This window comes from Rutidosis leptorrhynchoides, chromosome 6, assembly GCF_046630445.1.
Source record: "Rutidosis leptorrhynchoides isolate AG116_Rl617_1_P2 chromosome 6, CSIRO_AGI_Rlap_v1, whole genome shotgun sequence".
In the NCBI taxonomy this organism is placed as follows: Eukaryota; Viridiplantae; Streptophyta; class Magnoliopsida; order Asterales; family Asteraceae; genus Rutidosis; species Rutidosis leptorrhynchoides.
The window spans coordinates 26400477-26472565 of NC_092338.1; positions in this window are offsets into that span (position 1 = coordinate 26400477).

Sequence of the window (72089 nt, forward strand, 5' to 3'; positions counted from 1 at the left end):
TGATACGTGATGACGATGATGAAAGGATGATTGATTGTGATAGTAATAATAAATATTGATGATAATGATATAAAAGGTCGATGATTGATATACGATGGAATCCAGCTGTATATCTGATTGATTATTTTTTTTTTGTGTTTAACTGGGCTAGAATCGAATTCCACAAGTATTAAGTTGTTGGGCCGTAATTCAGTTGGGCCGTGTATGATTTTGTTGTAGGGCCGAAAAACAAAAATAAGGGATAAATAAATTCGGGTATATTAAATTTCGGAAATGGAGAAACAGATGGTTGGTTAAGAGGTGGTTCGGGTGTTTGAGTGGTCATGGGTTCGAGTCTCATAAGGCACAATTCTTTTTAGGATAACTTTTTAAAGGGTATACACTTCCATTTCTATTATTATCATTATTATTATTATTATTATTATTATTATTATTATTATTATTATTATTATTATTATTATTATTATTATTATTATTATTATTATCATTTCTATCAATATTATAACTATTATTATCATTAATATTATTTTTACTATTAACATTAATTATTATCAAGTGTTATTATTAAGCATTATTAATATTAAGAGTTATTATTAAAACTATAAGTTTTATTGTAAAAAAAAAAACAATACAACCTTTTATTTTAGTATCATTATTGTTAAAATTATCATTTTTACTAAAACTATATTTTTATTAAAAATAACATTATTAATAAAGCTATCATTTTTATTTATTATTTTGGAATTGACATTATTGATATCATTATTATTAACATTATAAAAGATTACAACTTGTTAATTACGAGTATTAATATTATTTTACCAACTAACAATTAATACATAACATTAAATATAACATATAAGTTATTAAAATAACAAGTATATCACTAATAATATAAATTCGTTCGATTACCATATTATGTGTTAATATATATATAAATGATATAGGTTCGTGAATCTGAGGTCAACCCTACACTTGATATATGACGTCATATGTATTTTTACTACAAAATACAGTATGGTGAGTTTCATTTGCTTCCTTTTTAATTGCTTTTGCAATATATATATTTTTGGGCTGAGAATACATGCGCTGCTTTTATAAATGTTTACAAAATAGACACAAGTACTTAAAAATATATTCTACGTTGAGTTGTACCACTGGCATACTTTCCTGTAGCTTGGTAACTACTATTTACATGGGTATTGTAAACGCGAATCCTGTTGATAGATCTATCGGGCCTGACAACCCCAACCGGACTGGACGACCAGCATTCAACGGTTGCACAGTACTTCATTTCGGTGACTACACTTGGTACGGTGTAGTGAGATTTCATAATAAAGGGAATATGCGACGTGATTAAATGTTAAGTATGGTTACCAGGTGCTCAACCACTTAGAATGCTTTACATACACTTGCAAGTGTATTATGTTTATGATTATGAAATCTTGTGGTCTATTAACATATTGAAATGATTATTATGATAAACCTATGAACTCACCAACCTTTTGGTTGACACTTTTAAGCATGTTTATTCTCAGGTACGAATTAAGTCTTCCGCTGTGCATTTGCTCAATTTAAGGACATTACTTCGAGTCGATCATCGCAATGGGACCAAATGTTGAAGACTTCGTCCAGGTGGATAAGGACGGGTCATCACACCAGATCTACTGGTTCTTCATATGCTGAGTCACTTGATATTCTTAATTAGCTGAGTACTCATCCTGTGCTGATTCGAAGAATACATTCTACCTTGTGCTGGTAGATCAGCCAGCATACTACACACTCGACACAGCTATATTAGCTGACTGTACATAAACAACATAAACAAACTTGTGCTGGCTGCACATAACATTTTAGTGTAAATAAATTACAGTTTTGTCATAATTAAATCCTTAATTATTTTGGGGACTCAACAAATAATAATAATAATAATAATAATAATAATAATAATAATAATAATAATAATAATAATAATAATAATAATAATAATAATAATAATAATAATAATAATAAAAATAAAAATAAACGATAATAAGGAAATAGGTATATATTTTTATACATCTCTTATTTTCCATTCTTCTCATTATCTCCCATACTAATATTTGCATTTATAGTATTATATTTTATCAACACTTAAGTTTATATCTATTTTCATATCATAATTAAATTTATTCGTACTCTTATCATATAATCATAACTTTATTAATTTTCTTATGCATATATGATTATATCCAACTTAGTATCTTATACTCATATCAACTTTATACTAATTGTTTTAATGATCAAGACCATAATCATATTCATCTTATTACTTTCATTATAACAGTATTTCTTAATTCATATTGTTATCCTTTTAGGCCATAAGCAATTTATCAATATTGTATTATACTTTTATCATAAATGTGTTAGTAACCATATTAACCAAAATTTTATCACTTTAACAATATTTAATCATAATAAATATAAAATGAATAATAATAATAATTTTATACCGTAATATTGTATGCATTTGTGTTGTCGAGCATGAGCCAGGAAAACAGAATGATGGGCTTGCAAGTCGTGGCCCATGTTTGTTAGCCCAAAAGAAACCCAAATCGGCAGTTCAAATTGTATATTCATTTAAAACATAAATGACCCAACACTAACCCGATCCATAATCATTTTAATTAACCCACTCGCATCAATTATAGATTGAAGGGTTCAGTTTATATATACTATATTAATCTCGTTGCGGCAACAATAGTCGAATAAAACAACAGCACCAGTGGACGTCTAACACGAATATCATCCTTCATCTTTTTCTTCCTTTTATAAAAAAAAATGTTTCCACATGCCCATATTACAAAAATGTCGGCCATTTGCTCCAATATGTATCATGTATGTCACGATTCCTTTTTGAAGTTTCATCTGTTTATTATTGTCGGCAGAAGAGTATATAATACATCCACGAATTTATTTGTTTTGGACGTCCACTTGCAAGATTTAATATAGCTCAAACATAGACTAGTGGTGGGGTTCGAATGAAAAAAAAATATAGAAGCCGTTCGATATTAAATCAAAGGTGTCCAATGGCTCAATTATTTTATCAAGTGGGTTCTTTTAGTTGATAAATAACAAAAATCATACAGCTGTAGTAACAGCTTTCGTTGCTACACAAGAGAAGAAAAAAGAAACATAAAGCATAAAAAAAAATGCCAAATCGATGCAGCAAAAAAAAATACGGCGAGCAGCAGTAAAAGGTTTTGTTGTAAATGAGTCATGAAGAAGAACATAAGAAAGAAGGAGGAGAGAGAGGAAGAGAGCAAGTGATGGTGGTGTAGTGTTGAATGATGGTGACGGTGGTGGTTCAATGGGTTGAAGGTGGTAACGGTTGTAATGCTTATGATGATGGTGTTCTTGGTTGCCAACGGTAGTGATGGAGTTCTTAACCGGGTCAGAAATAGAAGAAGAATACATTTGCAGCAACGTTTTATTCGATGGTTGTCTTCGGTGATGGTGATTCAAGGTGGTGTTATGATGATGATCAAAGTGATTCGTGGTGGTTGCTGGGAGTGGTGGTGGATCATAGTCGAACAGCAGTAGTAACAAACAACAAGTTTATCAGCAACATGGAGTTTGTTTTTCTCGGACATGGATATAAGAGAGAGATGAAGAGTGAGAGAAGGTGTAGGGTGTATGGTTGTTCCGATGGTTCGAATGGACAGAAAAACAGAAAATGTTGAAGATGGGTTTCTGAAATGTCCCGTTCTTATTGATTAAAAATGTTCCATATTAATTGATTTCGTTGCGAGGTTTTGACCTCTATATGAGACGTTTTTCAAAGACTGCATTCATTTTAAAACAAACCATAACCTTTATTTCATCAATAAAGGTTTAAAAAGCTTTACGTAGATTATCAAATAATGATAATCTATAATATCCTGTTTACACACGACCATTACATAATGGTTTACAATACAAATATGTTACAACGAAAAAAGTTTCTTGAATGCAGTTTTTACACAATATCATACAAGCATGGACTCCAAATCTCGTCCTTATTTAAGTATGCGACAGCGGAAGCTCTTAATAAACACCTGAGAATAAACATGCTTAAAATGTCAACAAAAATGTTGGTGAGTTATAGGTTTAACCTATATATTATCAAATCATAATAATAGACCACAAGATTTCATATTTCAATACACATCCCATACATAGAGATAAAAATCATTCATATGGTGAACACCTGGTAACCGACATTAACAAGATGCATATATATAAGAATATCCCCATCATTCCGGGACACCCTTCGGATATGATATAAATTTTGAAGTACTAAAGCATCCGGTACTTTGGATGGGGTTTGTTAGGCCCAATAGATCTATCTTTAGGATTCGCGTCAATTAGGGTGTCTATTCCCTAATTCTTAGATTACCAGACTTCATAAAAAGGGGCATATTCGATTTCGATAATTCAACCATAGAATGTAGTTTCACGTACTTGTGTCTATTTTGTAAATCATTTATAAAACCTGCATGTATTCTCATCCCAAAAATATTAGATTTTAAAAGTGGGACTATAACTCACTTTCACAGATTTTTACTTCGTCGGGAAGTAAGACTTGGCCACTGGTTGATTCACGAACCTATAACAATATATACATATATATCAAAGTATGTTCAAAATATATTTACAACACTTTTAATATATTTTGATGTTTTAAGTTTATTAAGTCAGCTGTCCTCGTTAGTAACCTACAACTAGTTGTCCACAGTTAGATGTACAGAAATAAATCGATAAATATTATCTTGAATCAATCTACGACCCAGTGTATACGTATCTCAGTATTGATCACAACTCAAACTATATATTTTTTGGAATCAACCTCAACCCTGTATAGCTAACTCCAACATTCACATATAGAGTGTCTATGGTTGTTCCGAAATATATATAGATGTGTCGACATGATAGGTCGAAACATTGTATACGTGTCTATGGTATCTCAAGATTACATAATATACAATACAAGTTGATTAAGTTATGGTTGGAATAGATTTGTTACCAATTTTCACGTAGCTAAAATGAGAAAAATTATCCAATCTTGTTTTACCCATAACTTCTTCATTTTAAATCCGTTTTGAGTGAATCAAATTGCTATGATTTCATATTGAACTCTAATTTATGAATCTAAATAGAAAAAGTATAGGTTTATAGTCGGAAAAATAAGTTACAAGTCGTTTTTGTAAAGGTAGTCATTTCAGTCGAAAGAACGACGTCTAGATGACCATTTTAGAAAACATACTTCCACTTTGAGTTTAACCATAATTTTTGGATATAGTTTCATGTTCATAATAAAAATCATTTTCTCAGAATAACAACTTTTAAATCAAAGTTTATCATAGTTTTTAATTAACTAACCCAAAACAGCCCGCGGTGTTACTACGACGGCGTAAATCCGGTTTTACGGTGTTTTTCGTGTTTCCAGGTTTTAAATCATTAAGTTAGCATATCATATAGATATAGAACATGTGTTTAGTTGATTTTAAAAGTCAAGTTAGAAGGATTAACTTTTGTTTGCGAACAAGTTTAGAATTAACTAAACTATGTTCTAGTGATTACAAGTTTAAACCTTCGAATAAGATAGCTTTATATGTATGAATCGAATGATGTTATGAACATCATTAATACCTTAAGTTCCTTGGATAAACCTACTGGAAAAGAGAAAAATGGATCTAGCTTCAACGGATCCTTGGATGGCTCGAAGTTCTTGAAGCAGAATCATGACACGAAAACAAGTTCAAGTAAGATCATCACTTGAAATAAGATTGTTATAGTTATAGAAATTGAACCAAAGTTTGAATATGATTATTACATTGTATTAGAATGATAACCTACTGTAAGAAACAAAGATTTCTTGAGGTTGGATGATCACCTTACAAGATTGGAAGTGAGCTAGCAAACTTGAAAGTATTCTTGATTTTATGTAACTAGAACTTGTAGAATATATGAAGAACACTTAGAACTTGAAGATAGAACTTGAGAGAAATAAATTAGATGAAGAAAATTGAAGAATGAAAGTGTTTGTAGGTGTTTTTGGTCGTTGGTGTATGGATTAGATATAAAGGATATGTAATTTTGTTTTCATGTAAATAAGTCATGAATGATTACTCATATTTTTGTAATTTTATGAGATATTTCATGCTAGTTGCCAAATGATGGTTCCCACATGTGTTAGGTGACTCACATGGGCTGCTAAGATCTGATCATTGGAGTGTATATACCAATAGTACATACATCTAAAAGCTGTGTATTGTACGAGTACGAATACGAGTGCATACGAGTAGAATTGTTGATGAAACTGAACGAGGATGTAATTGTAAGAATTTTTGTTAAGTAGAAGTATTTTGATAAGTGTATTGAAGTCTTTCAAAAGTGTATAAATACATATTAAAACACTACATGTATATACATTTTAACTGAGTCGTTAAGTCATCGTTAGTCGTTACATGTAAGTGTTGTTTTAAAACCTTTAGGTTAACGATCTTGTTAAATGTTATTAACCCAATGTTTATAATATCAAATGAGATTTTAAATTATTATATTATAATAATGATATTATCATGTATGAATATCTCTTAATATGATATATATACATTAAATGTCTTTACAACGATAATCGTTACATATATGTCTCGTTTAAAAATCATTAAGTTAGTAGTCTTGTTTTTATATATGTAGTTCATTGTTAATATACTTAATGATATGTTTACTTATCATAGTATCATGTTAACTATATATATATATCCATATATATGTCATCATATAGTTTTTACAAGTTTTAACGTTCGTAAATCACCGGTCAACTTGGGTGGTCAATTGTCTATATGAAACATATTTCAATTAATCAAGTCTTAACAAGTTTGATTGCTTAACATGTTGGAAACATTTAATCATGTAAATATCAATCTCAATTAATATATATAAACATGGAAAAGTTCGGGTCACTACAGTACCTACCCGTTAAATAAATTTCGTCCCGAAATTTTAAGCTGTTGAAGGTGTTGACGAATCTTCTTGAATAGATGCGGGTATTTCTTCTTCATCTGATCTTCACGCTCCCAGGTAAACTCGGGTCCTCTACGAGCATTCCATCGAACCTTAACAATTGGTATCTTGTTTTGCTTAAGTCTTTTAACCTCACGATCCATTATTTCGACGGGTTCTTCGATGAATTGAAGTTTTTCGTTGATTTGGATTTCATCTAACGGAATAGTGAGATCTTCTTTAGCAAAACATTTCTTCAAATTTGAGACGTGGAAAGTGTTATGTACAGCCGCGAGTTGTTGAGGTAACTCAAGTCGGTAAGCTACTGGTCCGACACGATCAATAATCTTGAATGGTCCAATATACCTTGGATTTAATTTCCCTCATTTACCAAATCGAACAACGCCTTTCCAAGGTGCAACTTTAAGCATGACCATCTCTCTAATTTCAAATTCTATATCTTTTCTTTTAATGTCAGCGTAGCTCTTTTGTCGACTTTGGGCGGTTTTCAACCGTTGTTGAATTTGGATGATCTTCTCGGTAGTTTCTTGTATTATCTCTGGACCCGTAATCTGTCTATCCCCCACTTCACTCCAACAAATCAGAGACCTGCACTTTCTACCATAAAGTGCTTCAAACGGTGCCATCTCAATGCTTGAATGGTAGCTGTTGTTGTAGGAAAATTCTGCTAACGGTAGATGTCGATCCCAACTGTTTCCGAAATCAATAACACATGCTCGTAGCATGTCTTCAAGCGTTTGTATCGTCCTTTCACTCTGCCCATCAGTTTCTGGATGATAGGCAGTACTCATGTCTAGACGAGTTCCTAATGCTCGTTGTAATGTCTGCCAGTGTAACGACCCGTCAAAATCGCTATTGACGCGGCACGTTAATCATTAATTCCACAGTGAGGTTTTGACCTCTATATGATACGTTTTGATAAAATATTGCATTCATTAAAATAAGTGACTTTCTAAACATAGAAAGTTATAAACATGTGGGCAAGTGCTTAGGTATAAGCAAAACCTCGAAATACATAAGTCTTTAATTTACAGGTTGACATCACAGTCCAATTATTTATTACACAACGCAGTTTTATTTTGAATGCAATAAACTTTGTACAAAGCATGAGAGACTCCATGCAGGCAACAATCACATCACAGCGGAAGCATTCTAAGGACCTGAGAATAAAACATGCTAAAAAGTCAACACGAATGTTGGTGAGTTATAGGTTTAATTGCTCGAGTCATAAACATATATAAAGATAGACCACAAAATTTCATCAAAAGTTTATCAATAGATTCTACGTAACAGAGCACCCTGGTAACTAAACTTAACGCTATAGTGATAATTACCCCATTCGTTTTAATACACGCAAACCAACGTGTCTTAAACTCAAATAACATACGTCCGTTAAAAGGCTAGCGCTCTAGCTCGGACGGGGATGTCAAGCCCTATGGATCCATATACAATTATTCGCGCCCACCAGTCCATATCCTATGTACTGGCAGCTACTAGTTACCAAAGCTAAGGGATTTTCGGTTTAACTCAGTGTAGAATTTAGTATGTACTTGTGTCTTATCGCGTTTAAAATAAATTGCATGTATTCTCAGCCCAAAAATATTTAAAGTATTTAAAAAGGGAGACTATAACTCACAGTTCAATATTGAGATTCAATATTGTAGGCAAATTGCGTAGACGTAAAGATAGTGGATGACTGTATGGTTAGCCTTGGATTCACGAACAATACTCTTGTTTTCTTAGTTTTAATTGGTTTGAAAATTTATTTTGAAAATTTCCCGAACATGACCCCGTCGTAATATATATGTAATTCGTTTATGTGTATTGGAATAAAAAAAATATGTGATCTTAATATGATATTACATATGTGTATATGTGTTATGCTTGTGTGGTTGTTACAAACAAGAAATGAGGCTAGATATATATAGATGCCCAATTAATTCAACGTGTAATTAAATAAATAAAAAAATAAATAAGCAAATGCATATAGCCGCTATCTTGTTTCTTTCCTACGTGAAATCATAAATGATATGTATCTATCTCTATAATACTCGGCTAAAAAAATATAAAATATATATAGTGTTTAGATGTGGGTCTATGTCAAGTAGAAAACAAATTAAGAAATATGTATATAGATAGAAACCTGTGTGTGTATAGTTCCAATAAAAAGTAAAAGTTGATGTGAAATTTAGATGCCTTCTTGTGTTCTATCCTCGTGAGCATACAGTAATTGATCCGTGACAGTTTCTTAAATTTATTTATGTGTGCTGATTTATGGCATATGGCTGGAATAAAAAGAGACATGGGACCCCTTGATTTTTTCTTTTTGGGTCGACGAACAGCAAGAACAATCAAGGAGTTATTGTTTGCAACTTGTGTGACCCACATCTTGGTGATTTTTGTGGTTAACATACATTAAGAGTATAGAACAAGTTGAAAAATGCGCCTCATTTTGTATGCACTTCATTAAAATTGTTATATATTAAAACATGTTATATGCATATCATAATTTAGACAGAATGTGCTTTATAATTTTTTTTTTAACATGCGCGACATTTAGTCTCATATATTTAAACCAAATTTAGTATTTCTACTCTAAACATAATTTAGTATGGTTTAAACTAATTTTTATAATATTAGTAACATAAAATGATTTTAAATGTTTAAGTGTCATGACCTATGAGAAACGAGTGGTAAAAGTGTACCCATGTCTAAAATACTTATACATTTGTTTAAAGAAAAACGTACCACTCAAAATGTTTATATATATATATATATAGTCTATTATAATTTTTACAAAAATTAAAGTTTTAAATTTTGTGACTAACCCCTGATTCAAATATATTTAAATATATTTAATTACAAGTTTATTCGTGAATCGTCGGATAGGTCAAATGGGTAAATTAATGTGTAAACTAGTTCAAAAAGTTTTAAGACTCAACAATATAGGTTTGCTTATCGTCTCGGAAACATTTTATCCTATAATTAATTTATTAATGCGAAATATTCTGGGTCATCACAGTACCCCACCGTTAAAGAAAATTTCGTCTCGAAATTTTGAGTAGTACCTGTTTTATGAGCGATATCAGTGAACAAATGTGGATACTTCTGCTTCATTTGATCTTCACATTCCCAAGTAAACTCGGGTCCTCGTCTAGCGTTCCAACGAACTCTAACTATTGGTATTTTGCTTTGTTTTAATTGTTTGATCTCACGGTCCATGATTTCAATAGGTTCTTCGATAAAATGGAGTTTATCGTTGATTCGTATTTCGTCAAGAGGAATTACGACATCCTCATCAGCTAAACATTTCTTCAAATTTGACACGTGAAATGTGTCGTGAACACTACTAAGTTCTTGCGGTAGCTTTAATCGATAAGCAACTGCTCCAATTCTTTCGGTGATTTCAAAGGGTCCTACGTACCTAGGACTTAACTTTCCTCGTTTACCGAATCGTACTACGCCTTTCCAGGGTGACACTTTCAACATGACTTTGTCGCCCACTTGAAATTCTAGCGGTTTTCTTCTTACATCAGCATAACTCTTTTGGCGACTCATGGCCGTTTTCAATCGCTGTTGTATTTGAATGATCTTTTCGGTGGTTTCGTGAATAATTTATGGTCCAGTAAGTTGTCTTTCTCCTACTTCACTCCAACAGATAGGAGATCTGCACTTTCTACCGTAAAGTGCTTCAAATGGTGCTGCGTTGATGCTCGTATGATAGCTGTTATTGTATGAAAATTCTGCCAACGGTAAGTGTCGATCCCAACTGGTTCCAAAGTCAATCACGCATGCCCGTAACATGTCTTCCAATGTTTGTATTGTTCTTTCACTTTGACCATCTGTCTGTGGGTGATAAGCGGTGCTCATATCTAATCGAGTTCCCAATGCTTTTTGTAATGATTGCCAAAAACGTGATGTGAATCGGGTGTCGCGATCAGATATGATGGAGATGGGTACACCATGCCTAGAAACTACTTCCTTCAAATATAGGCGTGCTAATTTCTCCATACTGTCTGTCTCCTTTATTGGTAGGAAGTGAGCTGATTTAGTTAGACGATCAACTATCACCCAAATAGTATCATGACTACTTGCAGTCCTTGGCAATTTCGTAATGAAATCCATGGTTATTCTTTCCCATTTCCACTGCGGAATTTCTGGTTGTTGCAGTAATCCTGACGGCTTTTGGTGCTCAGCTTTAACCTTTGCACACGTCAAACATTTGCTTACATAAGTAGCAATTTCTGTCTTCATATTAGGCCACCAATAGAACTTCTTGAGATCGTGGTACATTTTCCCATTTCCTGGGTGAATTGAGTACCTCGTTTTGTGTGCTTCATCTAGTACTAGTTGCCTTAGGTTACCATGTCTTGGTACCCATATCCTACCAGCAAAATACAGGGTTCCATCGGCTTTTACTTCAAGTTGTTTTTCTAACCCTTTGCTCATTTCACCTTTTTCGTTTTCTTCTTTTAAAGCTTCTAACTGTGCTGCTTGAATTTGCTTTGTGAGATCAGTACGAATTGTAATATTCAAAGCTCGGACCCTAAGAGGTTTTACTCTTTCTTTTCGACTTAGGGCATCAGCTACAACATTAGCTTTTCCGGGGTGGTAACGGATTTCACAATCGTAATCGTTTAACAACTCTACCCAGCGACGTTGCCTCATATTGAGTTGTTTTTGATCAAAAATATGCTGAAGACTCTTATGGTCAGTGTACACTGTACACTTGGTGCCATATAGATAGTGTCTCCATATTTTGAGTGCAAAAACTACTGCTCCAAGTTCCAAATCGTGCGTCGTATAGTTCTTTTCATGAATTTTTAGTTGTCGTGAGGCATATGCGATGACTTTTGTGCGTTGCATTAATACACATCCTAAACCTTGGCGTGAAGCATCACAATAGATCACGAAATCATCATTTCCTTCCGGTAATGACAAAATGGGTGCAGACGTTAACTTCTTCTTTAATAACTGGAATGAGGATTCCTGTTCCGTGGACCAATCATACTTCTTTCCCTTTTGAGTCAATGCAGTTAAGGGTTTGGCGATTCTAGAGAAATCTTGAATGAATCTTCGGTAGTAACCAGCAAGACCTAAGAATTGGCGGATTTGTGTTGGAGTCTTCGGTGTTTCCCATTTACTAATGGCTTCGATCTTGGCAGGGTCAACTTTAATTCCATGTTTACTGACAACATGTCCCAAAAATTGTACTTCTTGTAACCAGAAATCACACTTCGAAAATTTTGCGTACAATTCTTCTTTCTTGAGTATCTCTAGTACCAGTCTTAAGTGTTGCTCATGTTCTTCCTTGTTCTTCGAGTAAATCAATATGTCGTCGATAAAAACAATGACAAATTTGTCTAAATACGGTCTACAGATGCGATTCATTAGATCCATGAATACTGCTGGAGCATTAGTCAATCCAAAAGGCATGACTAGAAATTCATAGTGACCGTAACGGGTTCTGAACGCGGTTTTAGGAACATCTTCTTCCTTCACTCTCAGCTGATGATATCCAGAGCGTAGATCAATCTTGGAATATACACTTGATCCTTGTAATTGATCAAACAAATCATCAATCCTCGGTAATGGGTACCGATTCTTGATCGTTAATTTGTTTAATTCTCGGTAATCTATGCACATTCTCATAGATCCATCCTTCTTCTTGACGAACAGAATAGGAGCACCCCAAGGTGAAAAACTGGGACGAATAAATCCACGATCCGATAATTCTTGCAACTGGTCTTGTAATTCTTGCATTTCTGAAGGTGCAAGTCTATATGGGGATCGGGCTACAGGTGCGGCTCCTGGTATGAGATCAATCTGGAATTTTACACATCTGTGTGGAGGTAGCCCAGGTAATTCTTCTGGAAATACTCCAGGATATTCTCTTACAACCGACATGTCATCAATACTTCTTTCTTCAGTATCGATCTTCTTTACGTGTGCCAGAATAGCATAACAACCTTTTCTTATAAGTTTCTGGGCCTTCATACAGCTGATAAAGTTCAGCTTTGAGTTGCTCTTCTCCCCATAAATCATTAATGACGTTTCATCCTTACGAGGGATGCAGATTGCTTTCTCAGCGCAAACAACTTCCGCTCTTGTTTTGGAAATCCAGTCCATGCCAACGATTACGTCAAAACTTCCTAGTTCTACGGATATCAAATCAATTTTGAAGGTTTCACCAGCGAGATTCATTTCGCAACCATGGCAAATTTTATCGGCTTTTATCAGTTTACCATTAGCTAATTCAATAGTATATTTATCGTCTAGAGGTAATGATGCACATTTTAGTTTAAAACTAAAGTCTTTACACATATAACTTCTATCAGCACCCGTATCAAACATAATAGAAGCTAGTTGATTATTAACGGTAAACGTACCCGTGACAAGATTAGGATCCTCACGTGCTTTACTGGCACTAACATTAAATGCCCTCCCACGTGCGGGTTCTTTGTTCTTCTCCTTATCAGGGCATTGATTTATAAAGTGACCAGACTTCCCGCATCCAAAATATTTCTTGACATCGGTCAGTTTTGTCTTTACTTCAGAAACGGTGGCATAACAATCTTTCGCCACATGTCCTTTCTTGTTGCACTTATCACAGACCACTTGACAATAACCTGCATGATGTGTGTAACATCTTTTGCAGAACGGATGGGGTCCCTTATAGTTTGGACTTGCAGTTGCCCCATCTTGTTTACCTTTAAAAGTTTCTTGTTTCTTCAGGTGAGTACTTTTGCCCTTATAGTCTTCCCATTTCCTCTTTCCTTCAGTTGTCTTGACTTCGGTAATTGGTGCCTTAATCGAACTCTCTGTGATCTGGTCCATGAGTTGGTGTGCCATTGTCATGGCTTCCTGCATCGTATTCGGTTTGGACGATGTAACATTTCCTTTGATATTGATCGATAAACCGTCAATATACATTTCTATCTTTAGTTTCTCATTTGGCACCAATTCGGGACACAACAAGGCTAGTTCCATGAAACGCTTTTCATAGTTATTGAGATTCGCACCGATAACCTTCAGATTACGTAACTCAGATTCCATTTTTCTGATCTCGTTTCGAGGACAGTACTCCTCGATTAGCATCTTTTTCAGTTCTTCCCAAGAGATATCATATGCCGTATCTATTCCTTCTGCTTTAGCATAATTGTTCTACCAAGTAAGTGCACCATCTTGCAACGTGCACGAAGCATACTTTGACTTGTCTCCGTTCGCACAATTACTGATTTTGAAAACGGACTCCATCTTTTCAAACCATCGGGTTAGACCGACTGGTCCCTCAGTTCCACTAAACGTCTGTGGTTTGCATCCTTGAAAAGTTTTGTATGAGCATCCGTTTCGTGAATTTGTGTTTACGGCTGCTGCTTTGGCTGCTGCTTCAGCTGTTGCTTTTGCTGCTTCGGTTGCAGCAATTCTTTCATTCACACGTTTCTCGACTAGTTGCTCAAACTCAGCATCCGACATTTAAGACATGTTTCTTCAATAAACACAACATATATAATTTAATCATATAGAATATTATAGGTAAAATGAGTTGTCAATAGTTAATCGTAGCATATTAATAATATGAACCGATTATTATAAAAGCCTTTTCTTCTTATTAGCATTTTATAATTATTTCTAGGGTATTACCTACCCGTTAAGTTCATACATAATAGCTAGTACAAGGAATTAACTACTAAAATCCTAATAATATTCCACTATAAAAAATTATAGCGAGTTACTACATTATTATGTAATAATAATAATAATAATAATAAGTAGTAATAATACAAATAATCATTCCATGCATTTATTATTAATAAACCAAAATAATACAATACCATACAATACTGATATTTTACATATGCTTATTTTACATAACAAGATAGAGTAGCACACATAAGCAATAAAATAGCGCATGGAAGATTTATGGTTGCGAGGTCGTTTATTCAGAACTATCAGAAACTTCTTCCCATTTGGTTCTCTCTGCCAATTGTTTGTGTGCACATGGTCCGACAGACATTCTGGCAGTGTATTTTATTTTTGGTTGGGGTTTTGAGGTACCCGTTACCTCAGTGGGTTTAATACAATAAGGGTGGTTACGGATCGAATGGTCATGTTCCTTTTTAATAATTAAGGACTTTTTATTATTGTGGTTGTTTTTATTATCTATAGCAAGTTGGAATTTCTCCTTAGTGATCTCTTTTATTTCATTAGCGAAATCCTCCTCCTTACTGATCTCTTCTGATGACGAACTGTCTGAGTCATGTGTAGGAGAATATGATGACGAACTGCAAGAATATGTACCGGTGGTCATGAACCGAAATCTGCCAGGCGTAATCGGCACAACCCGCCCATCGGCGGTATATCTGGACCAATGTCCATATTTGTTTAGAAATGGACGATCCTCGTTTACTCCAGGGATCATGGGTCCATGCCAACGATACTGTGGCTCCGGAAAACTAAAGCTGGGTGGAGCTGGAACCTCCTCTGGGTTTACCGGGAGTTGAGATTCCCCGGCTAACACAATTTCTTCTTTAATAGGTATTGGAACGCCCTTTTCAGTTGTGGATATAATAGATTCAGTGTCCGATTCCGAGTCGTACAAAATGATAGGATTAGAGGAAGTCATCTATCACATAATTGAAACAACAATTACGTTAGCATATAAATATATCACATATAATGTTTTTGACCAAATAATAAGCAAAAATCAGTAAAAACAAATATGGTCATAGTCCAGACTCACTAATGCATCCTAACAATTACCAGTTAAACACACTAATGTAATTTCTGGTTCCCTATGACCTCAAGCTCGGATACCAACTGTAACGACCCGTCAAAATCGCTATTGACGCGGCACGTTAATCATTAATTCCACAGTGAGGTTTTGACCTCTATATGATACGTTTTGATAAAATATTGCATTCATTAAAATAAGTGACTTTCTAAACATAGAAAGTTATAAACATGTGGGCAAGTGCTTAGGTATAAGCGAAACCCCGAAATACATAAGTCTTTAATTTACAGGTTGACATCACAGTCCAATTATTTATTACACAACGCAGTTTTATTTTGAATGCAATAAACTTTGTACAAAGCATGAGAGACTCCATGCAGGCAACAAGCACATCACAGCGGAAGCATTCTAAGGACCTGAGAATAAAACATGCTAAAAAGTCAACACGAATGTTGGTGAGTTATAGGTTTAATTGCTCGAGTCATAAACATATATAAAGATAGACCACAAAATTTCATCAAAAGTTTATCAATAGATTCTACGTAACAGAGCACCCTGGTAACTAAACTTAACGCTATAGTGATAATTACCCCATTCGTTTTAATACACGCAAACCAACGTGTCTTAAACTCAAATAACATACGTCCGTTAAAAGGCTAGCGCTCTAGCTCGGACGGGGATGTCAAGCCCTATGGATCCATATACAATTATTCGCGCCCACCAGTCCATATCCTATGTACTGGCAGCTACTAGTTACCAAAGCTAAGGGATTTTCGGTTTAACTCAGTGTAGAATTTAGTATGTACTTGTGTCTTATCGCGTTTAAAATAAATTGCATGTATTCTCAGCCCAAAAATATTTAAAGTATTTAAAAAGGGAGACTATAACTCACAGTTCAATATTGAGATTCAATATTGTAGGCAAATTGCGTAGACGTAAAGATAGTGGATGACTGTATGGTTAGCCTTGGATTCACGAACAATACTCTTGTTTTCTTAGTCTTAATTGGTTTGAAAATTTATTTTGAAAATTTCCCGAACATGACCCCGTCGTAATATATATGTAATTCGTTTATGTGTATTGGAATAAAAAAAATATGTGATCTTAATATGATATTACATATGTGTATATGTGTTATGCTTGTGTGGTTGTTACAAACAAGAAATGAGGCTAGATATATATAGATGCCCAATTAATTCAACGTGTAATTAAATAAATAAAAAAATAAATAAGCAAATGCATATAGCCGCTATCTTGTTTCTTTCCTACGTGAAATCATAAATGATATGTATCTATCTCTATAATACTCGGCTAAAAAAATATAAAATATATATAGTGTTTAGATGTGGGTCTATGTCAAGTAGAAAACAAATTAAGAAATATGTATATAGATAGAAACCTGTGTGTGTATAGTTCCAATAAAAAGTAAAAGTTGATGTGAAATTTAGATGCCTTCTTGTGTTCTATCCTCGTGAGCATACAGTAATTGATCCGTGACAGTTTCTTAAATTTATTTATGTGTGCTGATTTATGGCATATGGCTGGAATAAAAAGAGACATGGGACCCCTTGATTTTTTCTTTTTGGGTCGACGAACAGCAAGAACAATCAAGGAGTTATTGTTTGCAACTTGTGTGACCCACATCTTGGTGATTTTTGTGGTTAACATACATTAAGAGTATAGAACAAGTTGAAAAATGCGCCTCATTTTGTTATGCACTTCATTAAAATTGTTATATATTAAAACATGTTATATGCATATCATAATTTAGACAGAATGTGCTTTATAATTTTTTTTTTAACATGCGCGACATTTAGTCTCATATATTTAAACCAAATTTAGTATTTCTACTCTAAACATAATTTAGTATGGTTTAAACTAATTTTTATAATATTAGTAACATAAAATGATTTTAAATGTTTAAGTGTCATGACCTATGAGAAACGAGTGGTAAAAGTGTACCCATGTCTAAAATACTTATACATTTGTTTAAAGAAAAACGTACCACTCAAAATGTTTATATATATATATATATAGTCTATTATAATTTTTACAAAAATTAAAGTTTTAAATTTTGTGACTAACCCCTAATTCAAATATATTTAAATATATTTAATTACAAGTTTATTCGTGAATCGTCGGATAGGTCAAATGGGTAAATTAATGTGTAAACTAGTTCAAAAAGTTTTAAGACTCAACAATATAGGTTTGCTTATCGTCTCGGAAACATTTTATCCTATAATTAATTTATTAATGCGAAATATTCTGGGTCATCACAGCCAGAATCTTGAAATAAATCTGCCATCCCTATCAGAGATAATAGAGATTGGTATTCCATATCCGGAGACGACTTCCTTCAAATACAGTCGTGCTAACTTCTCCATCTTGTCATCTTCTCTTATTGGCAGGAAGTGTGCTGATTTGGTGAGACGATCAACTATTACCCAAATAGTATCAAAATCACTTGCAGTCCTTGGCAATTTAGTGATGAAATCCATGGTAATGTTTTCTCATTTCCATTCCGGGATTTCGGGCTGTTGAAGTAGACCTGATGGTTTCTGATGCTCAGCTTTGACCTTAGAACACGTCAAACATTCTCCTACGTATTTAGCAACATCGGCTTTCATACCCGGCCACCAAAAATGTTTCTTGAGATCCTTGTACATCTTCCCCGTTCCAGGATGTATTGAGTATCTAGTTTTATGAGCTTCTCTAAGTACCATTTCTCTTATATCTCCAAATTTTGGTACCCAAATTCTTTCAGCCCTATACCGGGTTCTGTCTTCCCGAATATTAAGATGCTTCTCCAATCCTTTGGGTATTTCATCCTTTAAATTTCCCTCTTTTAAAACTCCTTGTTGCGCCTCCTTTATTTGAGTAGTAAGGTTAGTGTGAATCATTATATTCATAGATTTTACTCGAATGGGTTCTCTGTCCTTTCTGCTCAAGGCGTCGGCTACCACATTTGCCTTCCCAGGGTGGTAACGAATCTCAAAGTCGTAATCATTCAACAATTCAATCCACCTACGCTGCCTCATATTCAGTTGTTTCTGATTAAATATGTGTTGAAGACTTTTGTGGTCGGTATATATAATACTTTTGACCCCATATAAGTAGTGCCTCCAAGTCTTTAATGCAAAAACAACCGCGCCTAATTCCAAATCATGCGTCGTATAATTTTGCTCGTGAATCTTCAATTGTCTAGACGCATAAGCAATCACCTTCGTCCGTTGCATTAATACACAACCGAGACCTTGCTTTGAGGCGTCACAATATATCACAAAATCATCATTCCCTTCAGGTAATGACAATATAGGTGCCGTAGTTAACTTTTTCTTCAATAACTGAAACGCTTTCTCTTGTTCATCCTTCCATTCAAATTTCTTCCCTTTATGCGTTAATGCAGTCAAGGGTTTTGCTATTCTGGAAAAGTCTTGGATGAACCTTCTGTAGTAACCAGCTAGTCCTAAAAACTGGCGTATGTGTTTCGGAGTTTTCGGGGTTTCCCACTTTTCAACAGTTTCTATCTTTGCCGGATCCACCTTAATACCCTCTTTGTTCACTATGTGACCGAGGAATTGAACTTCTTCCAACCAAAATGCACACTTTGAAAACTTAGCATACAATTCTTCCTTTCTCGATACTTCTAACACCTTTCTCAAATGTTCACCGTGTTCTTGGTCATTCTTTGAGTAAATAAGTATGTCATCAATGAAAACAATGACAAACTTGTTAAGGTATGGTCCACACACTCGGTTCATAAGGTCCATGAACACAGCTGGTGCATTAGTTAAACCAAACGGCATGACCATAAACTCGTAATGACCATAACGTGTTCTGAAAGCAGTCTTTGGAATATCATCTTCTTTCACCTGCATTTGATGATACCCGGAAAGTAAGTCAATCTTTGAATAAACAGACGAGCCTTGTAGTTGATCAAATAAATCATCGATTCTCGGTAGTGGGTAGCGGTTCTTGATGGTAAGTTTGTTCAACTCTCGGTAGTCGATACACAACCTGAATGTACCATCTTTCTTCTTGACAAACAAAACAGGAGCTCCCCACGGTGATGTGCTTGGTCGAATGAAACCACGCTCTAAAAGTTCTTGTAATTGGCTTTGCAGTTCTTTCATCTCGCTGGGTGCGAGTCTGTAAGGAGCACGAGCTATTGGTGCAGCTCCTGGTACAAGATCTATTTGAAATTCAATGGATCGATGTGGGGGTAATCCCGGTAATTCTTTCAGAAAATTCTTTTGCAACGGGAACATCATTGATGCTCTTTTCTTCAGTTTGTACTTTCTCGACGTGTGCTAGAACAGCATAGCAACCTTTTCTTATTAGTTTTTGTGCCTTCAAATTACTAATAAGATGTAGCTTCGTGTTGCCCTTTTCTCCGTACACCATTAAGGGTTTTCCTTTTTCTCGTATAATGCGAATTGCATTTTTGTAACAAACGATCTCTGCTTTCACTTCTTTCAACCAGTCCATACCGATTATCACATCAAAACTCCCTAACTCTACTGGTATCAAGTCAATCTTAAATGTTTCGCTAACCAGTTTAATTTCTCGATTCCGACATATATTATCTGCTGAAATTAATTTACCATTTGCTAATTCGAGTAAAAATTTACTATCCAAAGGCGTCAATGGACAACTTAATTTAGCACAAAAATCTCTACTCATATAGCTTCTATCTGCACCCGAATCAAATAAAACGTAAGCAGATGTATTGTCAATAAGAAACGTACCCGTAACAAGCTCCGGGTCTTCCTGTGCCTCTACCGCATTAATATTGAAAACTCTTCCGCGGCCTTGTCCATTCGTGTTCTCCTGGTTCGGGCAATTTCTAATAATGTGGCCCGATTTTCCACATTTATAACAAACTACATTGGCATAACTTGCTCCGACACTACTTGCTCCGCCATTACTCGTTCCGACACCATTTGTTCCTTTCGTTCTGTTAACCCCTGGTCCGTAGACCTCACACTTCGCCGCGCTATGACCATTTTTTTTACACTTGTTGCAAAATTTGGTGCAGAACCCCGAGTGATACTTTTCACACCTTTGGCATAGCTGCTTCTGATTGTTGTTGTTGTTATTATTGTTAGGATGATTGTTGTAGTTGCTGCTGTTGTTGTTGTTGTTGTTGTTGTTGGGCCGTTTGTTGTAGTTGCGATTGATGTTGCGATTGTTGGGATAATTGTTGCGATTATTATTGCAATTGCTGTTGTTGTTGTATTGGTGATTCTTATCACCGTTTTCCTGCCACTTTCTTTTGACTTGCTTCACATTGGCCTCTTCAGCCGTCTGTTCTTTAATTCTTTCCTCAATCTGGTTCACTAGTTTGTGAGCCATTCTACATGCCTGTTGTATGGAGGTGGGCTCATGTGAACTTATATCTTCTTGGATTCTTTCCGGTTATCCTTTCACAAACGCGTCGATCTTCTCTTCGTCATCTTCAAACGCTCCCGGACACAATAGGCACAATTCTGTGAATCATCTTTCGTACGTGGTAATATCAAATCCTTGGGTTCGTAACCCTCTAAGTTCTGTCTTGAGCTTATTGACCTCGGTTCTGGGACGGTACTTCTCGTTCATCAAGTGCTTGAATGCTGACCACGGTAGTGCGTACGCATCATCTTGTCCCACTTGCTCTAGATAGGTATTCCACCATGTTAACGCAGAACCTGTGAAGGTATGCGTAGCGTACTTCACTTTGTCCTCTTCAGTACACTTACTTATGGCAAACACCGATTCGACCTTCTCGGTCCACCGTTTCAATCCGATCGGTCCTTCGGTTCCATCAAATTCCAAAGGTTTGCAGGCAGTGAATTCTTTGTAGGTGCATCCTACACGATTTCCTGTACTGCTAGATCCAAGGTTATTGTTGGTATGTAGCGCAGCCTATACTGCGGCTATGTTTGAAGCTAGAAAAGTACGGAATTCCTCTTCATTCATATTCACGGTGTGTCGAGTAGTCGGTGCCATTTCCTTCAAAATAGTCAAATGGAACAAGTTAATCATACAGAATATTAAGAGTAGTTAATAGTATTTCGTAGCATAATATGAACTCATTTATAAAAGCTTTTTCTTCATATTAGCGTTTTATAAGTTTAAATTCGGGTAGTACCTACCCGTTAAGTTCATACTTAGTAGCTAATATACAATTCAACTACTACAATTCTATATGAAAAACTGATTATAATAATATTTCGCGTTCAAACTTTTATACAATATTTTACAAACTTACAATACCGCTTATTTTACATAAAGCATGAAATATTGCACACAATAACTTTGATACAAGATAGTTGTGAAGATAATTCTAGCTAGTACACAAGTCGTTCAGCAAAGGCAATAAAGACACCTAATTCATACGTCCAGAAACAAGTCATGCATTCTGGTTTTACTAGGACTACTTCCCATCCTTGGTCTTGTGGAACATAACCGTTATAGCCGTTGATAAGACAGCGTGTTGTAACGTCGTCAAAGGGACGAGGGTTACGTAATGTCCAACAGTCCCGTAACAATCTAAAAACCTTATTTCTTACCCCAATTACCGACTCTGTTACTTGTGGGAACGTTTTGTTTAATAGTTGTAGCCCGATGTTCTTGTTCTCACTTTGGTGAGAAGCGAACATTACTAACCCGTAAGCATAACATGCTTCTTTATGTTGCATGTTAGCCGCTTTTTCTAAATCACGAAGTCCTATATTCGGATATACTGAGTCAAAATAATTTCTTAACCCGTTGCGTAAAATAGCATTTGGGTTCCCCGCAATATATGCGTCAAAATAAACACATCGTAACTTATGGATTTCCCAATGTGATATCCCCCATCTTTCGAACGAAAGCCTTTTATAAACCAAGGCATTCTTAGAACGTTCTTCGAATGTCTTACAAACTGATCTCGCCTTAAATAGTTGTGCCGGGGAATTCTGACCGACTCTAGACAAGATTTCATCAATCATGTCTCCGGGTAGGTCTCTTAAAATATTGGGTTGTCTATCCATTTTGTGTTTTTATACTGTAAAATAGACAAGAGTTAGATTCATAAAAAAAATACTTATTAATACAAGCAATTTTTACATATATCATAAAGCATAAGCACACTATATTACATATATTACACCACACGAATACAACTATCTTATTCCGACTCGCTCGTTTCTTCTTGTTCGGTTTTGGTTCGTTTTGCCAAGTTTCTAGGGATATATGATGTTCCCCTAATACGAGTCGTCATTGTCCACATTGGTTTAGAAAAACCTGGTGGTTTAGAGGTTCCCGGGTCATTGTTACAACTTAAGGACTTCGGGAGTTGACGATACATATAAAGTTCATTGGGGTTGGAATTAGATTTCTCTATTTTTATGCCCTTTCCCTTATTATTTTCTTTTGCCTTTTTAAATTCAGTTGGGGTAATTTCTATAACATCATCGGAATTCTCGTCGGAATCCGATTCATCGGAGAATTGGTAATCCTCCCAATATTTTGCTTCCTTGGCGGAAACACCATTGACCATAATTAACCTTGGTCGGTTGGTTGAGGATTTTCTTTTACTTAACCATTTTATTATTTCCCCCACCGGTTCTATTTCTTCTTCCGGTTCCGATTCTTCTTCCGGTTCCGATTCTTCTTCCGGTTCCGACTCCTCTTCCGGTTCCTCTTCGGGAACTTGTGAATCAGTCCACGAATCATTCCAATTTACATTTGACTCTTCATTATTATTAGGTGAGTCAATGGGACTTGTTCTAGAGGTAGACATCTATCACATAATATCAAACACGTTAAGAGATTAATATATCACATAATATTCATATGTTAAAAATATATAGTTTCCAACAAAAATGTTAAGCAATCATTTTTAAAGAAAACACGGTCGAAGTCCAGACTCACTAATGCATCCTAACAAACTCGATAAGACACACTAATGCAAATTTTCTGGTTCTCTAAGACCAACGCTCGGATACCAACTGAAATGTCCCGTTCTTATTGATTAAAAACGTTCCATATTAATTGATTTCATTGCGAGGTTTTGACCTCTATATGAGACGTTTTTCAAAGACTGCATTCATTTTAAAACAAACCATAACCTTTATTTCATCAATAAATGTTTAAAAAGCTTTACGTAGATTATCAAATAATGATAATCTATAATATCCTGTTTACACACGACCATTACATAATGGTTTACAATACAAATATGTTACAACGAAAAAAGTTTCTTGAATGCAGTTTTTACACAATATCATACAAGCATGGACTCCAAATCTCGTCCTTATTTAAGTATGCGACAGCGAAAGCTCTTAATAAACACTTGAGAATAAACATGCTTAAAATGTCAACAAAAATGTTGGTGAGTTATAGGTTTAACCTATATATTATCAAATCATAATAATAGACCACAAGATTTCATATTTCAATACACATCCCATACATATAGATAAAAATCATTCATATGGTGAACACCTGGTAACCGACATTAACAAGATGCATATATATAAGAATATCCCCATCATTCCGGGACACCCTTCGGATATGATATAAATTTCGAAGTACTAAAGCATCCAGTACTTTGGATGGGGTTTGTTAGGCCCAATAGATCTATCTTTAGGATTCGCGTCAATTAGGGTGTCTATTCTCTAATTCTTAGATTACCAGACTTCATAAAAAGGGGCATATTCGATTTCGATAATTCAACCATAGAATGTAGTTTCACGTACTTGTGTCTATTTTGTAAATCATTTATAAAACCTGCATGTATTCTCATCCCAAAAATATTAGATTTTAAAAGTGGGACTATAACTCACTTTCACAGATTTATACTTCATCGAGAAGTAAGACTTGGCCACTGGTTGATTCACGAACCTATTACAATATATACATATATATCAAAGTATGTTCAAAATATATTTACAACACTTTTAATATATTTTGATGTTTTAAGTTTATTAAGTCAGCTGTCCTCGTTAGTAACCTACAACTAGTTGTCCACAGTTAGATGTACAGAAATAAATCGATAAATATTATCTTGAATCAATCCACGACCCAGTGTATACGTATCTCAGTATTGATCACAACTCAAACTATATATATTTTGGAATCAACCTCAACCCTGTATAGCTAACTCCAACATTCACATATAGAGTGTCTATGGTTGTTCCGAAATATATATAGATGTGTCGACATGATAGGTCGAAACATTGTATACGTGTCTATGGTATCTCAAGATTACATAATATACAATACAAGTTGATTAAGTTATGGCTGGAATAGATTTGTTACCAATTTTCACGTAGCTAAAATGAGAAAAATTATCCAATCTTGTTTTACCCATAACTTCTTCATTTTAAATCCGTTTTGAGTGAATCAAATTGCTATGGTTTTATATTGAACTCTATTTTATGAATCTAAACAGATAAAGTATAGGTTTATAGTCGGAAAAATAAGTTACAAGTCGTTTTTATAAAGGTAGTCATTTCAGTCGAAAGAACGACGTCTAGATGACCATTTTAGAAAACATACTTCCACTTTGAGTTTAACCATAATTTTTGGATATAGTTTCATGTTCATAATAAAAATCATTTTCTGAGAATAACGACTTTTAAATCAAAGTTTATCATAGTTTTTAATTAACTAACCCAAAACAGCCCGCGGTGTTACTACGACGGCGTAAATCCGGTTTTACGGTGTTTTTCGTGTTTCCAGGTTTTAAATCATTAAGTTAGCATATCATATAGATATAGAACATGTGTTTAGTTGATTTTAAAAGTCAAGTTAGAAGGATTAACTTTTGTTTGCGAACAAGTTTAGAATTAACTAAACTATGTTCTAGTGATTACAAGTTTAAACCTTCGAATAAGATAGCTTTATATGTATGAATCGAATGATGTTATGAACATCATTACTATCTTAAGTTCCTTGGATAAACCTACTGGAAAATAAAAAAATGGATCTAGCTTCAACGGATCCTTGGATGGCTCGAAGTTCTTGAAGCAGAATCATGACACGAAAACAAGTTCAAGTAAGATCATCACTTGAAATAAGATTGTTATAGTTATAGAAATTGAACCAAAGTTTGAATATGATTATTACCTTGTATTAGAATGATAACCTACTGTAAGAAACAAAGATTTCTTGAGGTTAGATGATCACCTTACAAGATTGGAAGTGAGCTAGCAAACTTGAAAGTATTCTTGATTTTATGTAACTAGAACTTGTAGAATATATGAAGAACACTTAGAACTTGAAGATAGAACTTGAGAGAGATCAATTAGATGAAGAAAATTGAAGAATGAAAGTGTTTGTAGGTGTTTTTGGTCGTTGGTGTATGGATTAGATATAAAGGATATGTAATTTTGTTTTCATGTAAATAAGTCATGAATGATTACTCATATTTTTGTAATTTTATGAGATATTTCATGCTATTTGCCAAATGATGGTTCCCACATGAGTTAGGTGACTCACATGGACTGCTAAAAGCTGATCATTGGAGTGTATATACCAATAGTACATACATCTAAAAGCTGTGTATTGTACGAGTACGAATACGGGTGCATACGAGTAGAATTGTTGATGAAACTGAACGAGGATGTAATTGTAAGCATTTTTGTTAAGTAGAAGTATTTTGATAAGTGTATTGAAGTCTTTCAAAAGTGTATAAATACATATTAAAACACTACATGTATATACATTTTAACTGAGTCGTTAAGTCATCGTTAGTCGTTACATGTAAGTGTTGTTTTGAAACCTTTAGGTTAACGATCTTGTTAAATGTTGTTAACCCAATGTTTATAATATCAAATGAGATTTTAAATTATTATATTATCATGATATTACCATGTATGAATATCTCTTAATATGATATATATACATTAAATGTCTTTACAACGATAATCGTTACATATATGTCTCGTTTAAAAATCATTAAGTTAGTAGTCTTGTTTTTATATATGTAGTTCATTGTTAATATAATTAATGATATGTTTACTTATCATAGTATCATGTTAACTATATATATATCCATATATATGTCATCATATAGTTTTTACAAGTTTTAACGTTCGTAAATCACCAGTCAACTTGGGTGGTCAATTGTCTATATGAAACATATTTCAATCAATCAAGTCTTAACAAGTTTGATTGCTTAACATGTTAGAAACATTTAATCATGTAAATATCAATCTCAATTAATATATATAAACATGAAAAAGTTCGGGTCACTACAGTTTCGTGTTGAGGTGGTTTGATCCAACGAAAATGAGGGTGGTGCCCTTTGGTGGGGTGGCCTGAAACAACCCAACCCGTACTCCGTACGATAAAATTTTTTTTTCTTAAAAATGATACACATTTACGCGCCAATTAAATATGTAAACCATTCCACACGCTTCATTAAAACATACTACGAGTTTAATGTTTACAAAAAGGCACAAAGGCCATTAACGAATATGATACAAGTTTGACCAACTACAAATGATAGTTTATAATCCAAACGACCCCTTGAGCATGGTTTGGGACTAAACTACCCAAAACGTAGGTCAACTTCTAAAAGCTTCGTCATAACATCAACAAGGACACCTAGTGCCCAATAACCCCCTTGCCCTTGTCCACACCTGCATCTAAAAAGATAACAACGAGAGGGGTAAGCTAATGCTTAGTGAATGCAATAATTATACATACACATATATAATATATCTACTTGCAAACACTTACACAACACCGTACACAAGCTAGCAATTCGACAACCATGCAAAACATTATGCATATACCAATGACCGCAATTCGCATTGAGCTAGCAATAACAAAAGCATATAGTTCATATTTAAGTATGCTAATGCACAATTCATACTACCATGGTTAACCAATCATAAAAGGAATGGTACTCTAATTTCCCATTGGTGTTCATAACAACCGTTAGTGCACAACACATATATCACTAACCCTTGGACAACACATATCCGTTTATAAAATCGTTAGTGTACAACGCATATAACATAAAATCGGACAAGGATGATGATTATGCACGTCCGAGCTTTAATGCAATGTACCTAAATCATTAGATGCACATTCAATACACCAACTAGTGGAATTAACCACATTACACTTACTTGAGCATTTAATGACCCAATTCGCATTAAATGACTCAATCAAACCAATACCGCCCTTAAATGGCCAAGACCCGACTTTAACCACTAAAGCTAGTGCATTAAAGTCTACTAACCTCAATTAACACAAACTTAGGGTAATTTATACCCATTTCGCCCAAACTAGGTCAACTAGCCCATTTTGGATCCATTTAACACTTTCACTACCAAACTTGTCAACATGACCTATTTACCATTTCAACAACATTTTAACAAGTGTTTAATTCTTGACAATACCATTAACACCTACAAACTCCATTTCATTAAACCAAACCCTAGATTATGGTTATTAGGGTTTCATAACAACAACATAACCCAATTTCACCCATTTTACCCCCAAATGGGTCATACAAGTCTCTAGTAACCAAACCCTAGTCATTAGTCAATTAAAACTCAAAACTTAGAGTTAGAACTTACCGAGACTATCAACGCGTAGCTAGAGATACAAAGAACAACTTTAAATCTTTCTCCAAGGTTTGATTCACAATTCTCCAACTCCAAATCTCACTTTTAATCCAAATGGGTTTTAAGTTTTGGGAGAGAAATTTGGAAGAAAAGAGAAATGAAATTACATTAAATGAACAAGTGGTTGTGATTAAATGCTCAAATCTGATCTACACGCGAAAAGACCAAATTACCCCTAAAACCCTTTTAAATAGAGTAAACATCGGAGTCAGAAAAGCAGAGATGCCGCGGCGCGGCGCTATATGTCGCGGCGCGGCGCTATATGTCACGGCGCGATATTACGAAGGAAAAACAACCTCTCTTAACCCACATTCTGATCTGGATTTGCTTTATATGCCGCGGCGCGGCCCAGTTTGTCGCGACGCGGCATTGGCCGTCACCTGGACACTTCGACAACCTTAAACAAAATTTTATTTTATTTAATTCGTACACCTAAATCCCGCCTCTTACATTCGCCTAACCTTCAATAATAGTCTCATAAGACTTAACGCTATCAAGGCCCATGCATAAACTTGTATGCGCACACATTATCAAGTATATATATATATATATATATATATATATATATATATATATATATATATATATATATATATATATATATATATATATATATATATATATATATATATATATATCTCTCTCTCTCTATACACAATTACGCCTAAACGACGAGTTACAAACGTACAAATGATTAAGTATGTACCTTTCGATACGTACGGGAAAAATGAGATGTTACAACTCTCCCCCACTTGAATCGGAGCGCGTCCTCGCGATCCAAGCCGCATGACAAGCTGGAAGATAAACCAAAACAAACTCTTCGGGTTCCCATGTAAACTCGGAACCCCTTCGATGTCGCCATTGCACCTTGAAAGTTCTAACTTCCTTATTCCGCAACATCTTAACCTTCTCATCAAAGGATTGCAACCGGTTCTTCCGCATACTCTAGCTTGTTATTCAACGTAATTTCATCTAAAGGCACCCAAGTCGAGTCATCCGCAAGACACTTATGAAGCTGGGAAACATGAAACATGTTATGGATTCCCGCAAGTTCTTCGGGTAACTCTAGCTGATAAGCAACCTCACCAACACGTGCCAAAACCTTGAAAGGACCAATAAACCGAGGAGCTAACTTTCCTCGCTTTCGAAACTGAATAACACCCTTCCATGGAGAAACCTTAAGCATCACCATGTCACCTTCTTGAAACTTAATCGTTCTCCTACCTTTAACGGCATAAGACTTTCGTCTATCTTGTGCCGCTTTAAGTCCAGCCCGAATCATTTCAATCTTACTATTCATCTCCAAGACCAAATCGGAACTCCCGATTTCCTTTTGTCCTACTTCACCCCAACAAATCGGGGTTCGACACCTACGCCCATAAAGCATCTCATATGGCGGTATCCCGATACTAGTATGATAACTATTATTATACGAGAATTCCACCAAAGGCAAATGCTCATCCCAACTACCACCGAAATCAATAATGCACGCTCGTAACATATCTTCCAAAGTTTGATTTGTACGTTCGGTTTGACCGTCCGTTTGAGGATGATACGCCGTGCTCATTTTCAATTGAGTACCCATATCTTCATGAAACTTGTTCCAAAACCGGGACGTAAAACGAGTATCTCGATCCGAAACAATAGATATAGGAACCCCATGTCTCGATATCACCTCCTTGATAAACAACTTGGATAAAGTCTCCGATGATATCGTTTCCCGAATGGGAAGAAACAAAGCACTTTTCGTCAATCGATCAACTATCACCCAAATCGTATCACATTGGGTTCTTGCCGTCTTCGGTAACTTAGTAATGAAGTCCATGGTAATGTGCTCCCATTTCCATTTCGGGACTTCCAAGGGTTGTAACTTACCATACGGCTTTTGGTGTTCGGCTTTAACTTGCAAACACGTGACGTATTGTTCAACATACTTAACCACATCACGCTTCATACCGGGCCACCAATAATCTTTCTTCAAATCATAGTACATCTTTGTTGCACCCGGATGAATGGAGTACCTTAACTTATGTGCTTCATCAAGTAGCACTTGTCGGTTACCACCCATCTTAGGTACCCACACTCTTCTTTGAAACGACAACAAACCACGCGAGCCCATAGTAATGAACTCCGTCTGCCCCACAATCCGCTCTTCATGCTTGTTGTGAACATACGCTTCTATTTGAATCTCACCAAGCTTTACAAGGAAATCGTTAGTAATAATCATGCGTAACGATCCTACTCGTATCGCCGGATGTTGACTCTTTTGACTCAACGCATCCGCGACCACGTTCGCCTTTCCCGGATGGTAAATTATCTCACAATCATAATCCTTTACCACATCCATCCACCTACGTTGACGATAATTCAAATCTCGTTGAGTAAAGAGATGTTTCAAACTCTTATGGTCCGAATAAATCGTACACTTGACACAATACAAGTAGTGGATCCAAATTTTCAAGGCATGAACCACCGCCGCCAATTCAAGATCATGAGTCGGATATCTCGTTTCGTGTTCCTTTAATTGTCGAGAGGCGTAAGCAATGACTTTACCTCTTTGCATTAGAACACACCCGAGCCCATTTAACGACGCATCACAATAAACCGTCATATCTTCCACCCCTTCCGGCAAAACTAACACCGGAGCTTGACACAACTTCTCTTTTAACAGTTGAAAAGTGATTTCTTGCTCGTTCTCCCAATTGAATCTTACGTTCTTCCTCATCAATTTAGTCAAAGGAGAAGCAATCTTAGAAAAGCCTTGGATGAACCGACGATAATAACCGGCCAATCCGAGAAAGCTTCGGATTTCCGTAGGCGTAGTCGGTTGTCCCCAACTCTTCACCGTTTCTATCTTCCCCGGGTCTACTTGAATTCCTTCTTGATTCACAATATGGCCAAGGAATTGAACTTCCCTTAGCCAAAATTCACATTTAGAGAACTTGGCATACAACTTCTCCTTCCGCAATGTCTTCAACACTTCACGCAAATGGTGCTCATGTTCCTTCATACTCTTAGAATAAACAAGTATGTCGTCGATGAACACAATTACTGACTTGTCCAACATAGGTTGGCACACTCGGTTCATAAGATCCATGAATGCCGCCGGTGCATTCGTAAGACCAAAAGGCATAACTACAAATTCAAAATGCCCGTAACGCGTTCGAAAATCTGTTTTCTCTATGTCTTCCTCACGGACCCAAACTTGATGATAGCCGGACCGTAAGTCAATCTTAGAAAAATACGTTGCACCTTGGAGTTGGTCAAACAAATCGTCAATCTAAGGTAATGGATAACGATTCTTGATCGTCACTTTATTCAACTCCCTATAATCGATGCACATCCGCATACTTCCATCTTTCTTTTTCACAAACAAAACCGGAGCACCCCATGGCGAGGAGCTCGGTCGAATGAAACCCTTCTCTAGCAACTCTTGGGTTTGATTTAACAACTCTTGCATTTCCGTCGGCGCTAAATGATAAGGAGTTTTAGCAATGGGAGTAGCTCCCGGAACTAACTCAATGCGAAATTCTACTTGTCTTCCCGCCGGAACACCCGGTAACTCATCCGGAAAAACATCTTCGAACTCACTAACCACCGGAATTTCACGTATAGGTGGTGGCTCGTCACGAGTATCAACAACATGGGCAAGGAAAGCCATGCCACCACTAACAAGAGAACGATATGCCCGTGCAAAAGTGCATATCGGCACAAGTCTCCTACGCTTATCACCGTGAATAATTAACTCTTCCCCACTTGGGGTCTTCACTCGAATAGATTTTTCGTGGCATGCGATATCGGCTCTATTTTGATCGAGCCAATCCATACCAACAACGATATCAAAATCGCCCAAAGTCATAGGGATGAGATTAATTTTAAAGTTTTCGGCACCAAACACAACATCACAATTTTTACACACATCAACCACTAGCACCGTTTTGCCGTCCGCTATTTCGACTTCTACCGGACGACTTAATTTAGCTAGTAGCTTATTAAGTTTAGGTACAAATCGAGGTGACACAAAAGACAAATTTGCACCACTATCAAATAGAATCCTTGCCGGATTAAAGTTAACCATGAAAGTACCTGAGACAACTTCGTTCGATTGTTTGGCTTCATCATTGGTCATCAAATAATTTCGACCCCTAGCCGTACCTGCTGCCTTTTCTAACCGCTTAACATTATCATTGCGCAACTCGGGGACACTCGGGCCTCTTGTGCCCTTCTTTACCACAATTGAAACAAGTAAATTTGGGTGTGGAAGGTGAGTTGGGGCAATAACGAGAGATGTGACCTTTTTGCCCACAAGTATAGCAAGTGGGTACATGACCACCGGAGCCACCTTTCTTCACACTGTTAACATTTTCGGAGCCCTTCTTGTTCCTTTTATTGGAAAAGCTCGATTGACTCGAATTCTCTAACTTCCTCTTTTCAAAACTAAAACTATTCTTTCTCAACACAAGCGCTTCAAAACCCTTCGCCATATTGAACAATTCATCAAAGCTCTTCACCACGTTCACACTAATTTTCTCTTGATAATTATCATTCAAGATCCTATAAAAATCTTCCTTCAACATCTTATCGTTCCCGACATACTCCGGGCAAAATTGGGTTTTGGACAAAAACACGGATTTGAGAGTGTTCAAATCCATCGACCCTTGCCTCAAGGAACGTAACTCGTCCTTAAGCCTAGTTAGATCGACCGAAGTTCGGTACTCATCGAAAAACTCTACCTTGAATTCATCCCAAGTAAAATCCATGCATTGTTCTTCACCATAAACTTGGATTTTCGCATCCCACCATAGCTTGGCGTCACCCCTTAACATGCTACAACCGTACCTTGTCTTCTTATCAAGAGGACATTCACAAGTACGGAAAGCCCCCTCCATATCGGAGATCCATCGGGCACTCTTGAGAGGGTCTCGTTCACCTTCAAAGGTGGGAGGTTGATAATCCTTAAAATTCTTATAAAAGAAGTCCCGTCTCCCCACATTATCCTCTTGATGAACGGCCTTCACTTGCTCCTTGACTACATTGACTAATTGCTCGTCAATCGTATCTAGAAACATTTTCTTAACATCCTCGAGGAACTCCGCCTTTTGACGTTTAAAGATGGCCTCAACTTTGGCCGTGAATTCGGGGTCCTCACTAGTGCCCCCATTTTCGGTGTCGTGTCCGTTTCTCATCTTCATTCTATAAAACGGAAAAGATTTAAACGACAAAACAAAACAAAAGGACATAACACGTATGCATATACGTATACCCCACACTACTACATCTTACTCAATAATCGTCGTACATTACTTGTTTGACACGATTTGCACCCGTAACAATGGTAGCTAATCATTGTTATGCGAACACGTCGCATTAACTCGCTAGTACAACGTCCATCTCGCTTGATGATTGCTAAACACAACACAATTCAATTAGCACGGGGTTAGTTCATATAAACCAAAGTACTAACAATTCCCGATTTGACCCAAAGTCCTACAAGTCCTGCATAAAAGCGCATGCACTATAAAGTCTAAGTCTAGGCACCTATCTCAAGTCGCCTAAATCCCTTAGACCATGCTCTGATACCACTTGAAACAACCCAACCCGTACTCCGTACGATAATTTTTTTTTCTTAAAAATGATACACATTTATGCGCCAATTAAATATGTAAACCATTCCACACGCTTCATTAAAACATACTACGAGTTTAATGTTTACAAAAAGGCACAAAGGCCATTAACGAATATGATACAAGTTTGACCAACTACAAATGATAGTTTATAATCCAAATGACCCCTTGAGCATGGTTTGGGACTAAACTACCCAAAACGTAGGTCAACTTCCAAAAGCTTCGTCATAACATCAACAAGGACACCTAGTGCCCAATAACCCCCTTGCCCTTGTCCACACCTGCATCTAAAAAGATAACAACGAGAGGGGTAAGCTAATGCTTAGTGAATGCAATAATTATACATACACATATATAATATATCTACTTGCAAACACTTACACAACACCGTACACAAGCTAGCAATTCGACAACCATGCAAAACATTATGCATATACCAATGACCGCAATTCGCATTGAGCTAGCAATAACAAAAGCATATAGTTCATATTTAAGTATGCTAATGCACAATTCATACTACCATGGTTAACCAATCATAAAAGGAATGGTACTCTAATTTCCCATTGGTGTTCATAACAACCGTTAGTGCACAACACATATATCACTAACCCTTGGACAACACATATCCGTTTATAAAATCGTTAGTGTACAACACATATAACACTAAATCGGACAACACATATCCATTCATAAATCATTAGTGTACAACACATATAATCACTAAATTAGACAACATATATCCGTTCATAAAACCGTTAGCGTACAATTAACTTGGACAACACATATCCATTTTTACAAGTAAACACATCATATACGCACATGTATACTTATTCCACTCACCTTGTCACAAGGATGATGATTATGCACGTCCGAGCTTTAATGCAATGTACCTAAATCATTAGGTGCACATTCAATACACCAACTAGTGGAATTAACCACATTACACTTACTTGAGCATTTAATGACCCAATTCGCATTAAATGACTCAATCAAACCAATACCGCCCTTAAATGGCCAAGACCCGACTTTAACCACTAAAGCTAGTGCATTAAAGTCTACTAACCTCAATTAACACAAACTTAGGGTAATTTATACCCATTTCGCCCAAACTAGGTCAACTAGCCCATTTTGGATCCATTTAACACTTTCACTACCAAACTTGTCAACATGACCTATTTACCATTTCAACAACATTTTAACAAGTGTTTAAAGCTTGACAATACCATTAACAACTACAAACTCCATTTCATTAAACCAAACCCCAGATTATGGTTATTAGCGTTTCATAACAACAACATAACCCAATTTCACCCATTTTACCCCCAAATGGGTCATACAAGTCTCTAGTAGCCAAACTGTTGAGTCCCCAAAATAATTAAGGATTTAATTATGACAAAACAATATTTATTTGCACTAAAGTGTTATGTGCAGCCAGCACAAGTTTGTTTATGTATAGTCAGCTAATATAGCTGTGTCGAGTGTTTAGTATGCTGCCTAGTCTATCAGCACAAGGTAGAAATGTATTCTTCGAATCAGCACAGGATGTGCACCCAGCAAATCAAGAATATCAAGTGACTCAGCATATGAAGGACCAGTAAGTCTGGATATCAGCATACAACACAAGACAGCCATGCTCCATTACAAGCATGATAAGTTTCCCTGAGTGGTCTACATCAAATGTACTATTCAACAGAAGTCGAAGACAAAGTTGAACAGAGAAGGACACGCGTCGGCGGCTGACAAGTGACCTTACAAGACCGCATGGGAATGCAGAAGTTTAACTTATGTGCAGACATAAGTTATCCGTTGTCAACACCTAGGGAACACAACATTCTATTTGTTTAATCAAATAGTGGTGCCAAACCGAATTGGGGTGTTCCTGCAAATAGCTACTAAAGAGGAAAGAAAGGGAGCACGCCTCCTTATACAATTGTCCCCTCAAGTACAGACATCCTATGTACCAGTGGACAATAGATCAATTACACGGTTAATAGAACTACTATATATATTGTTGTATCCACCATTGTAAAAACTAGTGGTGTGGGTTTATCTGTTAGAGTCCAAATCGTGTAATAGCTTTAGTTTATCTCTTAGATATAATCTAGGTAATCTGTATCAACCAACTATCATTTCCGCCAAGGATAGTTGTGATTCTTTCTGATTTAATCAATAAAGAATAACCGTTGAAAATTACCTGTGACTCTATCTTATTTACTACAGAATACTAAACGTGTTTAACTGACTAGTTAATTAAGAAAAGTATTGTATTCACCCCCCCCCCCCTCTACAATACTCCTGTTGTTATTAAGGGACCAACAACTGGTATCAGAGCTTCAGTCTTGATAATTAATATCTTGGATCTGAATTCTCTTATGGCTTCGTATTCAAACTCAGCTTACCTTGAGAATGGCTCGTCTAACAGACCACTTAAGTTTGATGAAGATGAGTATGAAACCTAGAAGGCAAGGTTCATGCTCCATCTTGAGTCTGTGGATCCACTCATGCCTGGAATTGCCAAAGATGGCCCTTTTGTTCCCACTGAGACAGTTGGTAGTGCACCAGCAACAGCTGACACTCCTGCCATCCCTGGCAGAGAGGTTATTACTCACTCCCTCTAGATGGGATGATGAGGATAAACGTCGAGTTGGTCTTGACCCTAAAATCAGAACCCTGTTAGCCATAACTTTGCCTAACCCACTGTTTAAACTGATCAAGGGAAAAGAAAATGCTAAGCTTATGCTTGACTACCTAGATGTCACCTATGAGGGTATGGGAGAAGTTAGGCAGAACAGGATGATTGCTCTTAAAAGAGAATATGAAATGTTCTTTGCCTATAAGAATGAAACCCTTAAGCAAACCTTCATTAGGTTTAACTCTTTGATAGCAGACCTGATCACTTTAAATGTGACCTACACTGAATTTGAACAAGTGAACAAATTCATTGATGCACTGCCATGTAAATGGAGACCTGTTACTGACCCATTAAGAACCACACAGACCCTAAAGAACTTTAACCTGTCTTCTCTCTACAGTTCCCTTTGGAATCATGAGAAGGCAGAAGCCAAGTTTGAACTTAACATGAAAGAAAACTTTAGGTCTGCCCCCACCACTTCAAAATCATCTAAAAATGATGATACTGCTCTTATTGCTGCTGCTAAATTAAAGAAAGCTCAAAAAGCTTTACTGGTTCAAAAGTTACTGGCAGAACAAGAGTCAGCTGATAGTGTTGAGGAAAGTGGTACTGGGTCTGAAGAAAGCAGTACTGATGAAAGTGATGTAGAAGGGTTTGCTGAAGGTATGGCTCTGCTGGCCAGGCAGTTCAAAAGGTTCAATCGTAGTAGAACCAGCAAGTCATACAAAGGGAGCAAAAAGCCAAGTGCTAGGTACAACAGAAAGTCAGTCAAGGGTCCTAAATCTGAGTGCTTTAATTGTGGGAAGGTTGGACATTTTGCTGCTGAATGCATGTCCAAGAAACCTTCCACGTCACATGCTAACTCTTTCTCAAAAGCTGATAAGTACAAAAACAAGTACAAAGCTATGAAAGCTCAGATGAAGGAAAGTGCAAAGACTGACAAGAAGGGTAAACAGCCAGAAAAGGTTCTAGTTGCTGAACATCATGACTGGGATGAAGCCAGCACGTCTTCATCTTCTGATAGTGATACTGATGATGATGGTGTTGGTTACGCTACTGGTAAAAAGCTGTGTTTGATGGCCAAAGAGGTCGAGGAGTCTGATGAGGATGATGGTGGTAGTACGTTTTTGGCTGATATGAGGGAAGCTGATTAAAACAGAGATTCTCCTCAATGAAAAACTGAAATGATGTATAAGGTTGATAATTTTCGAACTTATACTGATGATGAAAAAGCTGAAATGTTTGACTACCTAAGAATTGACTTATGCAGAAGCTGTAAACGTGAAGAGAGTTTGAAATCTAGTAACAAATCTTTAAATGAAAAACTCAAAGGCAAAAATGATGAAATTAAGATCTTAAAAGATACAATTTCCAAACTTGAAAAACAAAACTTTGCTTTAGAAACTCTTCACGTTGAGGCAGCAGAAGTCAAGACCCAGCTGGACAATCTCAAAAGAGTTGTTGCTTCATGGTGCACATCTGCTCAACGCACAGCTAAATGTGTTAACGAGCAGGTGCCTGCCCAAGTTCAAGCCTTCTTTGCTGGTGACTATGCTGCTGCTGCTGCTATTGCAGAAGTTACTTTCATGGACCCGATTCTTGAAACTGATCCTGAAGCTGTCTTGCCAAATACTTTTGCCAAGATAGTTGAAGGTAAAAAGGTTGTGACAAACAAATTTGTTAGACCTACTGTGTCCCCACCACCTACCATGAAAGAAATTTTGGAGGATGAAGTTAGAGCAAGAGAAGTCAGTAACTCAATTGATGAGACTACTGACCCCTCAAGCATCTACTACATGACTCCGAAAGAAAGACGTATTAAAAGGGAAATCACTGAAAACAATTTGAGAAAAGTTAAACCAACTGATTCCCCTTCGTGTTCGAGTTCTACCAGTGCTAAGCCAGCTGATGACCAATCTACTGGTCACCCAGTAGCTGCAGATAAGCCAGTGAAACGAAATACTGGAAAATCTAAGGCAGCAGTTAAGATACCTACTGGTTCATCAGCATCAGAAGATAAGCCAGAAACTTCCCACGCTAACTTGTCAAATGATAAAGGGAAGACAGTTCACCATGGTCATGGTACTGGTTCCAAAAGGAAAGCTGCCCATAAGGGAAAAGCAAAAATTGACTCGACTGATGAGCTGTCTATCACTGAGATAATGACAGTCAAGCTTGACCAGCTAATTGAGGCAGTAACCAAAAGTCGACCCGATCTTAGTGCCCCTATTAGATCTGTGCATGACCAGCCACAAAAGCCAAAAGTGAGAAAATGCTACAAATGTGGCAGCAAAGCTCACTTGGCTAACCAGTGTACTCAAACCCAAACCCCATCTGCTGCTTCTTCTAGCAAGCCAGTAGAAAAGAAGAAGTCATCAAAGGTGACTCCTTCAGAAAACATCCTTGGATGGGTTCCCAAAAAGAACTAATCTCTAAGCTATTGTGCAGGGCATTCAAAACAAGCAAATCTGGTATCTCGATAGTGGTTGTTCGAGACATATGACCGGAAGTAAGTCCCTGCTGATGGACTATCAGGAAAAGGATGGTCCAGTTGTTTCGTATGGAGATAATTCGTTGGGTTACACAAAGGGTTTTGGTACTTTGACAAATGGGAATGTCACGTTCTCAAATGTTGCATATGTAGTTGGGCTTAAACATAACTTACTCAGCATAAGCCAACTGACAAGCAAGAATAAGATAGTCCAATTCAGAAAGAAAATTGGTACTATTTTTGATAAGACAGGGAAGCCACTGCTGACTGCAAAATGTCATGAAAACATGTATCAAATTGACATGAACACAGCAGTCACAACAACTGATACTTGTTTCTATTCGAAGGCAGCAGACAACCTGAAGTGGTTATGGCACAAGAGACTCTCACATCTCAACTTCAAAGATATTCACAAATTATCCAGTAGAAGTTTGGTGTCTGGGCTACCCACAATGTCTTATGTGAAGGACAGATTGTGTCCTGGTTGTGAAAAGGGGAAACATCACCATGCCTCATTCAAATCAAAGCAAATCTCATCTGTTGAGAAACCATTTCACTTACTTCATATGGATCTATTTGGTCCAGTGAATTTGGCCAGCTGTAGTGGGAAGAAGTATACACTGGTTATTGTTGATGAATACTCGAGATACACTTGGGTGTTCTTTTTGAGGCAAAAGAGTGAAGCTGCTGATGAAATCATCAATTTTATCAAAAGAATGGAGCTTTTGAATGGGCAACTGGTGAAGCAACTAAGAAGTGATCATGGTACAGAATTCAGAAATGCTACATTAGAAGAATTTTGTGCTGACAAAGGTATTTCCCAAAATTTCTCTGCTGTGAGAACACCTCAGCAAAATGGTGTTGCAGAAAGAAGAAACAGAACTCTCATTGAAGCAGCAAGATCTATGTTGGCTGAGTCTGGGTTAAAGAATTCCTACTGGGCAGAAGCTGTGAATACTACCTGTTTTACCCAGAATAGATCTCTTATTGTGAAAAGACATCAGAAAACTGATTATGAAGTTCTCAAAGGAAGAAGACCCTCAATTTCATTTCTTCATGTATTTGGCACTCCCTGTTACATTCTAAATAATAGGGATCAGCTGGGAAAATTCGATGCTAAAGCTGATGAAGGTATATTCCTTGGATATTCCAACATGTCAAAGGCATATAGGGTCTACAACAAAAGAAGGGGTTGTTTTGAAGAATCCATTATTGTTACATTTGATGAAACTGCCTCTGCTTCATCTACTGATCGTGAAGATGAAGTGTTACTGTTTGAAGAGCCTACTCAGCAAGCTCTTGATGATGAAGAGCCAGTAGCACAACCCTCACCAATCCATGCTGCTGGGTTCTCTGATGATGAAATGGAACATTCTGTTCCATCTGTGTCTAAACCAAGTGGACCTACTGGCTCTACTGAAGTGCTGCAACTTGAGCCTAGGTCTGCTGGTTCTGAGAGATCACAAGCTGGTACTGATTCTACTGATATTGATCAGCAACCTTCTGTTGCTGCTCACTCATCTGAACCAGCTGATGATCAAGATGATGTGTGTTCTACAACCAGCTCACCTGTTCATAACACTAAATGGACAAGGGAGCATCCGATTGAGCAGATTATTGGTAATCTTGCGAGTGGTGTTAAAACACGGAGGCATGCAACCATCAAATTTTGTATGCATGTTAATTTTGTGTCTACCATTGAGCCCACGTGTCCTGAGGAAGCACTTCAAGATCCTAGCTGGGTTGGTTCAATGCAAGAAGAAATTACTCAGTTTGATAGGAACAAAGTGTGGACATTGGTACCTGAACCTGAGGATAAGACAAAGAAGATCATTGGTACTAAGTGGGTGTTTAAAAACAAGATGGATGAAGATGGTGTCGTTATCAGAAACAAAGCAAGATTGGTTGCTCAAGGGTTTAGACAGGAAGAAGGATTGGATTATGGGGAAACTTATGCACCAGTGGCTAGGATGGAAGCTATCAGATTGTTCTTAGCATATGCTGCTAGGATGAACTTTAGAGTATTTCAGATGGATGTTAAATCTGCATTTCTGAATGGGAAGCTGCAAGAAGAAGTTTATGTCAAACAGCCTCCTGGTTTTGTAAGCAGTAAATATCCAGACCATGTCTACAAGTTAGACAAAGCTCTTTATGGCCTTAAACAGGCTCCAAGAGCATGGTATGAGACACTTCATGTGTATCTCACTGGTATAGGTTTTAAAGTTGGAACAATTGATACCACTCTATTCTCAAAAGAGATAGATGGTGATCTCTTGTTGGTACATATATATGTGGATGATATTATTTATGGTTCTAAAAATGAAAAACATTGTCAAGATTTTTCAAAACGTATGTCAAAGGCATATGAAATGAGTTTACAAAGAGATCTGCAATACTTTTTAGGATTGCAGATCAAACAACTTGATGATGGAATATTTATAAGTCAAGATAAATATATCAAAGATATGTTAAAGAAATTTGGTCTGACCTGTTTAAAAGACATAGGGACTCCAATGGCAGCATCCATTAAAATAGATGCTGATCCAAATGGTGAACCAGTCAATATCACTGAATATAGAGGTATGATTGGATCCCTACTTTATCTCACAGCCAGCAGACCAGATATTATGTTCGCCACATGTCTCTGTGCCAGATATCAAGCTGATCCTAAAGAGTCACACTTGCTGGTAGTAAAAAGAATATTCAGATACCTAAAAGGTACTGCTAAAATAGACAGGAAAAGTACTACTGGTGGTTGCCAGTTACTGGGTAGTAGGCTAGTCAGCTGGACAAGCAAAAAGCAAAATACTGTGTCCACATCTACTGCTGAGGCAGAATATATCTCTGCTGGTAGTTGTAATGCTCAAGTACTGTGGATGCAAAGCCAGCTAAAGGACTATGGTGTTCATGTTACAAAAACTCCAATCTACTGTGACAACACCAGTGCAATTGCTATCACCAACAATCCTGTGATGCACTCAAGGACTAAGCTACAACACTTATAGGCAGTGTACCTAATCGTACAATTTTACACAAGATATTTATTTATTTATAGAATGGATATACTTAAACCTTGCTACAACACTTATAGGCAGTGTACCTAATCGTACAGTAGTGTAGTTTTTAGTAAGTCCGGTTCGTTCCACAGGGAAATCTTTGAACAAAGCTCAACGCTATATTAGTTTACTTTTATAAAAAATACAAATATATATATATAGGTAATATTATTATTATAAAGGGGGGTTTTTACCGTTTAATGACCGGTTTGTCGATTTTAAAACTTTAGTCGCAGTTAAAACCTAATGTAAAATATAAAATAAATACAAGACTTTAAATTAAAGCGTAAAGTAAATAACGATAATGAAATTGCGAATAATAAAAATGCAAGAAAATAAAATTGCGATAATTAAAAAGTACGATAATTAAAAGTGCGATAAAATAAAATAACAATAAATAAAAGTGCGATAATTAGAAGTGCAATTAAATATAAAATAAAGGAAATTAAATATAAAATAAAAGAATTATGCTTATTTAAACTTCCGTAATCATGATGTTTGACGTGTTGATTTTAGTTTTATGCCCATGGGTTAATTGTCCTTTGTCCTGGATTATTCAATATGTCCGTCTGGTTTTTGTCCATAACAGTCCATCAGTCATAAATATAAATTGCAAGTGTCCTTGTCAAATTATTATTATACCCGAAGATAAATATTCCAACTAATTGGGGATTCGAATTGTAACAAGGTTTTAATACTTTGTTTAATGAATACACCAGGTTATCGACTGCGTGTAAACCAAGGTTTTACTACTTTGTTAACAATTACACCAATTACCCTTGAATGTAATTTCACCCCTGTTTTAATTATTCTAGTGGCTATTAATCCATTCCCGTGTCCGGTTAAATGAACGATTATTCGTACATATAAATACCCCGCCCATCGTGTCCGATCGAGTGTATATGGTAATTTATAGGGACGCCCAATTGTAAATCTTTATATTAACATTAACAAACTTTCATTTAGTTAAACAAATATAAAGCCCATTAATAGCCCATAGTCTAGTTTCCACAAGTGTCGTTCTTTTGTCCAAACCCCAATTATGGTACAAAGCTCAATTACCCAATTTTAGTAATTAGCCCAACATCATGATTACTTCGTTTTAAACAAGCATAATAATAACTTAGCTACGAGACATTAATGTAAAAAGGTTGAACATAACTTACAATGATTAAAAATAGCGTAGCGTTACACGGACAGAATTTCGACTTACACCCTTACAACATTCGCTAACATACCCTTATTATTAGAATTATAATTAAAATTAAAATATAAATTATAAATATAAATATATATTACGTATATATTGAGAGAGATTGAGAAAAAAGGATGTAAAATTCGATCAGAATTCGGTTGGCTTTATAGCCAGAAGTGAATTTTGGGGCTCCGCGACTCGCGGCAAAATACCCTTAAAACTCCGCGAGTCGCGGAGAGGTATTTACAGTTTACACCCTTGGAGTTTCCTGCTGCCGACGGTTTTAAATATATATATATAATATATATATAATTAATATAATTAATTATATATTATATTATATTTATATATATAGTTAACTTGTAATTTTTAGTCCGTTGCGTCGAGCATTAAGAATTGACTCTGGTCCCGGTTCCGGATTTTTGAACGTCCTCGCGTACAATTTAATATCTTGTACTTTGCGTTTTGAATCTTGTACTCTTGTGATTTTGAGACGTTTCTTATCAATAATTGGAACCTTTTTGATTGTCTTTTGTTCTTTTGAGCTTTTTGGTCGTTTGCGTCTTCAATTCGTCGAATCTGTCTTTTGTCTTCACCTTTTATTATTTAAACGAATATCACTTGTAAATAGAACAATTGCAACTAAAAGCTTGTCTTTCTTGAGGAATAATGCTATGAAATATATGTTCGTTTTTAGCATTATCAAATATTCCCACACTTGAGCGTTGCTTGTCCTCAAGCAATATTGTCTTGAAATACTAGAATCACTTCTTTATTCTTCACACTTTGTACATCAGTGATTTCTATATGGCGGTATAAACAATGGTAGTAACGATATGGTTTACAGTCCCACATGACTATAAAAATTTAGATCCATTAAGGAAATTGGATCTTTATGAAAACATTTGATCTTTTGAAATCTAGTTTTTACCCTAGATAAGTTTTTCGGGATAACCCTTTACCGGTGTTTGCAAAATATTTTTGTGGGTTTTGTGGGTTTCAGATTTGAAAATTTTAGCTCAAAACTTGCGGTTTTGTGTCACCCACTTGCTAACCTTGTATTTGGAAAGCAACACGTCCAGTTTACTTGTTCCGTATATTACCTTTCGGCAAACTACCGTCCGGTTGTAAAGGAAAGCGTTGAACAAGCAACTGTTTAAGGCAATGTCCCGTGACATGCTTTTGATTATGGTCTATAACGTGTCGGACGCAATTACTATCCTTGGTAGGAGCAATAGTAAAGCTCATCCTATGATTTTTCGGTCTGGCACAAGGTTCTGTCTTTGACCATGTTATGCAACCACCGTTCTTACGGTTGACACCCGATTTAGTTCAGGTGACCTAATGAATTCCAGGTGAATTCCTAGGATTTTACGTTCAATGGTAATGAACGCATTGAAAATAGGGTTTTCAGAAAACAAATCGGTTTATAATTTTGATCAAAATATTTTCTCGTTTAAGCTCGAGTTTAGATATCATTGAATTCCATGAGTTTGTAATTCTCAATCTTTAAGGTCAATCTCTAGGATTGAGTAATATCAGTCTTAAAAGCTGATTTTTAATCTTTAAGGAGATTATCCTTTCTGGGGATCTGATTCATTAGTCTTATCCAGCTAATTTGCATGGTGCCCCCCCATTGTACGAGATAAATCCTTCTCATGGTTAGGATAAATCTGACCACTTGGCGACCCTGTTTAATGCTGAGGTCCGTGGATTTCCTGCTGATTTTAGTGATGACTTTTCTAGATTTTTCGTCAACCTACAGCTGGTCTGAACGACAACTTCATGACCTAAATCAAGAAGCGCGTGTCTTTTTCGGAAGACTTTACTTCCTTTTAATGATGGAATTGATTCATCGTGTAGATCCATCTCTTCTTTTCTTTCATCGGGTAAAACAGTTTAGTTTAGTCCAAAGCAAAAGTATTTTCAGTTATTTGTTACAGATATATGTGACATATGTTTAAAATAATTTGGTAAATTTTCCCACACTTGGCTTTTTATTTTTCTTTTTATCGTCCTCTATTCCATTTTAAATGAATTTTAACATTTTAGTTTGTTTCTCAATTTATGTCCTTTCCGAGGTAACAATAATTTCGGTGTTAAAACCTAGTTTTATCGTTCATAAATGTGTATAAACATGATTTTAATTCATTTAATTGAAAATTTTGAAAAATTTTACTAGTTTATAAAATAGTTTATAATTTTAGCAGGAAATACTATTAAATACGATACAATTTTACACAAGATATTTATTTATTTATAGAATGGATATACTTAAACCTTGCTACAACACTTATAGGCAGTGTACCTAATCGTACAGTAGTGTAGTTTTTAGTAAGTCCGGTTCGTTCCACAGAGAAATCTTTGAACAAAGCTCAACGCTATATTAGTTTACTTTTATAAAAAATACAAATATATATATATAGGTAATATTATTATTATAAAGGGGGGTTTTTACCGTTTAATGACCGGTTTGTCGATTTTAAAACTTTAGTCGCAGTTAAAACCTAATGTAAAATATAAAATAAATACAAGACTTTAAATTAAAGCGTAAAGTAAATAACGATAATGAAATTGCGAATAATAAAAATGCAAGAAAATAAAATTGCGATAATTAAAAAGTACGATAATTAAAAGTGCGATAAAATAAAATAACAATAAATAAAAGTGCGATAATTAGAAGTGCAATTAAATATAAAATAAAGGAAATTAAATATAAAATAAAAGAATTATGCTTATTTAAACTTCCGTAATCATGATGTTTGACGTGTTGATTTTAGTTTTATGCCCATGGGTTAATTGTCCTTTGTCCTGGATTATTCAATATGTCCGTCTGGTTTTTGTCCATAACAGTCCATCAGTCATAAATATAAATTGCAAGTGTCCTTGTCAAATTATTATTATACCCGAAGATAAATATTCCAACTAATTGGGGATTCGAATTGTAACAAGGTTTTAATACTTTGTTTAATGAATACACCAGGTTATCGACTGCGTGTAAACCAAGGTTTTACTACTTTGTTAACAATTACACCAATTACCCTTGAATGTAATTTCACCCCTGTTTTAATTATTCTAGTGGCTATTAATCCATTCCCGTGTCCGGTTAAATGAACGATTATTCGTACATATAAATACCCCGCCCATCGTGTCCGATCGAGTGTATATGGTAATTTATAGGGACGCCCAATTGTAAATCTTTATATTAACATTAACAAACTTTCATTTAGTTAAACAAATATAAAGCCCATTAATAGCCCATAGTCTAGTTTCCACAAGTGTCGTTCTTTTGTCCAAACCCCAATTATGGTACAAAGCTCAATTACCCAATTTTAGTAATTAGCCCAACATCATGATTACTTCGTTTTAAACAAGCATAATAATAACTTAGCTACGAGACATTAATGTAAAAAGGTTGAACATAACTTACAATGATTAAAAATAGCGTAGCGTTACACGGACAGAATTTCGACTTACACCCTTACAACATTCGCTAACATACCCTTATTATTAGAATTATAATTAAAATTAAAATATAAATTATAAATATAAATATATATTACGTATATATTGAGAGAGATTGAGAAAAAAGGATGTAAAATTCGATCAGAATTCGGTTGGCTTTATAGCCAGAAGTGAATTTTGGGGCTCCGCGACTCGCGGCAAAATACCCTTAAAACTCCGCGAGTCGCGGAGAGGTATTTACAGTTTACACCCTTGGAGTTTCCTGCTGCCGACGGTTTTAAATATATATATATATATAATATATATATAATTAATATAATTAATTATATATTATATTATATTTATATATATAGTTAACTTGTAATTTTTAGTCCGTTGCGTCGAGCATTAAGAATTGACTCTGGTCCCGGTTCCGGATTTTCGAACGTCCTCGCGTACAATTTAATATCTTGTACTTTGCGTTTTGAATCTTGTACTCTTGTGATTTTGAGACGTTTCTTATCAATAATTGGAACCTTTTTGATTGTCTTTTGTTCTTTTGAGCTTTTTGGTCGTTTGCGTCTTCAATTCGTCGAATCTGTCTTTTGTCTTCACCTTTTATTATTTAAACGAATATCACTTGTAAATAGAACAATTGCAACTAAAAGCTTGTCTTTCTTGAGGAATAATGCTATGAAATATATGTTCGTTTTTAGCATTATCAAATATTCCCACACTTGAGCGTTGCTTGTCCTCAAGCAATATTGTCTTGAAATAATAGAATCACTTCTTTATTCTTCACACTTTGTACATCAGTGATTTCTATATGGCGGTATAAACAATGGTAGTAACGATATGGTTTACAGTCCCACATGACTATAAAAATTTAGATCCATTAAGGAAATTGGATCTTTATGAAAACATTTGATCTTTTGAAATCTAGTTTTTACCCTAGATAAGTTTTTCGGGATAACCCTTTACCGGTGTTTGCAAAATATTTTTGTGGGTTTTGTGGGTTTCAGATTTGAAAATTTTAGCTCAAAACTTGCGGTTTTGTGTCACCCACTTGCTAACCTTGTATTTGGAAAGCAACACGTCCAGTTTACTTGTTCCGTATATTACCTTTCGGCAAACTACCGTCCGGTTGTAAAGGAAAGCGTTGAACAAGCAACTGTTTAAGGCAATGTCCCGTGACATGCTTTTGATTATGGTCTATAACGTGTCGGACGCAATTACTATCCTTGGTAGGAGCAATAGTAAAGCTCATCCTATGATTTTTCGGTCTGGCACAAGGTTCTGTCTTTGACCATGTTATGCAACCACCGTTCTTACGGTTGACACCCGATTTAGTTCAGGTGACCTAATGAATTCCAGGTGAATTCCTAGGATTTTACGTTCAATGGTAATGAACGCATTGAAAATAGGGTTTTCAGAAAACAAATCGGTTTATAATTTTGATCAAAATATTTTCTCGTTTAAGCTCGAGTTTAGATATCATTGAATTCCATGAGTTTGTAATTCTCAATCTTTAAGGTCAATCTCTAGGATTGAGTAATATCAGTCTTAAAAGCTGATTTTTAATCTTTAAGGAGATTATCCTTTCTGGGGATCTGATTCATTAGTCTTATCCAGCTAATTTGCATGGTGCCCCCCCATTGTACGAGATAAATCCTTCTCATGGTTAGGATAAATCTGACCACTTGGCGACCCTGTTTAATGCTGAGGTCCGTGGATTTCCTGCTGATTTTAGTGATGACTTTTCTAGATTTTTCGTCAACCTACAGCTGGTCTGAACGACAACTTCATGACCTAAATCAAGAAGCGCGTGTCTTTTTCGGAAGACTTTACTTCCTTTTAATGATGGAATTGATTCATCGTGTAGATCCATCTCTTCTTTTCTTTCATCGGGTAAAACAGTTTAGTTTAGTCCAAAGCAAAAGTATTTTCAGTTATTTGTTACAGATATATGTGACATATGTTTAAAATAATTTGGTAAATTTTCCCACACTTGGCTTTTTATTTTTCTTTTTATCGTCCTCTATTCCATTTTAAATGAATTTTAACATTTTAGTTTGTTTCTCAATTTATGTCCTTTCCGAGGTAACAATAATTTCGGTGTTAAAACCTAGTTTTATCGTTCATAAATGTGTATAAACATGATTTTAATTCATTTAATTGAAAATTTTGAAAAATTTTACTAGTTTATAAACTAGTTTATAATTTTAGCAGGAAATACTATTAAATACGATACAATTTTACACAAGATATTTATTTATTTATAGAATGGATATACTTAAACCTTGCTACAACACTTATAGGCAGTGTACCTAATCGTACAGTAGTGTAGTTTTTAGTAAGTCCGGTTCGTTCCACAGGGAAATCTTTGAACAAAGCTCAACGCTATATTAGTTTACTTTTATAAAAAATACAAATATATATATATATAGGTAATATTATTATTATAAAGGGGGGTTTTTACCGTTTAATGACCGGTTTGTCGATTTTAAAACTTTAGTCGCAGTTAAAACCTAATGTAAAATATAAAATAAATACAAGACTTTAAATTAAAGCGTAAAGTAAATAACGATAATGAAATTGCGAATAATAAAAATGCAAGAAAATAAAATTGCGATAATTAAAAAGTACGATAATTAAAAGTGCGATAAAATAAAATAACAATAAATAAAAGTGCGATAATTAGAAGTGCAATTAAATATAAAATAAAGGAAATTAAATATAAAATAAAAGAATTATGCTTATTTAAACTTCCGTAATCATGATGTTTGACGTGTTGATTTTAGTTTTATGCCCATGGGTTAATTGTCCTTTGTCCTGGATTATTCAATATGTCCGTCTGGTTTTTGTCCATAACAGTCCATCAGTCATAAATATAAATTGCAAGTGTCCTTGTCAAATTATTATTATACCCGAAGATAAATATTCCAACTAATTGGGGATTCGAATTGTAACAAGGTTTTAATACTTTGTTTAATGAATACACCAGGTTATCGACTGCGTGTAAACCAAGGTTTTACTACTTTGTTAACAATTACACCAATTACCCTTGAATGTAATTTCACCCCTGTTTTAATTATTCTAGTGGCTATTAATCCATTCCCGTGTCCGGTTAAATGAACGATTATTCGTACATATAAATACCCCGCCCATCGTGTCCGATCGAGTGTATATGGTAATTTATAGGGACGCCCAATTGTAAATCTTTATATTAACATTAACAAACTTTCATTTAGTTAAACAAATATAAAGCCCATTAATAGCCCATAGTCTAGTTTCCACAAGTGTCGTTCTTTTGTCCAAACCCCAATTATGGTACAAAGCTCAATTACCCAATTTTAGTAATTAGCCCAACATCATGATTACTTCGTTTTAAACAAGCATAATAATAACTTAGCTACGAGACATTAATGTAAAAAGGTTGAACATAAGTTACAATGATTAAAAATAGCGTAGCGTTACACGGACAGAATTTCGACTTACACCCTTACAACATTCGCTAACATACCCTTATTATTAGAATTATAATTAAAATTAAAATATAAATTATAAATATAAATATATATTACGTATATATTGAGAGAGATTGAGAAAAAAGGATGTAAAATTCGATCAGAATTCGGTTGGCTTTATAGCCAGAAGTGAATTTTGGGGCTCCGCGACTCGCGGCAAAATACCCTTAAAACTCCGCGAGTCGCGGAGAGGTATTTACAGTTTACACCCTTGGAGTTTCCTGCTGCCGACGGTTTTAAATATATATATATAATATATATATAATTAATATAATTAATTATATATTATATTATATTTATATATATAGTTAACTTGTAATTTTTAGTCCGTTGCGTCGAGCGTTAAGAATTGACTCTGGTCCCGGTTCCGGATTTTCGAACGTCCTCGCGTACAATTTAATATCTTGTACTTTGCGTTTTGAATCTTGTACTCTTGTGATTTTGAGACGTTTCTTATCAATAATTGGAACCTTTTTGATTGTCTTTTGTTCTTTTGAGCTTTTTGGTCGTTTGCGTCTTCAATTCGTCGAATCTGTCTTTTGTCTTCACCTTTTATTATTTAAACGAATATCACTTGTAAATAGAACAATTGCAACTAAAAGCTTGTCTTTCTTGAGGAATAATGCTATGAAATATATGTTCGTTTTTAGCATTATCAAATATTCCCACACTTGAGCGTTGCTTGTCCTCAAGCAATATTGTCTTGAAATACTAGAATCACTTCTTTATTCTTCACACTTTGTACATCAGTGATTTCTATATGGCGGTATAAACAATGGTAGTAACGATATGGTTTACAGTCCCACATGACTATAAAAATTTAGATCCATTAAGGAAATTGGATCTTTATGAAAACATTTGATCTTTTGAAATCTAGTTTTTACCCTAGATAAGTTTTTCGGGATAACCCTTTACCGGTGTTTGCAAAATATTTTTGTGGGTTTTGTGGGTTTCAGATTTGAAAATTTTAGCTCAAAACTTGCGGTTTTGTGTCACCCACTTGCTAACCTTGTATTTGGAAAGCAACACGTCCAGTTTACTTGTTCCGTATATTACCTTTCGGCAAACTACCGTCCGGTTGTAAAGGAAAGCGTTGAACAAGCAACTGTTTAAGGCAATGTCCCGTGACATGCTTTTGATTATGGTCTATAACGTGTCGGACGCAATTACTATCCTTGGTAGGAGCAATAGTAAAGCTCATCCTATGATTTTTCGGTCTGGCACAAGGTTCTGTCTTTGACCATGTTATGCAACCACCGTTCTTACGGTTGACACCCGATTTAGTTCAGGTGACCTAATGAATTCCAGGTGAATTCCTAGGATTTTACGTTCAATGGTAATGAACGCATTGAAAATAGGGTTTTCAGAAAACAAATCGGTTTATAATTTTGATCAAAATATTTTCTCGTTTAAGCTCGAGTTTAGATATCATTGAATTCCATGAGTTTGTAATTCTCAATCTTTAAGGTCAATCTCTAGGATTGAGTAATATCAGTCTTAAAAGCTGATTTTTAATCTTTAAGGAGATTATCCTTTCTGGGGATCTGATTCATTAGTCTTATCCAGCTAATTTGCATGGTGCCCCCCCATTGTACGAGATAAATCCTTCTCATGGTTAGGATAAATCTGACCACTTGGCGACCCTGTTTAATGCTGAGGTCCGTGGATTTCCTGCTGATTTTAGTGATGACTTTTCTAGATTTTTCGTCAACCTACAGCTGGTCTGAACGACAACTTCATGACCTAAATCAAGAAGCGCGTGTCTTTTTCGGAAGACTTTACTTCCTTTTAATGATGGAATTGATTCATCGTGTAGATCCATCTCTTCTTTTCTTTCATCGGGTAAAACAGTTTAGTTTAGTCCAAAGCAAAAGTATTTTCAGTTATTTGTTACAGATATATGTGACATATGTTTAAAATAATTTGGTAAATTTTCCCACACTTGGCTTTTTATTTTTCTTTTTATCGTCCTCTATTCCATTTTAAATGAATTTTAACATTTTAGTTTGTTTCTCAATTTATGTCCTTTCCGAGGTAACAATAATTTCGGTGTTAAAACCTAGTTTTATCGTTCATAAATGTGTATAAACATGATTTTAATTCATTTAATTGAAAATTTTGAAAAATTTTACTAGAATTGGGTAGTCAGTATATAAGACTAGGGCTGTTCTTTTTTATCAGAGAGCACTAGATTCTAATACAACTACTGCTTTACTAGTATTTTTAATGGTAACCAAGTGTTTAATATAAAAATTTTAAAATCTGAAAGAATTTAACCCCTTCCCACACTTAAGATCTTGCAATGCCCTCATTTGCAAGAAATCAGTAACAATTTAAATTATTGAGGGTGATTTGTGTGAAAATGATTAAATTTTTACCAAAGTTTCCAAATATATTGGCGTTTGTTTGCTGAATGATAAATGGTGCACATCATTTGTTCATTCCGTCTTGTTGTTATTTCACATACATGTTGCATCATTGTCGTCAAAATTACTTGCTTTTGCTGAACTTAATGCCAGTCTTTGAAAACGCGTTGTTTTACCCTGTTGTGTACATAAGATAAACTGCAAACATATATACATATTTTTGAAGTTTGGTTTATTACCCCACATTCAAAAATTATTAAAATCTAAGAATAAAAGTTAGAAATTATAAAAATGATTACAATATAAACAAAAATATTAAATGTATCAATAATTACAAATTACAAAATAATAAAAAATAAAATAAGTAAACTAAGGATGATATTGGTACCAATAGGGGTTCCACGCATAACCATAAGTGCTATAGAATGCTTCGGCAGGGTCATACGTAGGATATGGTGGCTGCATCTCTATCGACCAAGGAGGGAAGACGGGTTTCGGTGTAGGAATATAGTTTCTACCTATATGTTGGCAATGTGCTATGATCTGGTTCTGATGAACTTGCCAATCTTCAAATGCTCTCTGTCTAGCATTTTCGTATTCCTGAGAAGCTATAAACCTATGTATTTCTTGCCCCCCTCCTACATTACCTTGTTCCTGGTTTCTCTCTACCTGTGGATGTCTACCATTGTATCGTACTGCGGCGTTATTTCGCCGCTTCAACACTTTCGCACCATGGTATACATTTAAACCTATAGTGTCGCGGGGTTCTGGCTCTTCTACTAATAATCCCCCCCGACTTATATCCACACCGAGATATTCACCAATCAAAGTAATAAAAATACCACCTCCTATTATGCTATGTGGACGCATCCCTCGAACCATAGCTGATAAATAATAACCCACACAATATGGTATACTTACAGCGCTGTGTGGGTCTCGAATACACATATGGTAAAACAAATCTTGTTCATTTACCTTTTCTTTGTTTTTACCCCTTTGTGTAATCGAATTAGCTAAAAACCTATGTATTACTCTTAATTCGGCTCTATCTATATCCAAATAAGAGTAGTTTCCCCCTTTGAAACGGTGATGGCTTGTCATTTGACTCCGCACACCGTGTGTATCAAAATTTTCATCTATTTTCCTACCGTTTAGTATCAATCCTCTACAATCGGCAGACGCTAACTCCTCAGGCGTATATATACGTAAAGCCTGAGCCATGTCCAGTAAAGACATGTGGCGCATCGAACCGCCTAACAAAAATCTAATAAAAGAACGATCGGTTAAACTAGCTACCCGATCATTCAACTCTATACTACATAACAACTCTTCACACCATACTTTATATACAGGTCTTCGTATGGTGAATAAACATATCCAGTCATTAAAAGAAGAATTACCATACCTCTGTACCAGTAATTCCCTAATTGGCCCGGCCAATTCTACAGCTTCCAAGGGTCCCCATTCTATGACCCTCGGTACCTCAACAACCTTGGAATGAAGAGTATGCAAACCCCGTTGATATTTTGGATAATCTATCCAAAGTCTGTCAAATCGCAGGTTCGGGTGCAACTGTTCCAAGTGCATATCTGAAAAGGTCATGACTGGATGAGGTACATCCTGCTTGTAGTAGTTATCTACCTCCTGTTGTTCCAAGTTCTCAGCAGGAGCATGACGGGCTTGGGATGAAGATTCACCCCTTTCATTCTGCAAAACACATCAAACACAAATTTTGTGCATCCAAATATGCATTAGTGTCAGCAAAATCATCAATCAAAATAATTACAATGACATTATTAATTTATATCAAACTTAAGCTTATTTTCACATTTTTTATCAAATCTACACTTTTTCAAATAAGCATATACGAAAATTTTCGCCAAGTTCATAAGCATTCAACTCAAATAACATGTCAAAATAATCATTATTAGCAAATAAACAAGTCTCAAATGGCATTATCTTTCAAAAATCAAGTTCATGAATTTTGGACTTGAAAAAGTCCACTTTAATTCTCAAAATCATGTTTAGGCTCAAAGTTTGGATCATTTAACTACCTAGACATGTTACACTACTCAATTTAGCAACAATTCATGACAAAAATCGGCCATAACCTGTTTATATCAAAAAGCCCCAAATTGCTCAAGAACACAAACCCTAGATTCTAAAGATTTTGAAGTTTTTGGCTTCAAATGATGTTAACAAGCATCAATCTAGGTTATACATGCATAATATACTAACAATTTAACACTAATTACACTAAAAATTAACAAAATTCAAATTATGAAAATATGCTCAAGAACACACTAAAATTCGGATTTAAAGGTGATTTGGGGTGTAATTGTACCTGTTTTCTTGAGTAATTCTTAGATAAGATCCTCCTCAACATGATTGTAGTGAAAAATTTGAAGATTAACGGTGAAAAATCGAGTTTTTGGGATGATTTTCGTGGGTTTTCTCGGGTTTTTTCGAAGTGCAGTATGTGTGTGTGTGTTATTCTGTTCCAGCTCGTTCCTTTTATTTTTTTTTTCTGTATTTTTGTCCCTCCGCGAGTCGCGGAGGTTTTCACTTAAAACTCCGCGAGTCGCGGAGTTTACCCTTTTTTTTTTTTTTTTTTTTTTTTTTTTTTTTAAACTTATAAAACAATTAAGAAATTAATTTTAAAATTTTGTTTCCCTTGTTATTTAGGACGAGGTCGTTTCGGATCGATGTCCTAGTCCGTCCCTCGACAAAATTTTAAAATTTGTCTTTTTGTAGCGATTGTTTTAAAAGCTAAGATTTTTGGGTTTTTTCAATGTTTTTGGCATACTTTAAATCAATAAGATTAAAAATAATGATAATAAAAGTTCTCGTCCCTCCCTCGGGTAAAGCAATTTCGGTTCAAAGACCTAGTCTTCAACTTACGACGAATTTTAAAAATCATATTTTTAACTTAATGAGATAAAGTAAATTTTTGTTTTTTAAATTCACACAACATAAATATAAAATTCATAATTAATATTAAAAATTAAAAATTCATACCAAACTTAAAATTTGAAATGCATAAAATTAAAATTTCATATTTTAAAAATTAAAAATTCACACCAAACTTAATTTAAAAATTCATATTATAAATTCATACCAAACTTATATTAATTTTTTAAATATTTACAATTTTAAATATATTGTTTTTATAAAGTTTACAATATTAAATTAAGGTTTAAATATTAATTTTAAAAACATGGTAAAAATAAATTAAAAATCTTTTTGTCTTTTTATCCCACTTTTATCAATCAAATATTATCAAAAATATGCGCCCCTCTTTTCGGTAAAGTAATTTCGGTTCCAAGACCTAATTTAACTCATGACGAATTTTTGAAATATTTTGGGTTGATTGTTTAAAGATATTTATACCTTAAGAATAAACGTTAAATTTCGCAGTGATGTAATAAATTTTTGAACGATATCAATAATTTCGGTCGCCAAACCTAATTTTATTTAATACCAATTTAATACTTTTTAGCGAACAAATTAGCGTTTATTATCAAAAGGTTAAAAATAAAAATAAAAATAAAAACTATACAGACATACCTGTGAAATAGATTTCTTAGTTATATGATCTATTATATTCATAAGATAGTCGGTTTAATTGGTCTTCCATGGCTGCATAGGCGTAACCTCGAGCATTCATTGTCTTTTCTTCTAAACATATGAACGGTCCGTCTCTGCATAAAGTAACAAATTCGGTATTTGAATAGGTTTGATTATTTGAACATTTACCTCCATGTGACCATTTTCCGCATTTGTGACATTTTTCTAGGTGTCGTGCTCTTCTTTTCGCTGCGGATTTTGATTTTCCTTTACCAAATTGTAACTTATTATCTTCGCATCTGGATCCTTTTCTAACTCCGTCCATTCTTTCTCTGATTACTGATACTATTTCACTCGGGAGTATGTCATTATTACGTTTAGTGATCAAAGCGTGTAGCATTAGACCATGGTTTAGTTCACAGGCAGTCTTCATTTCGTAAAAACCTAAAAAAAATAAAAATTCAGAATGGGGGGAGAAGACTAGTTCTTTAGGGTCTGCTAGGGAAAGACCATACGTGTTCCATTTTCGAGAACTACACGAAAACAGACAATCTAACTCTAACAGAAATATATATTATCCTTTAAAGACTTGATTCTCCCCATACTTAGTTAGCTGTGGTATTGAAATTGTGATTAACTTCGTTGTCGACTTCCATCGGACCCTGTATGTAATGTTTAACTCTGTGACCATTAACTTTAAATTCAATCCCATTTGAATTTATTAATTCTATCGTTCCGTATGGGAAAACTCTTTTGACTATGAATGGTCCAGACCATCTTGATTTCAATTTTCCAGGAAATAGCTTGAATCGTGAATTGAAAAGAAGAACTCTGTCTCCTTCTTTAAATTCTTTTGAACTTCTGATTCTTTTATCATGCCATTTCTTCGTTCTTTCTTTATAGATTAACGAATTCTCGTATGCTTCATGTCTTAATTCTTCTAATTCGTTTAGTTGACTTAATCGTAGACGTCCGGCTTCATGTAAATCAAGATTACATGTCTTCAAAGCCCAAAATGCTTTGTGTTCAATTTCTACTGGAAGATGACATGCTTTTCCATAAACAAGTCTAAAAGGTGTGGTTCCAATTGGAGTTTTGTAGGCTGTTCTAAAAGCCCAGAGTGCATCCTCCAATTTAATGGACCATTCCTTCGGATTTGATCCTACGGTTTTCTCTAGAATACGTTTTAAAGCTCGGTTGGTATTTTCAACTTGTCCACTTGTTTGTGGATGATATGCGGTGGAGATTTTATGAGTTACTCCATATCTTTTAAGAACTTTCTCAAGTTGATTATTACAAAAATGAGTACCCCGATCACTTATTAAAGCTTTCGGTGTTCCAAACCTTGCAAAAAGACGTTTTAAAAAATTGACTTCAACTCGTGCATCGTTAGTTGGGAGAGCTTGTGCTTCCGCCCATTTAGATACATAATCAATGGCTACGAGTATATATAGATTATTATGAGATTTTGGAAATGGACCCATAAAGTCAATACCCCAAATGTCAAATACTTCACATACTTGGATGACATTTTGTGGCATTTCATCATGTTGACTTATTTTTCCGGCCCTTTGACATGCATCACAGGATTTGCAAAGAAGGTGTGCGTCTTTGTAAATTGTAGGCCAATAGAATCCAGCTTCATAAACTTTTCTTGCTGTTAGTTGAGGCCCATAATGCCCTCCTGTTGGTCCTGTGTGTCAATGGTTTAAAATTTTACTAGCTTCATCTCCAAATACACATCGGCGTATTATTCCATCGGGACAACTTTTAAACAGATGTGGATCTTCCCAGAAATAGTGTTTTATATCACTGAAGAATTTCTTTCGTCTTTGGTACGATAATCCTTTTTCAAGGAATCCACAAACTAAGTAGTTTGCATAGTCTGCAAACCATGGGATTTCTTTATAATCTATCTTCAATAGATATTCATCAGGAAAGTTGTCTTGTATGGCCGATTCATTCAGAACTTCTAATTCGGGATTTTCAAGACGAGAAAGATGATCAGCGGCGAGATTTTCTGCTCCTCTTTTATCTCGGATTTCAATATCAAACTCTTGTAAGAGTAAGATCCATCGGATTAATCTTGGTTTAGCATCTTGTTTTGAAAATAGGTATCTAAGAGCAGAATGGTCGGTATAGACCACCGTTTTTGCTAGAACGAGATATGATCGAAATTTGTCAAAAGCAAAGACAATAGCAAGGAGTTCTTTTTCAGTAGTTGTATAGTTCGTTTGTGCTCCTTGTAATGTCTTACTAGCATAATATATAGGTTGAAATCGTTTTTCAATCCTTTGTCCTAAAACGGCTCCCATTGCAAAATCACTTGCATCGCACATTAGTTCAAATGGTAGATTCCAATTTGGTGTTATCATGATCGGTGCATTAGTGAGTTTTTCTTTAAGAATATTAAAAGATTTGATACATTCATCTGAAAAGATGAATGGCGCATCCTTTTCTAGGAGTTTATTCATAGGAGTGGCAATTTTAGAAAAATCTTTTATGAAACGTCGGTAAAAACCGGCATGCCCTAGAAAACTCCTAACTCCTCTAACATTTGTGGGATGTGGAAGTTTAGCAATTACATCTACTTTAGCTCTATCCACTTCAATTCCTTCTTTTGAAATTTTATGTCCAAGAACGATGCCTTCTTTAACCATAAAATGGCATTTCTCCCAATTAAGCACTAGATTTGATTTTTCGCATCTAATTAGCATTCGTTCCAGATTAACTAGACATGATTTAAATGTATCACCGAAGACTGAAAAGTCATCCATGAATACTTCCATAAATTCTTCTATCATGTCGTGAAAAATCGCCATCATACACCTTTGAAAGGTTGCAGGGGCGTTACAAAGTCCAAATGGCATGCGTTTGTAAGCAAAAGTACCATAAGGGCACGTGAATGTGGTTTTCTCTTGGTCTTCGGGTGCTATTGGAATTTGAAAATATCCGGAAAATCCATCTAGAAAACAATAGTAACTATTTCCGGCTAATCTTTCCAACATTTGATCTATGAAAGGTAAGGGAAAGTGATCTTTTCTGGTGGCGTCATTTAATTTTCTATAATCAATACATACACGCCATCCTGTTATAGTCCTAGTAGGAATAAGCTCATTTTTCTCATTTGTGATAACAGTCATGCCACCCTTCTTAGGCACGCATTGAACTGGGCTTACCCATGGACTATCAGAAATTGGATATATCAAACCTGCATCTAGCAGTTTAATAATCTCTTTCTTAACTACATCTTGCATATTAGGATTTAGTCTTCGTTGACGTTGCACATACGTTTTATGACCTTCTTCCATAAGAATTTTATGTGTGCAATACGAAGGACTTATTCCTTTAATATCATGAATCTTCCATGCAATGGCTGGTTTATGAGCTTTCAACACAGAAATGAGCTGTGATTTCTCATTTTCAGTAAGAGAAGACGATATTATTACAGGTAATTCAGATTCACCATGTAAATAAGCGTATTCCAAATGGTTTGGAAGTGGCTTTAACTCTAATTTTGGAGGTTCTTCTATCGATGATTTATATCGATATCTGTCTTCTTCTTTTAGCATTTGAATTTCTTCTGTTGTTGGTTCATATCCATTGGCTATAAGTGTAGCTAACATTTCAGCTTCTTCAATTGGTTCATTTCCTTCTCCTAAAGAACATTCTCCTGTTCCTTGTAATTCTGGAAATTCTTCTAATAATTCTGCATGTGCATCTATAGTTTGAATATAATAACATGTATCATCTGCAGATTGTGGTTGTTGCATGGCTCTATCAACTGAAAAGGTAACACTCTCATCCTCTATACTTAGGGTCAGTTTCTTACCGAACACGTCTATCATTGCTTTAGCCGTGTTTAAGAATGGTCTTCCTAATATGAGAGGAACTTGAGAATCTTCTTCCATGTCTAAAACAACAAAATCTACTGGGAATACTAAAGTACCAACTTTAACTAGCATGTTCTCCATTATCCCTCTAGGATATTTTATTGATCTATCGGCTAGTTGTATGCTTATTCTTGTTGGTTTCAATTCTCCAAGGTCTAGTTTAGCGTATAGTGAATACGGCATTAGATTTATACTAGCACCTAAATCAGCCAATGCTTCTATTGAACTAAGACTACCCAGAAAACATGGAATTGTGAAACTTCCTGGATCAGATAGTTTTTCTGGTATCTTATTCAACAGCACTGCTGAACAATTAGCATTCATAGTGACAGCCGAGAGTTCTTCCATTTTCTTTCTATTCGTGATCAGATCTTTCAAGAATTTAGCATATCTTGGCATTCCTGAAATTACATCAATGAAAGGAAGATTTACATTTATCTGTTTAAACATATCCAAGAATTTGGATTGCTCGGCTTCAAGTTTCTCTTTCTTCATTTTACTCGGATAAGGAAGAGGTGGTTGGTATGGTTTAACATAAGGTTTATCCTTAGCTGTGTTATCTTCATTAACCTTTTCAACTACCGGTTCTTTTTCCTTATCTTGATCAGGTTGTGGTTCTTGTGTAGTAGGAATAGTTTCATCAGAAGTTACAGGTATTTCAGGTGGTTTAAGTGTTGTACCACTTCTTGTGGTAATAGCTTTAGCTGTTTCATTCCGGGGGTTAGCATTTGTATCACTTGGTAGACTTCCCGGTTTTCTTTCACCTATTAACCTTGCTAGGTTGCTCACTTCTTGTTCCAGATTTTGAATAGAAGCTTGTTGATTTCTAAATGCTTGAGCATTTTGTTCATTTGTTTGTTTTTGAGATGTGAAAAACTGCGTTTGAGTTTCAACTAGCTTCGTCATCATATCTTCTAAATTCGGCTTTTTATCATCGGTTTGTTGTGGTGGTTTGTTTTGAAAATTCGGTCTTTGCTGATTGTAAGTATTATTGGATACTTGTTGATTGCTAGGACCTTGTTGGTTGTTGTATGGAATATTTCGGTTATAATTCTGGTTTTGATTGTAAATCGGTCTTGGCGGTTGATAATTATTCTGATAATTATTTCCAGGCCTTTGGTTTATGTATGAAATATTCTCTCTTTGTTCCATTGTTAATTCAATACTTAGACAATCTTTTGTCAAATGTGGTCCTCCACACTGCTCACAACTAATTCGTATAGCATGAATATCCTTAGTCATCTTTTCCATTCGTCTCTCGAAAGCATCTATCTTTGCGGAAATGGAATCTAAGTCATGGCTAGAATCGGCTCTAGCTGCTTTAGATGATCTAATGATATCTTTTTCTTGGTGCCACTCATGTGAGTGGGAAGCAGTGTTATCAATAATTTTGTAAGCATCAGTTTCGGTTTTCTTCATAATCGAACCACCAGCTGCTATATCTATGTCTTTTCTTGTAGTGATGTCGCATCCTCGGTAAAATATTTGTACTATTTGACAGGTGTCTAAACCATGTTGCGGACATCCTCTTAACAACTTTCCATATCTTGTCCAAGCCTCATATAGAGTTTCATTTGGCTTTTGTGTGAACGTAACAATTTCTGCTTGAAGTCTTACTGCTTTAGATGCAGGAAAGAATTGTTTAAGAAATTTATCAACTAAAACATCCCATGTATCGATCGCCCCTTCAGGTAACGATTCCAACCAATCTTTGGCTTCTCCCTTTAAAGTCCAGGGAAATAACATGAGATATATCTGTTCATCCTCCACTTCTCGTATTTTAAATAGTGTGCAGATCCTATTAAAGGTACGTAGATGTTCATTTGGATCTTCCTTCGGCGCACCACTAAATTGGCATTGATTAGTCACCATGTGTAGAATTTGTCCTTTGATTTCATAATCTGGTGCATTAATGTCTGGATGAGTAATTGCGTGACCTTGGCCAGTGCGTTTAGCTCTCATTCGGTCTTCCATACTTAAAGGTTCCAGATTCTCCATAATTGAATTTGTTGACTTGGTATCACTGAATGATTCTGATTTAATAGTTCGTTCCTCAACAATCTCTGTTTGAATGATTGCTGGTTCCGGAGGAAAGTTTAATGGTTCAGGATCTACGAACCGTTCCTGAATATTTTCTGGATTCTCAATTGTTAGGTTTGTTTCAAAAACTGGATTATCGGAAATTTGAACTGAAGTACTTGGTCGACTGGATGACGATTCTAAAGAAAAATCAACGGCGGTTATATTTGTTAAACGATGTCTTGATCGAGTTACAGGTGGTGAACGTACAAAAGGTGATGAACGTCTTGCTCGGTGCATTCACAGAATATCCTATTAGTTTTTAAAAGGAAAGAAAAATTATAATAAGTTATCCAATCAATAGACTTTTCTGATTTTGCCCACGTTTCGAATAGCCAAAAGATGCAGCAGAGGGGCAGGATTCGTTTGGTCTCAATATAATTGAGGACTGTTTGGCTCCAATAACCCGGTCCACGTACAAATCCAACTATTACTACGAACCAGAAAATTTTGATGTCTATTAATTTAACCACTTAAAATAAATTTTCGTAATTTTAAGAAATTTAGATAAGAAGTAGAAAAAAAAAATTCTATGTCCTAAAAACTAGAATAGCGAGAAATAAGAAAGACAAAGAGTTCGTCGCAAAAGGTCGAAAAAGAAAAAATGGTTGAAAAATAAAAGGTGACGGAAAAATAAAAGAAACTTATAAAAACTTAAAAAAACTTAACTAATTTAACCTTATTACTACAACTAACTTAAAATTATAATCGCAAATTGAAATTACTAATTGAAATGATAATTGATACATAGTAAAAGGTCTAAAAATATTAAAGCTTACAGGAAAAACTAAATCCCAAATGGAAATAACTTAAAAAGAAACTAAAACTTAAAAAGGCGTCGCAAAATTCTAAAGCACCTAAATCTTAGTCTAAAGAAAAAGCACTTAAGGAATTCTACAGCAAAGCCTAAAAATCTAGGAGTAAAAATAACTATAGCAAAAACTAAGTTTAAAATTAAATATGAGCTAAAAATATAAATATTACGCTACAACGATTAAAAAGGTACAAAATATAAAAATATACAAAAAGTTGTAAAAAGTACAATTTTTATAAAAATATTATTTTTATATTATTTATTTAATAAAACTATTAATTTTACAATTTTAATAAACTTATTTATACTAAATATAACAAATTAAATAAAAAGTAAAAGTAAAATTAAAATTAATAATAATAATAATAATAATTAGGTTTTAATAATAATAATAATTAAAAATAACCCGTGATTAGGGTTTTTGTCCGTGTGTCAGAAGGCCTCCGCGAGTCGCGGCAAATAAAGAGGAAAACCCCGCGAGTCGCGGGGTTCAGGAATTCAGTTGACAGCTTTTACTTTTTACGCGTTTTTCTTTAATTTTTTTTTTTTTTTATTTTGTTTTCTGTTTTTTTTAATTAAATAAAGATATTAAAATTAAAACTTATATTTTTATAAACTAAAATAAAAATAAAGAAACTTATAAAACTTAAATATTTAACAAAATCCTAAAAATACTTATATTTTTGTTTTTCTTTTTATATTTTTGAATATTTAAAACGTAATTTTACAAAAACGACTTTTAATAAAAGTAGATAAAAATCTTTTTTTTTTTTTTATATATTAGCGTTGCGCTTCCGGCTTTTAAGATAATTCCCCGGCAGCGGCGCCAAAAAATACTTGATGTCGAACGAGGTGTATATAAAATAGTTTATAATTTTAGCAGGAAATACTATTAAATACGATACAATTTTACACAAGATATTTATTTATTTATAGAATGGATATACTTAAACCTTGCTACAACACTTATAGGCAGTGTACCTAATCGTACAGTAGTGTAGTTTTTAGTAAGTCCGGTTCGTTCCACAGGGAAATCTTTGAACAAAGCTCAACGCTATATTAGTTTACTTTTATAAAAAATACAAATATATATATATAGGTAATATTATTATTATAAAGGGGGGTTTTTACCGTTTAATGACCGGTTTGTCGATTTTAAAACTTTAGTCGCAGTTAAAACCTAATGTAAAATATAAAATAAATACAAGACTTTAAATTAAAGCGTAAAGTAAATAACGATAATGAAATTGCGAATAATAAAAATGCAAGAAAATAAAATTGCGATAATTAAAAAGTACGATAATTAAAAGTGCGATAAAATAAAATAACAATAAATAAAAGTGCGATAATTAGAAGTGCAATTAAATATAAAATAAAGGAAATTAAATATAAAATAAAAGAATTATGCTTATTTAAACTTCCGTAATCATGATGTTTGACGTGTTGATTTTAGTTTTATGCCCATGGGTTAATTGTCCTTTGTCCTGGATTATTCAATATGTCCGTCTGGTTTTTGTCCATAACAGTCCATCAGTCATAAATATAAATTGCAAGTGTCCTTGTCAAATTATTATTATACCCGAAGATAAATATTCCAACTAATTGGGGATTCGAATTGTAACAAGGTTTTAATACTTTGTTTAATGAATACACCAGGTTATCGACTGCGTGTAAACCAAGGTTTTACTACTTTGTTAACAATTACACCAATTACCCTTGAATGTAATTTCACCCCTGTTTTAATTATTCTAGTGGCTATTAATCCATTCCCGTGTCCGGTTAAATGAACGATTATTCGTACATATAAATACCCCGCCCATCGTGTCCGATCGAGTGTATATGGTAATTTATAGGGACGCCCAATTGTAAATCTTTATATTAACATTAACAAACTTTCATTTAGTTAAACAAATATAAAGCCCATTAATAGCCCATAGTCTAGTTTCCACAAGTGTCGTTCTTTTGTCCAAACCCCAATTATGGTACAAAGCTCAATTACCCAATTTTAGTAATTAGCCCAACATCATGATTACTTCGTTTTAAACAAGCATAATAATAACTTAGCTACGAGACATTAATGTAAAAAGGTTGAACATAACTTACAATGATTAAAAATAGCGTAGCGTTACACGGACAGAATTTCGACTTACACCCTTACAACATTCGCTAACATACCCTTATTATTAGAATTATAATTAAAATTAAAATATAAATTATAAATATAAATATATATTACGTATATATTGAGAGAGATTGAGAAAAAAGGATGTAAAATTCGATCAGAATTCGGTTGGCTTTATAGCCAGAAGTGAATTTTGGGGCTCCGCGACTCGCGGCAAAATACCCTTAAAACTCCGCGAGTCGCGGAGAGGTATTTACAGTTTACACCCTTGGAGTTTCCTGCTGCCGACGGTTTTAAATATATATATATAATATATATATAATTAATATAATTAATTATATATTATATTATATTTATATATATAGTTAACTTGTAATTTTTAGTCCGTTGCGTCGAGCATTAAGAATTGACTCTGGTCCCGGTTCCGGATTTTCGAACGTCCTCGCGTACAATTTAATATCTTGTACTTTGCGTTTTGAATCTTGTACTCTTGTGATTTTGAGACGTTTCTTATCAATAATTGGAACCTTTTTGATTGTCTTTTGTTCTTTTGAGCTTTTTGGTCATTTGCGTCTTCAATTCGTCGAATCTGTCTTTTGTCTTCACCTTTTATTATTTAAACGAATATCACTTGTAAATAGAACAATTGCAACTAAAAGCTTGTCTTTCTTGAGGAATAATGCTATGAAATATATGTTCGTTTTTAGCATTATCAGTGTGCTGGCTCTACAACGTGTAGGGCAAACCAGTAAGTCACATTTATTTACTTACTGCCTACATGTCAAACAACCAGCACAGCAAGGTCTTTTATATTTTGGTTACTTAAATGTTTTCAATGAAATAATAAATAGCTCTCCAAATTTAATGATTCCTTAAAACTGGAAACTCATTTACTTCCAATGATTTAAATTAAATTCATGACATATTAAATGTAACAAAAGTATTTTGTATTTAATACAAAAATTATTTTTGAGGTTTTAAATCAATTTGTTTGAAATGGAATCTGATGCATTTAATGCTGAATGGGAGGAATGAGTGTTTAAGCCGTATAAATGTCATGTCAACAGTCTGTGTCCCCTTGAAAACGTGCCAGTCTGTCACATCTGCCCACGCGCCTGCAGATGACAGTAATTTTCTCTTTCCTGCACTTTTTCACCCAATCACAACGGATAAAAGTGTGTTTCATCTTCCATAATAACCTTCGGTTATTCATTATTCAAAACACACACACTTTTACTCTCAAAATCTTTTCAATCTTCAATCTTCAAATCTTCATCCTACATTCATCAATGGCAGAACAACAACAACAATCACCACGTGCTGCAAGCCAGCAAGAGGAACAACAGCAACAACAACCTCAAACAGTCGAACCACAACAGCAACCACAACCTGCCCCACAACCGCAACCGGCACCGGCACCGGAAGAACCGGTGGTTCAAGAACAAGTCGTTCAAGGACCACTGTTCAATCTCCACCCCAACCTGATTAGGGCTCCCAATGCACCTGATCACTCACTGATTCGCCTATCTAGAGGCAATTGTAGTGACCCGAACTTTTCCATGTTTATATATATTAATTGAGATTGATATTTACATGATTAAATGTTTCCAACATGTTAAGCAATCAAACTTGTTAAGACTTGATTAATTGAAATATGTTTCATATAGACAATCGACCACCCAAGTTGACCGGTGATTCACGAACGTTAAAACTTGTAAAAACTATATGATGACATATATATGGATATATATATAGTTAACATGATACTATGATAAGTAAACATATCATTAAGTATATTAACAATGAACTACATATGTAAAAACAAGACTACTAACTTAATGATTTTTAAACGAGACATATATGTAACGATTATCGTTGTAAAGACATTTAATGTATATATATCATATTAAGAGATATTAATACATGATAATATCATGATAATATAATAATTTAAAATCTCATTTGATATTATAAACATTGGGTTAACAACATTTAACAAGATCGTTAACCTAAAGGTTTAAAAACAACACTTACATGTAACGACTAACGATGACTTAACAACTCAGTTAAAATGTATATACATGTAGTGTTTTAATATGTATTTATACACTTTTGAAAGACTTCAATACACTTATCAAAATACTTCTACTTAACAAAAATGCTTACAATTACATCCTCATTCAGTTTCATCAACAATTCTACTCGTATGCACCCGTATTCGTACTCGTACAATACACAGCTTTTAGATGTATGTACTATTGGTATATACACTCCAATGATCAGCTCTTAGCAGCCCATGTGAGTCACCTAACACATGTGGGAACCATCATTTGGCAACTAGCATGAAATATCTCATAAAATTACAAAAATATGAGTAATCATTCATGACTTATTTACATGAAAACAAAATTACATATCCTTTATATCTAATCCATACACCAACGACCAAAAACACCTACAAATACTTTCATTCTTCAATTTTTTTCATCTAATTAATCTCTCTCAAGTTCTATCTTCAAGTTCTAAGTGTTCTTCATATATTCTACAAGTTCTAGTTACATAAAATCAAGAATACTTTCAAGTTTGCTAGCTCACTTCCAATCTTGTAAGGTGATCATCCAACCTCAAGAAATCTTTGTTTCTTACAGTAGGTTATCATTCTAATACAAGGTAATAATCATATTCAAACTTTGGTTCAATTTCTATAACTATAACAATCTTATTTCAAGTGATGATCTTACTTGAACTTGTTTTCGTGTCATGATTCTGCTTCAAGAACTTCGAGCCATCCAAGGATCCGTTGAAGCTAGATCCATTTTTCTCTTTTCCAGTAGGTTTATCCAAGGAACTTAAGGTAGTAATGATGTTCATAACATCATTCGATTCATACATATAAAGCTATCTTATTCGAAGGTTTAAACTTGTAATCACTAGAACATAGTTTAGTTAATTCTAAACTTGTTCGCAAACAAAAGTTAATCCTTCTAACTTGACTTTTAAAATCAACTAAACACATGTTCTATATCGATATGATATGCTAACTTAATGATTTAAAACCTGGAAACACGAAAAACACCGTAAAACCGGATTTACGCCGTCGTAGTAACACCGCGGGCTGTTTTGGGTTAGTTAATTAAAAACTATGATAAACTTTGATTTAAAAGTTGTTATTCTGAGAAAAATGATTTTTATTATAAACATGAAACTATATCCAAAAATTATGGTTAAACTCAAAGTGGAAGTATGTTTTCTAAAATGGTCATCTAGACGTCGTTCTTTCGACTGAAATGACTACCTTTACAAAAACGACTTGTAACTTATTTTTTCGACTATAAACCTATACTTTTTCTATTTAGATTCATAAAATAGAGTTCAATATGAAACCATAGCAATTTGATTCACTCAAAACGGATTTAAAATGAAGAAGTTATGGGTAAAACAAGATTGGATAATTTTTCTCATTTTAGCTACGTGAAAATTGGTAACACATCTATTCCTACCATAACTTAATCAACTTGTATTGTATATTATGTAATCTTGAGATACCATAGACACGTATACAATGTTTCGACCTATCATGTCGATACATCTATATATATTTCGGAACAACCATAGACACTCTATATGTGAATGTTGGAGTTAGCTATACAGGGTTGAGGTTGATTCCAAAATATATATAGTTTGAGTTGTGATCAATACTGAGATACGTATACACTGGGTCGTGGATTGATTCAAGATAATATTTATCAATTTATTTCTGTACATCTAACTGTGGACAACTAGTTGTAGGTTACTAACGAGGACAGTTGACTTAATAAACTTAAAACATCAAAATATATTAAAAGTGTTGTAAATATATTTTGAACATACTTTGATATATATGTATATATTGTTATAGGTTCGTGAATCAACCAGTGGCCAAGTCTTACTTCCCGACGAAGTAAAAATCTGTGAAAGTGAGTTATAGTCCCACTTTTAAAATCTAATATTTTTGGGATGAGAATACATGCAGGTTTTATAAATGATTTACAAAATAGACACAAGTACGTGAAACTACATTCTATGGTTGAATTATCGAAATCGAATATGCCCCTTTTTATTAAGTCTGGTAATCTAAGAATTAGGGAACAGACACCCTAATTGACGCGAATCCTAAAGATAGATCTATTGGGCCTAACAAACCCCATCCAAAGTACCGGATGCTTTAGTACTTCGAAATTTATATCATATCCGAAGAGTGTCCCGGAATGATGGGGATATTCTTATATATGCATCTTGTTAATGTCGGTTACCAGGTGTTCACCATATGAATGATTTTTATCTCTATGTATGGGATGTGTATTGAAATATGAAATCTTGTGGTCTATTATTATGATTTGATATATATAGGTTAAACCTATAACTCACCAACATTTTTGTTGACGTTTTAAGTATGTTTATTCTCAGGTGATTATTAAGAGCTTCCGCTGTCGCATACTTAAATAAGGACGAGATTTGGAGTCCATGCTTGTATGATATTGTGTAAAAACTGCATTCAAGAAACTTATTTTGTTGTAACATATTTGTATTGTAAACCATTATGTAATGGTCGTGTGTAAACAGGATATTTTAGATTATCATTATTTGATAATCTACGTAAAGCTTTTTAAACCTTTATTGATGAAATAAAGGTTATGGTTTGTTTTAAAATGAATGCAGTCTTTGAAAAACGTCTCATATAGAGGTCAAAACCTCGCAACGAAATCAATTAATATGGAACGTTTTTAATCAATAAGAACGGGACATTTCAGTTGGTATCCGACCGTTGGTCTTAGAGAACCAGAATTTTGCATTAGTGTGTCTTATTGAGTTTGTTAGGATGCATTAGTGAGTCTGGACTTCGACCGTGTTTACTTGAAAAATGATTGCTTAACAAATTTTTGTTGGAAACTATATATTTTTAACATGTGAATATTATGTGATATATTAATCTCTTAACGCGTTTGATATTATGTGATAGATGTCTACCTCTAGAACAAATCCCATTGACTCACCTAATAATAATGAAGAGTCAAATGTAAATTGGAATGATTCGTGGACTGATTCACAAGTTCCCGAAGAGGAACCGGAAGAAGAGTCGGAACCAGAAGAAGAATCGGAACCGGAAGAAGAATCGGAACCGGAAGAAGAATCGGAACCGGATGAAGAAATAGAACCGGTGGGGGAAATAATAAAACGGTTAAGTAAAAGAAAATCCTCAACCAACCGACCAAGGTTAATTATGGTCAATGGTGTTTCCGCTAAGGAAGCAAAATATTGGGAGGATTACCAATTCTCCGATGAATCGGATTCTGACGAGAATTCCGATGATGTTATAGAAATTACCCCAACTGAATTTAAAAAAGTAAAAGAAAATAATAAGGGAAAGGGCATAAAAATAGAGAAATCTAATTCCAACCCCGATGAACTTTATATGTATCGTCAACCCCCGAAGTCCTTAAGTTGTAACAATGACCCGGGAACCTCTAAACCACCAGGTTTTTCTAAACCAATGTGGATAACGACGGCTCGTATTAGGGGAACATCATATATCCCTAGAAACTTGGCAAAACGAACCAAAACCGAAGAAGAAGAAACAAGCGAGTCGGAATAAGATAGTTGTATTCGTGTGGTGTAATATATGTAATATAGTGTGCTTATGCTTTATGATATATGTAAAAATTGCTTGTATTAATAAGTATTTTTTTTATGAATCTAACTCTTGTCTATTTTACAGTATAAAACACAAAATGGATAGACAACCCAATATTTTAAGAGACCTACCCGGAGACATGATTGATGAAATCTTGTCTAGAGTCGGTCAGAATTCTTTGGCACAACTATTTAAGGCGAGATCAGTTTGTAAGACATTCGAAGAACGTTCCAAGAATGCCTTGGTTTATAAAGGCTTTCGTTCAAAAGATGGGGGATATCACATTGGGAAATCCATAAGTTGCGATGTGTTTACTTTGACGCATATATTGCGGGGAACCCAAATGCTATTTTACGCAATGGGTTAAGAAATTATTTTGACTCAATATATCCGAATATTGGACTTCGTGATTTAGAAAAAGCGGCTAACATGTAACATAAAGAAGCATGTTATGCTTACGGATTAGTAATGTTCGCTTCTCACCAAAGTGAGAACAAGAACATCGGGCTACAACTATTAAACAAAACGTTTCCACAAGTGACGGAGTCGGTAATTGGGGTAAGAAATGAGATTTTTAGATTGTTACGGGACTGTTGGACATTACGTAACCCTCGTCCCTTTGACGACGTTACAACACGCTGTCTTATCAACTGCCATAACGGTTATGTTCCACAAGACCAAGGATGGGAAGTAATCCTAGTAAAACCAGAATGCATGACTTGTTTCTGGACGTATGAATTACGTGTCTTTATTACCTTTGCTGAACGACTTGTGTACTAGCTAGAATTATCTTCACAACCATCTTGTATCAAATTTATTGTGTGCTATATTTCATGCTATATGTAAAATAAGCGGTATTGTAAGTTTGTAAAATATTGTGTAAAAGTTTGAACGCAAAATATTATTATAATCAGTTTTTCATATAGAATTGTAGTAGTTGAATTGTATATTAGCTACTAAGTATGAACTTAACGGGTAGGTACTACCCGAATTTAAACTTATAAAACGCTAATATGAAGAAAAAGCTTTTATAAATGAGTTCATATAATGCTACGAAATACTATTAACTACTCTTAATATTCTGTATGATTAACTTGTTCCATTTGACTATTTTGAAGGAAATGGCACCGACTACTCGACACACCGTGAATATGAATGAAGAGGAATTCCGTACATTTCTAGCTTCAAACATAGCTGCAGTACAGGCTGCGCTACATAC